Here is a 72089-nt window from a genome sequence, read left to right as displayed (position 1 = left end):
TGGAAAAAACATATCAGACAATCCAGCAAGGGAAACCTACAGAGTAAACAACCATGCTAGCCCAGTTGATTATATTCTAATTAGCATTGCATCATGGCATTTTCTGGTAGACATGAATTTCGAAGGTTGCAACTCTTATCATGCGTATCTGAAATAAATACATAGCAAAACAGAGCCCCATTTCATACCTCATAATATGAAAGTGAAATTGTGACCCAGCAGAATTCCCTGGCAACCGGCCATTTCAATTCCTAGGAACCTAGACAAAAACCATTCAAGAAAAATTAGATACAATTTTCAAGTCAGAAGAAAATGTAGGGAAAGGTGTCAAAATTTTACATACCTTCGAGACCTTGATGAACTTGGCCCCACAACTAAAGAAACAAAAGTCCTTTGCAAGTAGTCACTTAAACTCCAAGAAAATAAAGGAATGATCCAATGTTGAATGCCTAATGGAATAACAAAAAGAATAGATCATGAACAGAATGCAGATCAAATCAAACATTCACCGCCAGTCACATATCTGGGTTTAATCCATTGTTTTTGTGCTTGCCTTGCCATGCCATGCCTTTCCAGTTTGGACCCAGCTGTATGCACATCAGTCTTGTACCTGCTCCCCATGGGAACAGTCCAGACTGAACTGCCAGGTCAGGTTCTCTCTGGACCAGAAACAAGCATTCTGGGACCCATTTTGGGGTATCTCCCCTCCTCAGCCAGGCTAGCTTGAATCCAGTGTCATAGAGAGCACGGGATCCATGTCTGGGCATATCCTTCCAAATTAGGGAGACAAATGAAAAATCGAACATATGATAAATGGTATGCAGACCAAATCAAACATTCACCCCCAGTCACAGATCCAGGTCTAATACATCATTTTTTTTTTGCTCGCCATTGCAGTTTGAACCCGGCCATATGTAAATCAGTCTTGACCCTGCTCCCCATGGAAACAGTCCAGCCTGAGTTGAGTTATTTTTGCGTTAATGGAAAAACAAGCATTAAAAGATGCAAAAAGAAGAAGGCAACTAAATCCTCAAAATCAATCTATAGTCAAAATATGCATTAACCCCTATGACCAGTCAAAGGCTGCCCGCCAAACTTGTACTGCCACCTGACTGCCAGTGTGGCCAGAACACCGATGGCCCTATTATGAGTTCACCGCAGGGCCAGCCGGTGAAAACAGCATTTCTGCCCGCCAGCCCTGCGGTGAACAGAGCCTTAACTTTGACTCGATTATGAGCCGGCGGCAATGTGGCGGTGTGGCGGGTGCAGCAGCACCTATCGTGCTTTACACTGCCCGTAATTCGGGCAGTGGAAAGCGCGCTGTCCATGGGGGCCCCTGCACTGCCCATGCCAAGTGCATGGGCAGTGCAGGAGCCCCCATGGTGACCCCGGCCCCCCCTTTCTGCCAGCCAGGCTGGCGGAAAGGGGACTCACAATCCCAAGGGCAGTGCTTCCCTGGTGGATTACAACTGCAGAGACTGCCAGGCTGTTGACTGGCAACAACCTGGCGGTGTCGGCAGTCGAACAGTGGTGGCTCCGCCACGATCATAATAGGGTTGTCGGACTGCCCTGTCTGCGGTGGTCCGACTGCTATCGCAAGTGTGGCGGGCTTGAGACAGCCACACTTGTAATTAGGCCATAGTTCCACTGCTGTCTTTCAATCAAACATTCAATTTTGGGCTCCACTTTTGAAAACTGTATACAATACAATATAGCACTAGGGGAAGGTTCCTAGCTCTCGAAGATGGGCAAATATATTTCCCATTTTCAAGATAGGATCACAAGGCGAGCCTGTGAACACTTGTCCAGTCTCACTAATAGATGGCAAAGGGGAAATCTATAGGAAATTCATACTGAGACAAGTACAAGTCAACTGTATTGAATTTTCAAGCTAGCTTCAGGCAAGAAGTTGAAACCATAAACCAAGGTGTGTACCTTTATCGCATGTGTATTTAATACACAAAGATTAACAAATCCATACTTTTTTTGGTATTCATAGATCTGAAAATGGCATTCAGCCCTTTCGACAGAAACCTTCTGTATAACGCACACTGAATGACCCAGAGATCCCAAATAACCTACTGTGTGCTTTACAATAACATCATGAGGCAACAGCAAGTGTGAGATATGGTACAAAGGGGCAATGCACATCAGAATTTCTGATACAACTCAGGAGTTTGCCGAGGTTGCATATCCGCACCAACCTTGTTCAATCTATATATTAGTGGGAAGGTTCCTCTGGGATTTTAATCTGAATGTTCCAATAATTTGAGTTGAAAAAGCATCAATCCTTCTATTTGCTGATAATGCAGTGCTGATGGTCCAAAAAGAGTTAGCTATACAACTCTTATTGAAGGGCTTCTACTGATATTGTGACACTAAAAACTCAACATCAGTGAGGGAAAAACAAAATTTTTGGTCTTGAACAAGAAATCCGCTTCAATGCAGCCAAATGTCTTCTCAGGTTTAAGTACTGCTCTTGGCGCACATGTGCCTCCCAAGGCTCGTCACCCGTGGCTCAAGGGTGCCATCAAAAGACAGTTCAAAGAGAGGGAGCACACGGCCTGCTCTCCAGCAACAAAGTATAACCCCAAAGCATCAAGGCACCTGTGCACCATGAGCGGTACTTAAACCTGAGAAGACATTTGGTGGCATTCCAAGCAAGCCCCTAGTTCACGCTGCTCCCTGCTGACGATGGGCTAAACCCAGAAACCTGTGTACAGGGATATACAGCACTTGCTGCACCTACGGAGGTTAAAGACTCTTTTAACTTTTTGAACAGACTATGAATCAACTGCATTTACCATGATGCTTTGGGGTTATACTTTGTTGCTGGAGTGCAGGCAGTGTGCTCCCTCTCTTTGAAACTGCCTTTTGTCGGCTCCCTTGATTCACGGCTGACAAGCCTTGGGAGGCACTGGTGCGCCATGAGCGGTACCTAAACCTGAGAAGACATTTGGCAGCATTCCAAGCAAGCCCCGGTCCAGGCTGATCCCTGCTGATGACGGGCTAAACCCAGAAACACCTGTACAGGGATATACAGCACTTGCTGCACCTACCGAGGTGAAAGACTCTTTTTACTTTTTTAACCCACTACGAATTGACTGTATTTACCATGATGCTTTGGGGTTATACTTTGTTACTGGAGTGCAGGCAGCGTGCTCCCTCTCTTTATATATTTTTTTCCTTTTGCAGGTATTATTTTCAATTCATGCTTATGTTATCCTCGTTCTGTGTATGAAAGTTTAACCAAACCCTCTCCCTTGGAGACTACAGTGTCATCTTTATCATGTGGTCTCAACACCCCCACCATTCTGATGTCCACCTAGGTATGTTTCCCCTTTTTCTATCTATTTATCCTTTTGTTTCTCATTCTGGTTATTCTAATTTCTCTCCTAACATTTGTATTGCTCCTTTACCTTCATACCCTCCCTTACTATTTCTGAAAACATTTTTTTCAGATCTCAGCATCATCCCCACCACCTCAGATAGTCGCAACTCCCCTCATTGAAAATAATTCTGTATAAGACAGTATTGGTTGTATGACAGAATCACACATGCATTTACCACGCATGCCTTTACAGCGCAGGCACTACAATACATGCTTCATTACCATGCATGCATTTATAATGAAAGTTTTTACCACTCATATGCCTTTACCATGCATGCCTTTACCACAAAAATGTCAAGGCATGGTTGGTAAAGACATATGCACGGTAAAAACTAAAGTGGTAAGGGTAACCTATATATATATATATATATATATATATATATATATATATATATATAATCACCTTGACACCCAAAAATCCATACCTCACCTAAAACTTAAAAACGCCTTAACACCCAAAAACCAATACCCACCCTGAAACCTAAAGATTCCCTTGCCACCTATAAAACCTACACCCACCGTAAAACTTAAAAACCCCTTACCATCCAAAAATACATACCCACCCTGAAACCTAAAAATGCCTTTACTACCCAAAACCCCATACCCACCCTAAAACCTAAAAATGCCCTTGCCACCCAAAAACCCATACTGTCACATGGGCTCTCATTATCCTAATGAGGCTGCTGGATTTGGCCAGCAGCACCACCTGAATTGTGGGGAACTGAGTCCAATCCCACACCATGTGACAACTGTCGGCCTAATCCGTTTCCAGCCATCTGGCAGCACCTTATCTCTGCCCAAGAGCAGGGATGATTTGTGGCAACTGGAACCATGACAAGACGACTACTCAGGGAAATCGTGGTGTATTAGACCGCATCCTTTTCTCTCACTTACATTAGTCTCACATATGCAAAGACAAACAGAGGCAGGATATGATTCAATAAGATTTATTGAAACAGTTGTGTCTTAGATTAAAAGGCAGAAATTGCAATAAATAGAATGATGAAACATACTAGAAGCAAAATGGTGCTAGCGCATGTGCTTTAATTAGAAATGTATTAATGAGTGTTTATGTATTTTGAGTAATGAGTTATGTAGAAAATGAATAACGTAGAAAAATAATGCACACGTTTGAAAATGTGACCTCGAAGAATGGCCACCAGTGTTCACAAAATGTACTAATTGAGGATTAATACTTATGAAATATTGAAATGTACTAGACTAATGTAGTAATATGTCATATTAAGGGTTATGAAGTGTGCTCAAGCTTTATTAATTGTAGACCTTAACTTAGTGAGTGTCTTGGACTAGACTTGCCAAGCCTCATGCAGAAGCTGTATTTCTTAGAGGATAATAAAAATGCTGACAAAGTGAATTAATCTGTGAAATGTCCATTGTTTTGTTAAAAGTGCTTAACAGAAGCTTTTCGTGAGAACTGACTGCAAGGAGATGATGTACTGTGTGTGAAATGTACTTTCCAAGGACGAGAACAATGAAGACACTGACGGGAGCTGAAGATGCAACAATATTGTTACCTGACGAGCCGGATGAGGAGGACATCTTAAAGTGAACCAATCAACTTCATGTGAATAGAGAAATTTTTGAATTCATAGATTTAGTGTAGAAACATTATTGGATAAAGTATAATTGCACGATTAACTGACCAATAGGGAATTAGGGGATAGTCTAGGTGACTTTGATAGAACAACGCAACAAAGGAGCATCATTCATATTTTGAGATTTTGGGAGAGAAGAGACTTTAGAGGAGAGATTCGAGATCCATTCTGTCATTGGGCTCATACTCTCTGACTGAGAGACTGATGCTTTGCTGATCAACTGATGACCTGAGGACGAAGACTGATTATGCTTTGCTGACCCATACCGTGGATAGGTAGATATGATGATACATGACTGTCATGCTTTTTATGCCTTTTCTTTCTAGGTACCAACTATGCTGTTTTGACAGATCTATAGTTAGACATTTTTCTAAATTTGTGTTCTAAATTGTTTTGCATGAAGCCAAACATGCTGATTCTAATCTGATATTAGTTAAGGGCACTCACAAATGGCTGACAATTACAGGGACTAATGATTGATGAATTACTTCGCGAAATTCCATGTACATTATGGGGGTCATTCTGACCCTGGCGGTAGACTACCGCCAGGCCAACGACCGCGGATGTCAGAAACGGGAAACCGGCGGTGTCCCGCCGGTTTCCCGCCGCCCTAGGGAATCCTCCATGGCGGCGCTGCAGGCAGCGCTGCCATGGGGATTCCGACCCCCTTACCGCCACCCTGGTTCTGGCAGTTTTGACAGCCAGAACCTGGCTGGCGGTAACGGGTGTCGTGGGGCCCCTGGGGGCCCCTGCAGTGCCCATGCCAATGGCATGGGCACTGCAGGGGCCCCCTAACAGGGCCCCACCAAGATTTTCAGTGTCTGCCAAGCAGACACTAAAAATCGCGACGGGTGCAGCTGCACCTGTCGCACCCCTTCCACTCCACCGGCTCCATTCGGAGCCGGCATCCTCATGGAAGGGGGTTTCCCGCTGGGCTGGCGGGCGGCCTTCTGGCGGTCGCCCGCCAGCCCAGCGGGAAACTCAGAATTACCGCGGCGGTCTTTTGACCGCGCAGCGGTATTCTGACGGCGGTAGAGGCCGCCCGCCAAAGTCAGAATGAGGCCCTATATCTTTCTCGCAGCTGACTCTATTACTGATTTGCTCTTTCGCTCTGAAATGTGTTGTGGTTCAAGCTTTGATTAGATTGCGTTTCTTCCACTGCTTTGGACAACCAGTGTTGTTCATATAAGTGTTTCATTTGATTTTGAGATTAATCTACATGATGTTAGTATTGTTAATATAAGGGAAATAAATTTACTAAACTTTTATTAAAGGTGTTGTTATTCATGGTCATTTACTGACTCCGTTGATTATTGATTTTATTGATTACTAATGATTGTTGATTATTGTGTATTGATTATTGATTATGTACTGGAGCTATGGTAAGAACTTCTGCTTTTTTTTTTAGTCCTCATGTAACCAAAGACAGACAAGAGAAGCTGCATCACGTCCCGGCCTTGGTCATTGCCCTGGTGGTCCACCAAAGCTCAGGGAGCGAGCGACCCCCATCAGCCTTGGGGGAGGGCAGAACCAGTCCACTCCCATCCTTCTAGCTGTTAGATCTTAAAACTTAATCATTGGTTACCAAAACCAAGACTCAGGTGTTAGATTGAGTTGTGTCTAATTAATTCACACTGGCCTGATGCCTGAAAGAGATGGTTCTATAGAAAAACAAAAAAGGGTTCCCACGTTCTAAGGCACCTATCGAGCCATTACTACAATCTAAATCAGAGATTCTCTTAACTGACAGCAGCCAATCCCTGTAAGTTGGGGGGAGGCCAGAGATCCACTTAATACATATTTCCCGCCGGGCTATCAGAACCAAATAAAAAAAGAGATACATCAGGGGTCTCTCCAATCTATCATGCAAACTCCTCTCGGCAGTCTCATATAGCCCAAATACAACCATTGGAAGAGTTATCTCATTACGCCTGTTTATAATGGTCTTGATCGACCTACCCACTTGTTCCCAAAAGATATGGATCCCCGGGCACTGCCACCAGAGATGGATTTCATCTGCTCCCTCTAGATCACACTTTGGGCAATTACTCTTTCCTTGAAAAGCTATTCTAGCAAGCCTTTTGGGGGTCCAGTAAGCCCGACATATAGTGAACAAGTGGTTCCGCCACAGGGGGGGCAGATTTAACCACAGACCAAAGAATCTTCATAGATGCCCGCCAGAAATAAGGAAGATCTAGTGCAGGAAACGCCAGATCCCATCCCTCTGTAGAGGGTGGACGAGATGCATCTTCAGCTTGTATAAGTGCCCAATACCACTTTGAAACCTCTTTTTTGGGGCTATGTGGACCGGTAATTTCCCTCTCCCAACCCATAGAACACTCAGCCTCAGGTTCTCCTTGCAGCCAACCTTTAATTTGCACTTATTTGAGCCTAGACAATTTAGCATTGGACCTAACAGAGCCCCCACTGACTAGCTTTCCCCATTGCACAATTCCTCTATCAATGGCTTAGCTAGTACATCCTGGAGACATATCGGGGTACCAGGAGGATTCTAGATTGGGGCTAGTTCACTTTAATATGGGATGCCCGGTCTCCTTCTTACTGCATACCAGATGCTACAGGCATTATAGAGAATTTTTTATCTAACTTACAGGGACCTGGGACGTACACCAGTGCCTTAATATGCACATCTTAGCAGAAGCGAGCGTAGTATGTAATAGGCGTTGTTGTGGTCGTGTTAAGCAACTTAAGTCATTTGTGTCATGTAAAAATAGGAGGGAGGAGGTCAGAGAAGCCGGCAGTGGGAGTATCTCCCTAAGGGTGCACCCCACTTTCTGCCAGAAAGTCTGTATAGCCGGGCAGTCATGTAGGATATGTATGAGGTCACATTGTTTGTGCGGGCATCTCCAGCAGGAGGAGTGAGATAATAGATCCGCAGAGCGCAGTCTCATAGGGGTCCAATACCAGTCAGGTAGTGATTTGAATAAGCTGAATTTCAGGCAAGCCTCCCTAGCCCACTGGTACCTGGCCGCTATTAGCTCAGCCCATTCCTCAAATTCGTATTCAGTCTGAAGACGTGTTTGCCACTTTGCCTTAGTGGAGAGTAAGAGTGGAAGGGAGACAAGATGATGATTAAATAGGCCATGGAGCCTAGACATAGCGCCCGGAATGATCCCCACGTCTCTAGGTAGTGAAGTATCGGAGACTGAGGGAGATCATATGGGGGCCTGCCAAGTTGCCTCTCTATACAATGTCGTAACTGAGCGAAGCGCCATATGTGACGCCTAAGTAGGTAGAATTCGTTTCTGAGTTCTGCAAAGGATTTCAAGGTGTTCCCATGTAGGAGTTGATCTAGCCGACATAGGCCTTTCGAGCGCCAGATTTCCCAGACAAAGGTTTTTTTCCCTATGAGAAATCTACCGTTCCACCATAATGGTGCTCTATCATGAATCCAAGGATCTATTTTGAGCAGTCGGTGGGCATGGACCCAGGTTTTACGCATGGCTTTGATCATAGGGTTGGCAGAGAGTGAAGAAGTAGGAATTATGTCATATAGTATCTGTAGACCCGATAGGTGTCAGGAGAGAGCTCTCTCCATCTCTACCCAGGGGGGGTGTACCTCGTACCTTCTGCATCATGTACACTAATTGCGAGGTGTAACGCTAGCGCATAATGTTCCACAGAGGGAAGACCCAGTCCCCCACTTTCTCGTCTAGCTAGTAATGTCGTTTTGGGTAATCTGGGGCGCATTGACCCCCATACGAAAGTCCGGATTCGGCAATCTATCTCCCGAAGCGTTGTCAGGGGGATCTGTAGCTGTAACATACCTAGAACATATAGGAAACATGGCAGGGTCACCATCTGTACCGCCTGGACTCTACCCCACATGGATAAGCCAATGTGTGTCCATTTATCAAAGTCACGTTTCATATTGATTAAAAGAGGGTCCAGATTGTCTGGAATCATGTTCTCCAAACCCCTATTTATATATATACCAAGGTATTGCAGTCGCGAGGTTTTCCATTTAACCAAAAGATCTCGAAGAGATGAGCTCATTGTTACCTTGGATAGCGGTAAGGCTTCACTCTTGTCCCAATTAATCCTGTATCCCGATAGAAGTTCAAACTCGGAGAGGATGGTGCGCAGTGCTGGCAATGACTTGGGTAGGTCGGTAAGAGTGAGTAAAATATCGTCTGCAGATAGATAAATCATAGAATTTCCACCTGGGACATGTATCCATGAAATGTTACCCGAGCCACGAATCGTGGCCGTCAAGGGTTCTACCGCCAGAAGGAATAGCAGAGGTGATGGGGGCAGCCCTGCCGGGTACCTCTGCGCACAGGAAATGTATCGGATAGGAACCCCCCGCCGTTGACCTGCGTGGATGGGGAGTCATAGAGCAATCGCACCATGTTAATAAAGCCAGTTCCCAGGCCGAAATGCTTCAAAGTTTCAAAGAGATACCACCACTCTATGCGATCAAATGCTTTCTCAGCATCCAAGGAGAGGGCTAGTGCTTCTTCGTGTGAGTCCCGGGACGTCCAAATGGCATGTAAGAGTGTTCGGAGGTGGTTTCTGGAAGATCGGGCCAGTACAAAGCCAACCTGCGTTTGATGGACCAGGAAGGGTATGACTTTCTTGAGACCCGTCGCGAGTATCCCAGACAGGATTTTAACATCCCCATTGAGGAGGGAGATAGGGCGATAACTGCTGCACCGAAGGGGGTCCTTGCCCGGTTTGGGTAGTACTACAATTGAGGCTCTGTTGGATAATGGGCGAAGGGAGCGTGGTTTTGAGGCCCCAGGAAAGGCCTCATAGAGGGCGTCCACCAGTTCCTCCCCCGCCCATTAATAGAATTCAGCTGGGTATCCATCTTCACCAGGTGCCTTGTGATATGGTAAATTAGCAATTGCCCGTCTGATTTCTTCTTTACTGATGTCCCCGGTCAGCAAGGCCCACCCTTCTGCCGAGAGTCGTGGCAAGTTGGCCTTCTCCAAAAAGGCAGATAATTTACTCTGATCCACCACCACCTCTGGGGCATAAAGCGTCCAATAAAAATGGCCAAACTCATTAGCAATTTCCTGGGGATGTGTAATGAGTGAGTCATGTGTATCGTATAGAGCCGGAATGGCCAGGGTCGCCTCTCTTTGCTGGAGTTGGGCGGCCAACAGACGGCCTGCCTTCTCCCCATGCTCATAATGGTGGCCCTTAAGTCGTCGATGAGCATACTCTGCGCGGGAGGTGTAGAGAGAGTTAAGTTCCATTTTAGCTTGTTCCAGCCTTCGTCGTATGGATGTGGAGGGGGAACAGGTGAAGTCACGCGATGTTTATAGGATACAGTCCTCTAGGGCCTTCTGCTGATCGCGTTTCTGGGCATTGGCAATGGCGGCATCTCTCATGAGTTGCCCCCTGATCGTCGCCTTAGCCGCTGCCCATAGCAATTGAGGCGAGGCCACCGAGCCTTTATAATTGCGGAGATATTCAGTGAGGTGGGAACTAAGCTTCCCTTTTCCCTCTGGGGTGCGGAACCGTGAAATATTGAGGCACCATGGATTACGACCGGGTGAGGCTTGCCCAAGTCGTAGAGAAAACAAAACAAGGAGTGGTCCGACACGGACGCTGGGAGGATTTCAGACTTGTGAACAGCTTGTTAGAGCCTGTATGAGACTAGAAAATACTCTAATCTAGATTGAATTCCATGGACAGGGGATAGGAAAGTATATTCCAGATCGGTAGGATGCGAAAGACGCCAGCAGTCCTGCAGGCCGTGATCGGAAATAATGTCCCCTATGAGGGACCTGTTCGCATTATTACCTACATCATTGCCGGTCGCTCTGTCTAGGATGGTATCAGGCGCAACGTTCCAGTCCCCCCCCCAAGGATATATTGGGAGGTGACTATTTCGGTCAATATTCTATTGAGAGATAGGAAGAAGGAGCGTTTAGAGCACGTTGGGGCATAAATGGATCCTATACATATCATAGAGGAGCCCAGTGCTAACTTGGCAAGGAAATAGCGTCCATCAGAGTAGCTCCACGTCCTGAGGAGTCTAAACGGCAATGATCGTCAAATAAGAATCACCACACCGCACTTACGCCCTGTATCCTGCATGTCTTCTCGTATCAATGGTGCTCCACTATGAAGCACCCGACCCACCCAGTCCCTGCGCAGTTTGTCTGATTCCAAAGAGTATAAGTGAGTTTCCTGCAAGAGCGCAGTATCAGCATGTTTGGATCTGAGATAGGATAGAATCTTCTGTTGTTTAATATAATGGGTCACACCGTGGACATTCCAGGAGAGAATATTTAATGGCGTAGTGGAGCTCATTGGTAAGTATTAAGGACTTGGCTGTGTGAGGATAGGTTAAGTCGCTAGGGGGGGAGGTATTCTTTCTTGGGAGACTAGAGGGAGGCCTATGAAAGGCACCAGAAATGGGTGTAGAGACAAGGGTTGCACAGAGGGAGGGAGGGGGATGTTTGTGGGGGAAGATCCCCTCGGCCGAGAGAAAAGTAAAGGTCTATGGAAAGAAATACATAAAAGAAAGGAGGAGACACAGACCTCGAGACTATACTTGTGTAGGCTGTAATGAGGTTCCTTGCCTCCTGAAATACTATTAAACGCGTCAGCTCCGGCATGTTCCGCGCGCCGGGCTAACGCAGAGGGGCGGGGGGACAATTATCAGTGTGTGATCCATTGATGTGGACCCCATGGGGGGGTGAGTGGGAGGGGCAAGCACCGGGCCCATGACTCACCAACAGCGTTAGGGACAAGTGGGGGGGGGAGGGCGGGGTAGCCATTGCCCCACACGTCAAAAGCCAGGGGATGAGAAAATGTTATGTTCCTGCATTGTGTAATAACTTAATAAAATGAGATGAAATGGAAGGGGGGAAAGCTCATCAGAGCCACGAATTGGGGACAATGGGGTGCAAAGGATCTATTGAATTTAGGTAATAGAGGGTGTGTGCCACTCGCTGACCAGGGAACATATGAGGGCATTAGTACTTCTCTCACTGCGTGTCCCCCTGGGCCCTCGTGTGGGTGGCTTGAGGAAAAGTCTAGCAATCCCCAAAGATAATATAGAACCATCAAATATTAATACAATAAAGTATATGTCTTCTCCACCTGCCCATCTCCAATATTTAAAGAAGCACAGAAGAGGGCCATGGTCAGTTCACTTAGCTGTCCTTCGTAAGCGGCGATCTCACCCAAAGGCCCCAGTTCTGATTGAACCCCAGAGGTGCCACAAGAACATCAGGTGTGGTCTGTATTGACGGTTTCAGGGGAGACCGGGACTTATCTCTGCCCTGGTCTTGTGTGTGTGCAATCACAGCTTGTAGCGCATGGACCTGTCCTTCCTGCACTTTAGGTGGGCGCTCATATACCCGTCCTCTCATCTGCGGGAAGGCAGGGGTTTGAGCAAAGGTAGTTGAGGCTGGAGAGATCAGTGGGTGCAGGGGTGCAGTCCATAGAGCGCTGAGCGATGTCATCCAAGAAGGAGCTAAGGCTTGTGGGCTCAAGGAAATTCCTCGACTTGCCGTTGTATGTATTCCACATTCTTGCTGGCTCAAAAAGTCAGAATTTGATGCCCAGCTTATGGAGTTGGGGCTGGAGAGCCAAGAATGCCTTACGCTTGTCGTTGGTAACCTTGGAGAAATCCGCTGCCACTCTGATCTCTTGGTTCTCCAGCAGAAACGGGCCCTGGGAGCACGCCTTCGAGAGGACCTGTCGTGCCTGCTCATGCCGCAGGAAGCATGCAATTATCGGCCGGGGCCTTCCTGAGGATGTGGATTGGGGAGGGCCGACCCTGTGAGCTCTTTGAAATTCGAGTGGTAGTGAGAAGGTCAAACCGGTAAGTTCAGGCAGCAGATTCTGAAGGAAGAGTTTAATATCAGTGCCTTCCCTTTTCTTTGGAATTCCGAAAAAGCGGACATTGTTTCTTCGACTCTGGTCCTCTACGTCAGTGAGCTTGCCCCTCAGGCAGAGCAGCTCAGCATCATGCTCTGACAGCATCCCTATGTGGTCCTCTACAGATGAGAGGCGTTGATCCAGATCTGCTGCCTTCTTGCTGAAGCAGGCTATGTCTGTCCTGATGGAAGCGGAGGCTGCGGATAACTCAGTGATCTTCAAGTCCATCGCTTCCAGGCGCCGGCCGACCATCGCAATCTCCTGCAGTATACGTCAGAGGCATCCAGTGTTCATGAGTCTGTCGAGGCGGGCACTGGGTTGGGGGAGGATTGCTGTGCGGCCATGATCTTCGGCTGGGCTATGGCCTCAGAGAAGAGTAGTTGGCGGGAGTGCTTGCTTGAGGGTTTACCGCTGGGCATCTCCGTCTATGATGGTGGGTTCTAGGGAAGATGGGCCAGAGTCTGTAGTTGGTGGGATTATACCCATTGCCCGGATGCCAAAATGCTTGCACCATCAAGGACCATCCAGGGGGGGCATGAAAGAGGACGGCAGCTAGGCCCACTTTTATAACTCCAAAACGAGAGGCCGTCACCACGGACCGGGAAGCAACCCACGCCGGTGTTTCTTGGGCCAATGTCGCCTTGCGGCCTAGGGGAGTGCAAGTCACTTCTATGACACAGCCTGTTCGGCTACGTTACCCGTCTGTAGGACATGGGGGGAGGATGCCGCTAACCAGAATCGCGCTCTTCTAGGCCGCCCGTGATATGGGGTGGGAGCTTGGTCCCAGTCCCAGCGTCGGGTCGGGTAAGGTGCACTCCTCGCTGCGTACACTGCCGATCGCAACATCAACATCGGGGTCCAGAATAACGGTGGCAGGGGTGGGTGGGGGGGTGTATGGGGCCACTCCGTCCTGTTGATTCTTCTGGGCCGTCTTATGACTTCCTCTCACTCTCTGGGCCCCACTAGGGTAGTAGAAGTCCTCACCACACCACTCGAACGGCCCTGGAAATAGGGGGTCTTCAGTTCCCTAAGTGGGACACCAGTCGCTCTTCTCCACCGACTCGGAGGGACTCCCCAATGCGTACCATGACCCCATCTGGTCCCCTCTCACTGCACTGTGCCACCGTGGGGGGGGGAACGGTCCCCCACTCCCTCGTGGAGCTCCAGCCATCCTCTTCAGGATGACGTACCTCTGAGTGCCCTACTGCTGCTCCAGGCCCCTCTAGGATTGCCTCCTCCACTCGGCCATAATGAGAGAGGGGCTTCAGAGGGGCACTCACGCTGTCAGGGCAAGCCTCTGTTCCGTGTGCCGGACCTAGGTGCCTTCCTCCGGCGCCACGGTCGTAATCGAGGCCGCTGCTTCTAAGGCTGGGATAGGCCGCTCTGCTTGCGCGGCTCCGTCATGACTTCCGCGCGGTCGGAGAGTCCTATGGGGCCTGGCACTCCGGTCTGGATGTTAGAGGGGCCTCCAACGCAGTCTCTCCTATATCGGAGTCCGCCCCTGTAGCCCTTGCCTCGCTACATCGCGTGGAGATCCTCTCTCAGGCAGCCATGCTCGATGGCACCCAAGCCACACACTCTAATCGCAGCCATCTTGAAGGTGGGCCTTATAAGTTAAACAAAGACTCTTAAACTTAATCTGTTTTTCCACCGGACGCCAATGGAGTTGTCTAAGGCTCCTACTAGCTGATGCGGAGCGTGGAAGGTCTAAGACCAAACGGGCTGCAGCATTCTGAATAAGTTGTAGCCTGTGGAGTGGAGACTTGCTAATGTTTAACATTAAGGCATTGCAGTAATCCAATTTCGACATAACAAGAGCCAGGACCACCACAATTTTCAGGTCTCCCTGAAGGAAGGGAAACATTTTCTTAAGCATTCTTAATGCCCAATAGCAACATTTAACCGTCTGGTTAACTTTTTGGTCAAATGAAAGGGTACTGTCAAATACAATGCCCACATTTCTAGCTGAGAAGCACTACAGGGCTATGGCCGCCATCGGGGGCTCCATAACTTCTTTTCCCTGTTAAGTTTGAGCCAATTGCTGCTCATCCAGCTGCTGACCTCTCTCATGCATTGATAGAATCTATCCGCCACCTCCTGGTGAGAGACCAGAATAATCAGCTGAGTGTCATCCGCATACGACACTATCTGAAAACCGAATGAACGCACTAGTCTGGTCTAGGTCACTATGATTGATCTATTTGTGAGAAAGGACTTAAGAATGTCTAGTAAAATTATCATGCTGGATGAAAATGCCATCCAGTGTGTGTCCTGCACTCTGTGAGGTGCCAGGTCAGAAAGCTCCCAGTCAAGACTTGACATCAGGCCCAAAAACTCATTAGTTGCTGAGTCCACATTATCTTCCAAATGAAGATTAAAGTCAGCCAATACTATAGCTTTAGGCGACAGGGCAACAGGTTCAATTATAGTCAGCCATGCAGAAATAAGGTCATTCTTGGGGCCAGGTGGCCTGTATATTAACAAGCCCTCAAAGAGAATAGTGTACTGAGAACGTAACTTAAAGTAAGCCCCTTAGCAAATGGCCTGACTGACATTTAACTCCTCGAATGTACAGTGGAGGTTGTTCCTAAAGATAGCCGCAAGCCCGCCTCACCTCTTCCCCAGCCTGTCGAGTCTAGAAAATGAATAGCCCAGAGGGTAGGCCACCAGGAAGTCTGGGTTAGAGTCTTCTTTAGCCCAGGTTTCTGTAATGAAAAGGCAATCAAGATGAGCAGCTTCAATCAGGTCTCTTATTTCAAGCACATGCTTACCCAAAAAGCGAGAGTTATTCAACCCGCAAATCATATGTGGCCTAGTAATAACTGCCCGGTTAGTACTTTGAGGCACAATTTGAGTCTCCAGTGCAAGACAATCATTGTAAGGAGTTACTTTAGGGTGCCAAGATCATGTCCCGCAGCTCCAGTACCTTAATTGCTCTGGATCAGTGGGATCACAGTGCTTGCGTGTAGTATTACTTTTAAGAGCCAGGAGCTCCTCTCTGGAATATTTCTGAAATAGAGGGGCACATGCTCCCATGGCAGAGTGACTGGCCCTCGGCCCCGTTCAGGCACAGACGGGTGCAGACAGGCTTGCCTTTGGCGTGCCTTTGGTGTGTCAGCGGCGTGTCAGCGGCGTGGCTGCGTCCCCATCCGCTTAAATGCAGAAAGGGGAACCGGCCGGCAGAGCTTTCCTGAAAAAATGAAACCGACGACTGCCTCCTACCTCCAAAATGGCTCTAACAGGCCCTAACCCCGGACAGAAGCCGGCAGTAGCATGGGCCAGGAGGTGAGGCAGAATGTGGAATGGCAGTGCAGTCAGGTGAAAAGTTGCAAAAAGTGACCTAATTTTGAAAATGAAAATAGCGCTTGTTTTGATAAAAGGGCACCCAGCCCACAATGTTAAACATCAAACTATTCCTTAGTTTAAAGGATAATTAGCAATTATAGTAGTGACGCAATTTTTTAAAAATATGAAAGTAAGAGCATATAAAAGCGAAAGGAGTATTGCCCCACAGTGTTCAACGTGACACAGTAAAAAGGTTGCACAATACCCCCAGGCTCCTGGTATCTTCTATTTGGTGCTGGAGGTACTGAGCAGGGGAGGTGGGACTTTTCTCTTATGGGCAGGATGGGAGAGGGGGGAGGGACAGGGTCAAGGTAGGAAAGGAAAAGCTTCTTAGGACCATTGGGGCGGGCTGTGGGAAGAGGTATGGGATTGGAGGTAGAGGGAGTGGTTGTAGGAGGAGGAGGTGTGCTGGACTTGGGTGCAGGTGCATGGACAGTGTGCATGTGTGAGTTGGATGGCTGTTGGGGGTCTGAGTGTGAGCGTTTGTGTGTCTTTGGAGGGGCAGACAGGGCAGGGGAGGTCAAACAGGATGTGTGGATGGATGTTGTGGTGGTGTCTGCAAGTGAGGTAGGTGTGGTGCATGAGGTGGAGATGGTAGTGGTCGTGACTGCACATGTGGTGTGTTGGGTGCATGTCTGCGGGTCTGCTGTTGTGGTACTGTGGGCAAGGCTGTGCAGGTGGCAGGTTCTGGGACTGTTGATACTGTGCATGCAGATGTGAGTGCTGATGTGACTGTGAGGAAGGAGGAGGAGGATGATGTTGTATGTACATCTGTATGTTGGCTGTGTGAGTGCTTGTGGACTGAAGTGTGCTGCCTGTGTTTGTGCGAGTGTTGTCTATTGTTCTGGGTGCATGCTTGTCAGAATGTGTGCGTGGGATGGATTTGGGGTGAGGAGAATGGGACGGGGAAGTGGTAGTTGGAGGGGTGACAGATGAAATAGGAACACTGGCTGCCATCAGAGAGGAGGTCAGAGCCTGAAACAATCTCTGTAGGGCCACCAAGCCACTAGGAATACCTTCCAGGAAGGCATTGCATTGCTGCATCTGGGATGCAAGCCCATGGATGGCATTCACTATGGTTGACTGCCCTACAGAGATGGATCTCATGAGGTCAATAGCCTCCTCACTGAGTGCAGCAGGGCTGACTGGGGCAGGGCCTGAGGTGCCTGGGACAAAGGAGACGCCCACACTCCTAGGTGATCAGGCACGAACAACTGGGTGGGGGGCTACTGAGAGGGCTGTGCTGATACGGGGGTGGTGGAAGATCCTGTAGCTGGGGTGGTCCCTGAGAGGTCCACCACCACCAGGGAGCTCCCATCAGAGGAGGAATCAGAGTCAGTTGTATCAGCTCCTTTTCCCCTGTGGTGCTCCCATTGTCCTCTGTCCCACTGATCCTCTCTGCGTCAGTGGACTTTGCCTCCTAGGTCCTGTGGGCTGCAGCTTCCTCACTTGCCGGTGCCCCTGTTACTTCGCCAGATGATGCTAATGCACACATGGACAGGATGACAAAAGGAGGGGGGGAGAGGGAGCACAGGTTCTTTCACAACACCAACAGCACAGATGGCATACACATCACTATCACTCACTGAGACTAAGAATGGGCACTATGGACCATACTGGCATACCATTGGCTAGGTACTATAGCAGGTAGGAGCCAAACACTGCCATCTGCACACCTACTCGGACAAACTGAGCCCTGTCTGACATGGAAAACCAGCTACCTAGCTATCAAAAATATGCATTACATTCAAAATACCTAACCTGGACCACACAGCAATGTCTAATCTGGCATATTGGGGCATTGACTGACTAGAACCCTGCACCCAAATCCCATGCCAGGCAACAAATGATGGTTGTCACACACACTCTACTCACCCCCTTGTGGCTGCTGTGATGCCCTCAAGAGCCCATCCAACTCTGGGTAGGCACCACCAGTATGCAGGCCATTTGGGTGGGGTCAGGTTCCGATGGGCACCCATCCCTTGTTGGGAGGCTGTCCAGCTGGGCCTCCGCAGTCTTCCAGGCCCAGCGTCTCAGGTCCTCCCACCATTTCCTGCAGTGGGTGCTCCACCGGCTATGGATCCCCAGGGTCGGCATGTCCTTGGTGATGGCACGCCACAACCCCTTCATCTGATGGCAGCTGACCTACAGAGCAAACACAGACAGAGGGACAACATGAACCAGACAATCCAGCTGGTCACACATATGGCCTACATACTGCATTTGCCCCTCATCAGACACACACATGACCCGTACCTCTGCATTAACACTGCCACCAGCCATACCCCTCAAAATTACACAATGCCAGCACACACACATCTACATGCAGCCATGTCGCATGCAATGTACCCATGATGTATTCACCTGTTGGTCTGGAGGCCCACACAACTGACCTTACAGGGGTAGGACGCCATCTACGAGCCTCTTCAACACCTCCAATGTGAAGGCTGGGGCCCTTTCCGCTGTAGCATTGGCCATGGCAGGTATCAGACACAGATCACAGGAGAACACACAGTCAAGATGCAGTTCAGTGGAAATCAAGAATCAAAGGGAAGAAAATGGCGGTCATGTCCGCGGCAGTGACACCGTCACCACCGGCATTGATCATCATTGATTCCTGTACTCCATAGAGCCCCATGTTAGCCAATGAGGAATTGCATATGTAGGATGGATCAACATATTACAGGACATTTGCACAGGATCATACAGTTAAATACATTGTACATTTCTGTTGGAAATGGCCTTTCTGCAGTGTCACCCCCAAACTTTTTGCCTTCCTCCTTCTCTTTTTCTGACCTCATTTTTGCTGGCTTTAGGACTCTGTGCACTTTACCACTGCTAACCAGTGCTAAAGTACATATGCTCACTCCCTTGAAAGATGGTGACATTGGTTCATACCCAATTGGCTTATTTAATTTACTTATAAGTCCCTAGTTAAGTGCACTATATGTGACCAGGGCCTGTAGATTACTACTAGTGGGCCCGCAGCACTGATTGTGCCACCCACTTAAGTAGTCCCTTAACCATGTCTCAGGCCTGCCATTGCCACTTCGACCTGGCATTTAAAAGTAATTGCCAAGCCTTAAACTCTTTTTTTTCTACATATAAGTCACCCCTAAGGTAGGCCCTACATAGCCCGTAGGGTGCTATGTAGGTAAAAGGCAGGACATGAACATGTTCTATATGTCCTGGTAGTGTAAAACTCCTAAATATGTTTTACACTGCTGTGAGGTCTGCTCCTTTCATAGGATAGCATTAGGGCTACCATCATATACTGTTTGAGTGGTAAATCCTGATCTGAAAGGAGTAGCCAGGTCATATTTAGTATGGCCAGAATGGTGATACAAAATCCTGCTTAATGGTGAAGTTGGATTTTATATTACTATTTTAGAAATGCTACTTTTAGAAAGTGAGCATTTCTCTAAACTCAAATCCTTCTGTGCCTTCCAATCCATGTCTGGCTAGGTTTCGTTGACAGCTTCCTTGTGCGTTCACTAAGACAACCCCAAACACAGGATGCTTAGTCACACTTGCACACATCTGCATATTGAATGGGTCTTCCTGTGCTGGGAGGGTGAAGGGCCTGACACTTCCATGTCAAAGGACAGTAACCTGCCCGCACACAAAGGACTGCCACACACCCTAATGGGGCCCTGGCAGACAGGATGGAACTGAAAGGGGACCTTGTGCACTTCTAAGCAACTCTTTGAAGTCTTCCCCACTTCAAAGGCACACTTGGGTATTTAAGCTTTACTTCTGAGGTAGACACTCTACTTCATCAAGAGACTTCCTGGAGAAGAGAACCTGAACCAAAACCTGGAACCTGGAACCTGCCAAGAAGAACTACCTAGCTGCCTAAAGGACTCACCTGACTGCTTTCTGAGAAGGACTGCTGCCTTGCTGTTGCCCTGCTGCCTTGCTACTCTCTGGCTGTATTGGGAAGTGCTCTCTAAGGGCTTGGAAAGAGCTCGCCTCCTGTTCCCTGAAGTCACAGCAACAAAAAGACTTCATTCCTGAAAGAACAACTCCCTGTGCGGCGAAAATCTACGCACAGCCTGCCAGAAACGATGCACAGCCTGCATCGCAGTGAGAAAATCACTGCACGCTGAACCGGCATGATGCAGCCCGACTTTACAAGGAGAAGATCCATGCAACGCCAGGAAAGCAACCGGAAATTCAACTCATGGCCCACTATATTGACGCACAGCTGAGCTGGAACAACGCAGGCTGACTTCCTGAGAGGAATCGACGCAGCACCTGCCGTGTGGTAGAAATTTCAATGCAACGCCCACCGGATCACCGCAGCCCCTGTGACTTCGTCCTGCCAGCGCTGGATTTTAACGCATCATCCCCGGGACATCCGAAAGCCCCGCAACCAGAAGATGATCCAAGTCCAAGCACTGACAATCGACACAAAGCCTTCCCTGCGTGAAAAATAAACAACGCACCGCCGTGTGCTGCCTGAGAAATCTACGCACGCCTCCCTGTTTTCCACGCATCTCCTCCTCTGCCGTTCCTTGCAGAGATTTTGAACTCAAACCAGGTACTTTGTGCTTGCAAGACACATTTGTTGCATTTAAGAGACTAAAGACAATTTATATCATTTTTTACAGTGATACTTCAACATGTACTTATTGCATCTTGATCATTTTGACCTGCATCTTACCTGATAAATATTATATATTTTTTCTAAACACTGTGTGGTGTATTTTTGCGGTGTTCTACTGTGTTATTGCATGATTTATGGCACAAATACTTTACACATTGCATTCTAAGTTAAGCCTGACTGCTCAGTGCCAAGCTACCAGGGTGGGCACAGGATAATTTGGATTCTGTGTGACTTACCCTGACTAGAGTGAGGGTCCTTGGTTGGACAGGGGGTAACCTGACTCCCAACCAAAGACTCCATTTCTAACAATTTCCTTCAGATAAAGCACTATAACTCAAGTTGTGTCCAAGGGCGTTTATTAATAAATCAGGTATACAATGCAAAGTGCAATAGAGTGGGGTGATGGTTGGGAAAAGTCCAGTGTAGTGGGCCAGTCTGTTTGTTGCACAGGCCCAGTGTCCAAGGGGCCATAGTAAGGGTAGCAATGGCAGTTCAAAGTGAACATGGTGACACAGTGGGACACAAGTGGGACATTCTGGAGGGGCTCATTTCATTGCAGTGGTCTTGACCTTGGCAAGTGTCTCTGGTGTCTGTCTGGGTCGCAGGGAAAGTTTGCTGGGTGGTTCATCTTCGGCTGGGACGCAGATCACAGGTACTCCCACAGGGTATTTCCTTTGATGTGAGTGTGACTATAAGGGAAACCCTCCCTCCGTATACTCCCAGACCAGAGGCAATCCGCCTTGAGGCGCAGGGCCTACCCTCAGAGAACAATATGTCCAGGTAGGCCCACTATTTCTTTATATGTTAAGCATGCTTTCATGCTTTTCCCTTTAGGGGATCCTTGACCCTGACGAATGCCCCAGACTTTCCAGCTCTTAGCGAGAGCAGAAACATGTTGGTCCCTGACTTTTAGACTCTGTGAGTCATCAATCTCAATTGAGTCCCTAGCATAACTTTTAGCCTTACCTGCATACACCTCCATTAAATTGTTCCCTAATTGTAATAGATGATTTGTAAGGTAATTATATTTATCTACGCCCTATCTGGAGCCCTCTAATTATCCAGTCAGATTTCAATCTCAGCACTCCCTTGGTAGTTCTTTCAAGAACGAGGTTGAGTCCGCCCAGGTAGTATCATCTTCCATGGGTGGGGCTATGTGGTCAAATGATGAAGCATGACACTATAATGTGTGTGAGACCACCTAGTCCGTAAAGGGAACTCCCTCCTGTATACACAACCTCATCCACATCCACCCCCCACCTTTATCTCTATCAGGAAATTACCCGCTTAGCCAGCGCTCCCTGAACTGGGCTTAACAGTCGAGTTCCTTCCAGTCTCACACCCCACACCTTTAGTGGTTTGATCACCTGACCCATCCAGTCCTGGGATTGTTGTTAGGTCCCCAGGACATTTGCTGTCAGTTCCCTGGGCCTATCCTCCCCCTAGTGCACATCTGTCCTCTGACTGTCTCTGACCCCCTGTGCCTGTGTCCCCTAAATGGTGTGCCCACTCCCACTGATACCAGGACCCTCTTTGTCTTGCCTGTGTGGTGTGGACTCAGGTCCCTGTTTAGGTGGGCTCACTACTTACTGATTGACGTGTCCTGGGGACAGAGGTCTGGGGGCGTTGACTGGCTACTGTGGTGTTAGATTCTGAGACGGGGCTCTGTGGTGGACTGGCTGTGGGATGGGGTAGCCGACTGACCAGTGGTCCCTGATTAGCCAGGGAGTTCATCCAGATCCAGAGCTCCTGAGTTGCTGTTATCACTGGGAGCATCTTCTGGTGGGGGACTGGGTAGCCGTGGCACCTCCTCGATGCTGACATTGGTTGGGGCACCTATGGGGACGTAAGTGATGTGTATTGGTACATGTCTGTGACATATTCTGCATTCTTAGCTTTCCCAATGACAATGTTGTTGTTCTCCCACCTATGGTAGTGCGCGGTGATGGATTGTGTGATTGTTAGTTCTCCATGCTGTGCATGCATTGGTGGTGGATGTGCATGCAGAGCTGGAAGGGATGTGCATGCAGTAGATATGGCATGCAGGGGTTGCTATTTAGGTTTGGTAATGGGGGTGCACTGTGTGGGATGGAGAGGGGTGATGGGAGTCAGGGTGAGGGGTCTTGGTGGCATGCAGGTATTGGGAGGTGATAGGTAGTAAATGTTGACTCACCAGTATCCCATCCTCTGGCTACTCCAGTGAGCCGCTCAGGATGCAGTATTGGCAAGACTTGCTCCTCCCATGCTGTCAGCTGTGGGGGAGTAGGTGGGGGTCCACCGCCAGTCCTCCTGATGGCGAGCTGGTGCCTTGCTGCAGTAGAACTCACCCTCCCCCATAGGCTGTTCCACCTCTTCCTTATGTCGTCCTTTGTGCTTGGATGATGTCCCATGGTGTTCGCCCTGTCCACGATTCTCCACCATAGCTCGATCTTCCTAGCAATGGAGATCTGCTGTACCTGTGCGCCAAACAGCTGTGGCTCTACCGTGACTATTTCCTCCACCATGACCCGCAACTCCTCATCCGTGAACCAGGGGTGCCTTTGTGGGGACATGGGTGCTGTGTGTATTGTGTTGTGCAGAGGGTGATGTGTGAAGTGGTGGGGTGTGTGGTGCATGACGGATGAATGGGTAGTTGTGACGTGTGTGCAGTTCTCTCTGGGATTGGCATGGCAAAGTATAGCGGTCTTCTTGTGTTTGCAAAGGATTGTGGGTGATGTGGGGTGTGTTTTATAGTGCTGTTGGTGGGTGGGTGGGTGTATTTGTGTTGTGTGGGTTTTTGGTTCTGGCCAATGTGGTCTTGTTTTGTTTTTGTGCGACCATATCCTCAGCGGTGATGTGTACCGCCAATGGTTTACCACCGTTGAATGTCCGCTATGGTGATTTGTGAGTCATTATTTGGAGAGCTTTGTTTTTGTGGCGTATCAGTATGGGTGGTAGTACCAACAGTTTGTCGCATTCAGTGGGTCTGGCAGATTAGTGGTTGTGGCTGTTTTCTATCAGTTTTGTGTGTATGTGTCATAATATGGTGGATGGATGTGCGCCTCTGCTGCGGTATGTTGGCGGCAGTCACTGCGGCAGTATTTGTAATTTACCGCCAATGTCATAATGAGGGCCTTAATACTTACCCGTGCTTACCTGTCAAACATTTACCATGCATACACCTGTACCATTTATGCCTTTACAAAATAAAAAACGAATACTCACATTTAATCCGTATAAAGGTTTATTTTTGGTAAAGGCGTGCATGGTAAAGGCATATGCATGGTAATGGTTTAGTTGTAGTGGTCATGAGTGGTAATGAGTTCATTTTAATGGCTGTTTCCCACCGGCATTCCCACAGTGAGTGAAGCAGTGTGCCTCTCCATCCACACCTTTTGAGACAGAGGTCTGAGTCACATCTTCCCAGTCTATATAGGTGTTTCAATGTAAAATCCACCCTATGGATGAGTTTCAGTTGGATCGGAAGGAACGCTGTCCTTATCGCAACCTCATGCGGATACCAACAAGCCTCACCTCATCTTCTTAGATTCCCAGGTCATGTTCTCAGAGGTTCCTAAGAGGGGTCCAGTTGGGGAGACAATAAACCAATAGCGTAGTATACAAGGAGATGGCATGCACATGCAGGTGGGACAATAGAACCCTGTAGCCCAGCTAAAATTCCTCAGGTAGATATTCCAACATGGCGTCATAACCCTTAAACATGTGTTGCATCTGTAAATGCCTGAGATACTGGCTAGCTGACATCTCATACTCAGCATCTCCCACTTCCTGTGACCCTCAATATTGTAACCTCCTACAGCACCTCCCACAGATGGGTCACCAATGTGAGCCTTCCCTTCCACCTCATATGCCTCTTGGCCCTCTGCCATATCATATCCTGAGCACCTGTGCCATTGGCGCTGGGAGACCATGCAGCACTTTCCCTCCAAATATATAGCACAGCTATCCCAGTGGATCCAGCACTCTACAGTCAGTCATAAGGTAGCCCTCTAGCTGATCTGAGAACATTCATTCGTTCACCACTACTAAATGAGTCGCCCAGTAGTACAGCCTCAGATTTGGGAAAGAGATGTCCCCAATCCTGGACTTCCTGGTCAGTGTTTTACGAGTCACCCGGTAGACCGCCCTATTCCACAGCAGAGTTCTTGTAACTTCACCCAGCTGTCCAAAGAGCCTATCTGGCACTGCATAGGAAGTATTTTGAAGAATATATAGGTACTTTGGGAGACAGATAATTTTGAATAACATGGCCCTACCTAATTGGGACAGTGAGAGGTGACGCCAATGACCCATGTCCTGCTTGTACGCTTCTAGTACCCAACACAGGTTGCCCTGAAAGAAGCACTCACAATCCAATGTGACACAGATCCCTAAGTATTTAAACCCCTCTGGTTCCCACTGGAGTGGGGCACTCTGTGTCGGAGGGCACTCTTCCGTCAGCGGGTATAAAACTGATTTCCCCCAGTTGATGTGCAACCCGGTGTATTACCCCCATTCCTGTAGTATTTCTGGCACTTGCCACAGTGAGTGGGTGGTCTCTGCCAGGTGCAAGAAGATGTCACTCGCATAAAGGGTATCAGGTCCTTCCATCCCGGGTCCCAGCATAAGGCACTAATCTGAGAATCTCTCCAGATCCAGCTTGCCAGCAGCTCCAGAGCCAACACTAACAGTGATGGAGACAGTGGACAACCTTGTTTTGTGCCTCTCCTATTCTTTATGTCCCCTGACAACACTCTATTTACCCTCACTCAGGTCATGGGATCATGATATAATAATATTACCAGTTCCCGGAAGGTACTTTCGAATCTCACAGCCCACAAGTTTTCTAACAAAACAATATATTTTTCTGCGTCCAATAATAATATCAACAAAGGCTCTGGAATCTGTCCACTGCACACCAGGCAGCCAAATACCCTCGACAGGTTGTGAGGGTCACCCTGTGGGACATAAACCAAGATTAGTCTGCTTTCACAAGGGTGTCCACTACCCGCTGATGTCGATCAGCTAGCACTTTCGCGAACACCTTCACCTCTACATTGATCAATGAAAGCTGTCAACATGGAGTACAGTCCTCCCTTGGTTTCCCTTCCTCACAGATTGGAACTATCAGTGCGCATCACAGCTCTTCCCGTAGCATCCTCTATCTCCTGGTGCCTCTGTATTGTCCCCCCAACTAGGGCACCACCTGTGCCTTGAGGCTCTTAAAAAACTCCGCCGGGAAGCCGTTTGGGACTGGGGCCCAACCTTTTTCATGCAGGTAAGGGCTGCAGTGATGTCTGAGTAAGAGAGTTCCATGTCGAGGGCCACATGATCCTCCTCTGTGAGAATCAGCGGCAGGAGGTCGTGGACAAAGCCCGACAAAACGCCCATATCCCAGGGACCTGTGAGCTGGACATCGCACTCATGTAGGCTGTCAACACCCCTGGAGTCCCGTTTTCACCCTTTGGACCCCTGATCCACTGTTGTCCCTCCTCCCGCTTCACAGGCAGGCCAGTAAGTGCCCAGCCTTATCTTCAAACTCATATCGGCCCTCATAACGACTTTGGCGGTCTTGGGCACCAGAAGTAGCCAGTGCTGGTGGTCTTCCGAATGCCATATTATGACTACTGAAGGATTTCGTGCTGGCTATCACCACCACGCCAAAAGGACTTTGGCTGCCACGCCAAAAGGACTTTGCCTGCCATATTACGAGCATTAATATGGCGTGGCAGTGTCCTGATGGCAGGGTGCTGCTGGTGGTGGAAGTGCCACGTCCCGTCCCCTGGTGGATGACCACCTTACCGGACAAGGGGGGGGGGAGCAGCGGGGGGTGTTGTGAGTAGGTGTATGTCTGCGTGTGTGAATGTAAGTGTGTATGTGTGTGTGTATATGTGTGTATGCGTGTTGGTGAATAAGTGCATGTTTGCGTGTTGGTGAATGAGTGTATATATGTGTGTTGGTGAATGAGTGTATGTATGCGTGTTGGTGAATGAGTGCATGTATGAGTGTTGGTGAATGCATGTATGTAAGTGTTGGTGAATGCGTGTATTCGGGGTGAGTGTGGGTGTGAGTGTATGCAGGGAGGATGGGGGGTGCTGTCATGGAAGGGGGGTCATGTAATCAAAGGGAGGGAGTTAGGGAAGTCATCTGCCGGCAGTAGTAAAGGAATTGTCTGTCGCCGTCAGCCTTTCCGCCAGGGTTTTCATGGAGGTACTACCACCGCCTGGCGGAAAGGTGCCTCGTAATACACCTGGCGGAATTGTGGCCGGTGAAATCGCCACCGAGGCCCTGGCGGTCTTCAGACTGCCAGGGTCGTAATGAGGGCCATAGTCTCCCCTGTCTTGCCCAGAAATGGGTTCTGACTTCCTGGTGGGCCAACACCTGAAATCTTCATGGATCTTCTCATCCTCAGTTGCCAATTCTGGCACTGGGTCCACAACGAACAGCACTTCTAAGTCGACTAAATTGTTCTCCAGAGTTTCTCCATCTTTCTCTTCTTGCCAACCGTACAGGCAATTAAATGGCCCCTGATCATAGTCTTGTTGGCCTCTCATAACACCACACCTGGGGACACTGTGGCTTTGTTTGAATTTAATTATCTCATAGGTTCTGTGGCCACCTGTTTCCTGGTGTCTCAGTCCGGTAGTTGCCAAGGATCTAACTACCATCCCTTCTGTTGTGACCCACTGAATCCCTGGTACGTCACAGATAACAGGGAATGGTCAGCGATCCCCCATTGTCTCCCCCACGTTCTGGACTTGTGCCCAGGAACCAACAGATCCCGGCCTGAAAAGGGATTATATTTAATGCCCGTACATGTAATTAAGACTGAAGTTATGTACTCTTCCCTTTCTATACGCCCTTAAATATTGTATCTTGGAATGTTAAGGTTTTTGGGTCTCTTATTAAGTGGAAACATGTAAACTTTTTTGTCCAATCTTAATCTTGATATTGCTGTTTTGCAAGAATCTCTTGAAATTAAGGAGATGCTGGGTTGGGGGAGTCTTTTCTCTTTTTTTCTCAAGCCAATGGGAAACACAATGGTGTTTTAACCTTATGATGGAAAGAAAATGGAGTTTTAATCTCTAAATATACAACTTACATTTCATGAATCAGATATGGACGTAGATAGTTGTTCACTCATTTTTTTCTTGATAATGTATCAGTTTCTATTTTCATTTTATGTGGTCCAACAAAACTAGATTGCCATAAACATTTCATACCAACATTTGCAGTACTTTAACAATAGTTTTATAGTTGTAGGTGATAGTAACCAAGTTATGGATCCATTTCTAGATAGAAATTATAACTTACAGTGGTAACTAAACAATCCCATAACAATGTAGCAATTCTACTACAAATGCTACAAGTTGGTGTACACAGAATATACTACCAATCTCACCTCTAAACTGCAAACATGATGGAGATGTATGAAGGTCACATGCCTCCTTTATCTGTACACTATATCACAAACATTAGATGTCACTTAACTGTAAAGTGCCATTTTCCCTGTGTAATGCATATGTGCATATCATTGGCACATCATACCAAAATAAACACACATGCATTCTCCAGTCACAATAACAGAAACCCATTTAATTTTGGTGTAAATGTCCAGTAACAACATCAATGCTTGCACCAAAACAAACATGTCCATCAAAATGTACAATACTAATGTATGCAATTAAAAAAATATAACTTAAATGCACAAACTGTGCTGGTAACTGTGCACAAATGAAAGTAAGTGCATGGCACATACATTAGCAGAAATAACATTATCAGCAAACAATTAGTAACATTCATTACCTGCTTCTGAGCCTTGGATGAGGTCACCTCGTCCAAGGCACCAGTTCCCGTGTGCCTTGGACGAGGTCACCTCGTCCAAGTCACAGGAAATGGGGGGAGCGCTAGCGCTCCCCCCTCTGTGCTCCCCACCCACCCCCCCAAGGCAGGGATGGAAGGGGAAGCCCTTCCCCTTCCACCCCCACCCCCAATGACGTCAGCGCGCGAGCGCGCACTGATTTGTCACAGGGCCTCCCACATCGCGCTGGAAGCTCAGCTTCCAGCACGATCGAAAGAGAAATGATTTGCATTTCTCTTTCGATCAGGTGGGGGAGGCAAGGAGAGGCTTTAAAGGGAAGGAAATGTATTTCCCCCTTAACCCTTGGGCAAGGGTCGCTCCCAATGGGGGGCATTTTTTAGGAAGGCCTTTTCTGCCAAGGGGGGCAGAAACCACTAGACACCAGGGAGTTTTTTTTGTTTTCGTAAATTTCACGCAAGGGGAGCGACCCCTTAGGCAAGGGTCGTTCCCCTGGGGGGGGAATTATTTTAGGCCATTTCTGCCCCCCTGGGGGGTAGATCAGCCTACTTTGATCAGGCCGATCTGACCCCAAGGGGGGCAGAAACCACTAGGCACCGGGGATTTTTTTGTTTGTTTTGTTTTACAGATGGGGAGCGGCCCCTTGGACAAGGGTCACTCCCCTGGAGGGGAAAATTGTATTTAGGCCATTTCTGCCCCCTGCAGATCGGCTGTTTTTTGCTACGCCAATCTGCCCCCCAGGGGCAGAAACCACTAGGCACCGGGGATTTTTTTTTGGCGCCAATGTCACACAGGGGGAGCGACCCCATAGGCAAGGGTCGCTCCCAGGGGGGGGTCAAATGTATTTTAGGCCATTTCTGCCCCCCTGGGGGCAGATCGGCCTATTGTTATTAGGCCGATTTGTCCCCGGGGGGGTAGAAACCTCTAGGCGCCAGGGCAAATATTTTGTTTGTGTTTTTTTTTTGTTTGTTTGTTTTTTTTAGAGATGGGGAGCGACCCATTAGGCAAGGGTCGCTCCCCTGGGGGGCAAATTGTATTTAGACCATTTCTGCCCCCCTTGGGGGCAGATTGGCCAATTTTAGGTCAATCTGCCCCCAAGGGGGCAGAAACCACTAGGCACCGGGTATTTTTTTTTTGGCGCCAATGTCACGCATGGGGAGCGACCCCGTAGGCAAGGGTCGCTCCCGGGGAGGGGTAGAGGGGCAAATTTATTTTAGGCCATTTCTGCCCCCCCTCGGGCCGGCAGAGCTAGAGGCCAAAATCCACAGGTAGGCCCTTTGCAAAAAACACCTCTATTTTATGTGAAAAAATGTGTTGAGTCCATGTTGTGTTTTGGGCCATTTCCTTTGGTGGGCGCTAGGCCTACCCACACAAGTGAGGTGCCATTTTTATCGAGAGACTTAGGGGAACACTGGGTGGAAGGAAATTTGTGGCTCTTCTCAGATTCCAGAACTTTCTGTCACCGAAATGAGAGGAAAAAGTGTTTTTTTAGCCAACTTTTGATGTTTGCAAAGGATTCTGGGTAACAGAACCTGGTCACAGCCCCGCAAGTCACCCCATCTTAGATTCCCCTAGGTTTCTAGTTTTAAAAAATGCGCTGGTTTGCTAGGTTTCCCCAGGTGCTGGCTGAGCTAGAGGCCAAAATCCACAGGTAGGCACTGTTTTCTATGAAAAAATTTGATGTGTCCACGTTGTGTTTTGGGCCATTTCCTTTGGTGGGTGCTAGGCCTACCCACACAAGTGAGGTACCATTTTTATCGGGAGACTTGGGGGAACACTGGATGAAGGAAATTTGTGGCTCCTCTCAGATTCCACAACTTTCTGTCACCGAAATGAGAGGAAAAAGTGTTTTTTTAGCCAAATTTTGAGGTTTGCAAAGGATTCTGGGTAACAAAACCTGGTCAGAGCCCCACAAGTCACCCCATCTTGGATTCCCCTAGGTCTCTAGTTTTCAGAAATGTATAGGTTTGGGAGGTTTCCCTAGGTGCCGGCTGAGCTAGAGGCCAAAATCTACAGGTAGGCACTTTGCAAAAAGCACCTCTGTTTTCTTTAAAAAAATGTGATGTGTCCACTTTGCGTTTTGGGGCATTTCCTGTCGCAGGCGCTAGGCCTACCCACACAAGTGAGGTATCAGTTTTATCGGGAGACTTGGGGGAACATAGATTAGCAAAACAAATGTTATTGCCTCTTGTCTTTCTCTAAATTTTTTCCTTCCAAATATAAGAGAGTGTGTAAAAAAGACATCTATTTGAGAAATGCCCTGTAATTCACATGCTAGTATGGTCACCCCGGAATTCATAGATGTGCAAATAACAACTGCTCCTCAACACCTTATCTTGTGCCCATTTTGGAAATACAAAGGTTTTCTTGATAGCTATTTTTCACTCTTTATATTTCAGCAAATGAATTGCTGTATACCCGGTATAGAATGAAAACGCACTGCAGGGTGCAGCTCATTTATTGGCTCTGGGTACCTAGGGTTCTTGATGAACCTACAAGCCCTATATATCCCCACAACCAGAGGAGTCCAGCAGACGTAACGGTATATTGTTTTCGAAAATCTGACAGTGCAGGAAAAAGTTACAGAGTAAAACGTAGAGAAAAATTGCTGTTTTTTTCACCTCAATTTCAATATTTTTCTTTTTCAGTTGTTATTTTCTGTAGGAAACCCTTGTAGGATCTACACAAATGACCCCTTGCTGAATTCAGAATTTTGTCTACTTTTCAGAAATGTTTAGGTTTTAGGGATCCAGCATTGGTTTCATACCCATTTCTGTCACTGACTGGAAGGAGGCTGAAAGCACAAAAAATTGTAAAAATGGGGTATGTCCCAGTAAAATGCCAAATTTGTGTTGAAAAATTGGGTTTTCTGATTCAAGTCTGCCTGTTCCTGAAAGCTGGGAAGCTGGTGATTTTAGCACCGGAAACCCTTTGTTGATGCCATTTTCAGGGGAAAAAACACAAACCTTCTTCTGCAGCCACTTTTTCCCATTTTTTTGAAAAAAACGAAAGTTTCACTGTATTTTGGCTAATTTCTTGGCCTCCTTCAGGGGAATCCACAAAGTCTGGGTACCTCTAGAATCCCTAGGATGTTGGGAAAAAAGGTCGCAAATTTGGCTTGGCTAGCTTATTTGGACAAAAAGTTATGAGGGCCTAAGCACAAACTGCCCCAAATAGCCAAAAAAGGCCTGGCACAGGAGGGGGAAAAGGCCTGGCAGCGAAGGGGTTAAATAAGGCCAGGACAAAGGTATTTTCAAAACAAAAATAGTTTATGTCAATAAGATAATTCTCTCATCGGCTAATTAAATAAACTTTACACAAAAAAGGCACTACACCTGTCGTCCACAGTAAGGGTGCATGCCCATAATTGTGTCTCCTACTGTCACTGCCAAAATAAACCTCCTTTGGAAGAGGCATCTATGGGGCAGGGAGCAGGCATCTCAATGATGTCAATAGTATGGGTGGGTTTGGGTTTGAGAGGGATGAGTTGGGTTTTAAAGGGGTATATTGGAATGTGAAAGGGATGGGAAGATGGTTGGGAGTGGTAGATTTTCAGTTGGGAGTTGTGGGGTGGGATGTGGAAGTGGTGTTTTGGGATTTGAAAGGGGTAGAAAGATGTGTGGGAGAGGTGGTTTGGGATGTAGAAGGGGTCAGAGCCAGGGCAAAAAGAAGGTCCTCCTTTGGAAAATGGGTAGGGTGGTTGGCAGGAAGTTCAGGTTGGGAGGTAGGGGTGAGTGGCTGTATCTGTTGTACATGTGTCTGTTGAAGGTGTGGGTGCCTAAGGGTCTGGTGTATGTGCTGTATGTTTTGATTTGTGTCTCTTAATGGGTGTCTGCTTGGTGGGTGAGTGTGGGTATTTGTGTTCAGTATCTGTGTGTGGATGTTTTTGTTGTGAAGGTGTAGTTTGTTGTTGAGGTGTCTGTGCGGGTGTTGGTGTAGTGGTAAGTGTGCTGACTGTGGCTGTGCTGCTGGTGTGTGTGGGTGTTAGTGTAGTGGTGGATGTTCTGACTGTGGGTGAGTGGTAGTATGTGTGGTATTGGTGTAGTGGTGGGTGTGGTGTCTGCAGATGTTCTAGTGGTGAGTGTGGGTGTCTGGTTCATGGTGGGTGTGGTGTTTGCAGGTGTGCTGGTGGTGAATGTGGATGTCTGGTTCGTGGTGGGTGTGGTGTCTGCAGGTGTGCTGGTGGTGGGGGTGGGGGTGTCGTGGTGGGTGTGCTGACTGGGTAAGCATGGTTTTGGGGCTGATGGTGGGATATGTGGTGTCTGCATGTGTGTGTCTGTGTGTTTTTTGTTATGTTGGTGTGAGGATGTGCTGCTTGTGGTCATTGTAGTGGGTACATGAGTATACTTGGGATAGGGCTGGGTGGAGGGATTTTGAATAGGTAAGGGGTGGGAGCCTGGGCTCGAGGTTGGGGTGGGTCGGAGTCTTTGCTCAAAGAGGAGCCAGACCCTGGAATGACCGCAGTAGGCCACACAGGGCACTGTGAATGCCATCCAGGTAAGCCAGCATCTGGGTAGTCTGGCCGGCAAGCCCCTGGATGGCATTCAGTAATACAGTCTGACCTACAGCGATCATCCTTCACCCCTTTGCTGCCAGACCTTTTCCCCCTCAGGTGCCAGGACGTTTTTTGGCTATTTGGGGCAGTTCGCGCTTAGACCCACATAACTTTTTGTTCACATAAGCTACCCACACCAAATTTATGTCCTTTTTTCCAACATCCAAGGGATTCTAGAGGTACCAAGAGTTTGTGAATTCCCCTGGAGGAGACCAAGAAATTAGCCAAAATACAGCAAAAATGTCATTTTTTTCAAAAGAATTGTTAAAAAGGGCTGCAGAAGAAGGCTCATGTTTTTTTTCCCTGAAAAGAGCATCAACAAAGTGTTTGCGGTGCTAAAATCACCCTCTTCCCAGCTTTCAGAAACATGCAGACTTGAATCAGTAAACCACATTTTTCAACACAGTTTTGGCATTTTACTGGGACATACCCCATTTGTACAATTTTTTGTTCTTTTAGCCTCCTTCTAATTAGTGACAGAAATGGGTGTGAAACCAATGCTGGATCCCGGAAAGCTAAACATTTCTGAAAAGTAGACAAAATTATATTTTCACCAAGGGGTCATTTGTGTAGATCCTACAAGGTTTTCCTACAGAAAATAACAGCTACAATAACAAAATATTGAAATTCAAGTGAACAAAACAGCCATTTCTCTCCACATTTTACTCTGTAACTTTTTCCTGCGATGTCAAATTTGTAAAACCAATATACTGTTACGTCTGCTGGACTCTTCTGGTTGCGGGGATATATAAGGCTTGTGGGTTCATCACGAACCCTAGGTACCTAGAGAAAATAAATGAGCTGCACCTTGCAATGGGTTTTCATTCTATGCCAGGTATACAGCAATTCATTTGCTGAAATATAAAGAGTGAAAAATAGGTATCAAGGAAACCTTTGTATTTCCAAAATAGGTAGAAGATAAGGTGTTGAGAAGCAGTGTTTATTCTCACACCTCTGAATTCCGGAGTGCCCATACTTGCATGTGAATCACAGTGCATTTCTCAAATAGAAGTCTTTTTTACACACTGTCTTACATTTGGAAGGCAAAAATGTATAGAAAGAAAAGGGGCAATAACACTTGTTCTTCTATTCTGTGTTCGCCCAAGTCTCCCGATAAAAATTGTACCTCACTTGGATGGGAAGGCTTAATGCCTGCGATCATGGACACATCACGGCCCATAGTTATACATTTTTAGCGCTGCATTTGCGTCATTTTTTTACGAAAAACGGCGCAAACTTGCAAAATACAATTGTATTGTGTAAGTTTGTGCAGATTTTGCATCAAAAAGTGACGCAGATGCGGCGCTAAAAAAGTATAAGTATGGGCCCACATTTTTACATTGAAATCTTATGTGTTTTTTTGCAAAGTGCCTAGCTGTGGATTTTGTGTCAAAGCCCAGCTCACCTGAGTTCTTGTTCAGTTCTGATGGAGGTTGAAGACAATCCGACCCCACCCTGAAACTGCTTGTTCCAGCACACTAGTTTTTAAAACAGTGCACTAAGAACAGAAGCTCAAGGGAAGGGGGGAAGTGGATAAAATAAAAAAAAAGAGAGACAACACCGTTCTTGCGTTTCCACTGTTGAAGTGCTGCACAAATCTGCGGCCCTTTCTGACTTCTGTAGAAACTGGTGCCTAATGAAACATAAACAAAGAACAGATAAGTGCAACCTATTCCTAAATGGGTTCCTGACTATCCCTTTATTTATTGGAAATTCTCTTCTAAAAGTACCTCTTGGATCCTGGTCTCTAGTTTCCAGGTTTGGAATGTGTTACTGCTCTGGGATGTGTTTTCTATTACTGTTAAGCTTCTAAAAAATTAAACAAATACCGTTATCAGAATTACCAATATCAAACATTCATCATAATATAACTAAAGCCTAAATTCCCAATAGCAGACTCACTTTTCGCATATTTCCAGAATCTTTTATAAAACAAATACTGTACTTTTACATCAAAATACAGCATGTAATTTGTGCAAGTCCTTGATTTACTGTTTTCCTTGCTGTCAATGGTTTCCACTGTTCGATTCCCAAAAGTTCCATGAAAAAAAACAATGTCCGCTTCACAAAGTCCTGCAAAATAATCCTCTAACAAAGAGCCTTAATCACAATGCTCGTGGAAGGCACTTCGCCTCAAACTGTCTATACACGAATCCAGAAATTGCCGTCAAAGCTCCCTCAGGTAATAAAAAGTTTTGCACTTACTTGTTGCTGGCAAGAGATACTGATCAGTCTAACCTTGTCTTCTTTCTCTTTTGCAGGTTACTCGTAGGAGAGAGGCTGAGGCAAGGAGGAACCGGAAACCGGAAGAAGGAAGAGCCAGCAGCTGCGCCAATTTGAAGTCAAAGAAAGTCTGTAAAGAGCAGGAGTGCCAGCGCCGAGGGATCTGTTCTCAGGTAAGCGGGAGGTAGACGAGCACAAGCACTGGGTGAGGCTCGGGGGATGCCTTTTATAGACAGGGCTGGGTGTGGTTCGAAGAGCTGGGTGTGGTTTGAAGGGCTGGGTGTGGTCCTCACATGCTGCACATGTTCTTGGAAGGTGTGCAGAGCTGGGTGTGGTTTGAAGAGCTGGGTGTGGTCCTCACATGCTGCACATGTTCTTGAAAGGTGTGCAGAGTTTCAGTTATTATGCAAATGAGTTGGATTAACACATGGCCTAGGGAGGAGTGTTTTAAAGAAGCCTTGGTAAAAGCAAGGCCCAATGTGTAAACAAAACAGCACATTAAACAACATACACAGAAGCCTAGGGGGGGGGGGAAGGTGAGATAACAAGAAAGGCTTTGAATAGTAAGTTTAAAAGGGAGCTATTACAGAACCCACTAGTGCAGTGAGAGGGGACATGCTCTTTGCTGTGTACAAACCCTAACAGTTGCCCCCCTCAAAGGCCCTCCTACAGGACGGGGTTTTCCTGGATTTTTTAAATAAAACCGTCTAATCAGCTGTGGGGCATGTACATATGATGCTGGTTCCCATGAATTCTCAGATTCATCATATCCTTTCCATTCTACTAAATAAAACAGACGTCCACTAATTCTTTTTGAGTCTTTTATGCTTTTCACTTCATATTCCAGATTTCCTTTAATTGGTATGGGTGGAGGTGGTGGTTCAGGTCGGGTTTTTGAGTTGTACGGCTTAAGCAAGGACACATGGAATGTAGTATGTACTGGATATTCTTTTGGTAAATCTAATTTTACTGTTACCGGGTTTACTATGGCAGTTATACTAAAGGGTCCAATGAAACGTGGTTGCAGCTTTCGGGATCCCTCTATGTTTAGGTTTTTTGTGGAGAGCCATACCTTGTCACCAATTTTATACATTGGGGCCTCAGACCTGTGTTTGTCTGCTTGTCTTTTCATGCTTTCCTTGTACTTTAATAAATGTTTCCTGGCTTTGTCTTGTATGTCACCTAACCTCGTTAGTCTATCCGTTACTGTAGGCAACAGGGAATCTTCTAACAAAATGGGTATAGCTCTTGGATGATACCCCTGCAAGAAATAGAATGGTGAGCAAAGTAGAGCTGAATGCTCAGTATTATTATAAACAAACTCTGCTACAGGAAGAGCTTCCAACCATTCACTAGAATAATCAGCCAACGTAGCGTTTGAAGTAAGGTTTGGTTCAGTCGTTCAGTCTGTCCATCTGTCTCTGGGTGGAAAGCAGTGGATAAGGCCACATCTATTTTCAGTTTTTCACATAATTTTTTCCAAAATCTGGAGTTGAACTGGCTCCCTCGGTCTGACACCACTTTGCTTGGCAAACCATGTAAACGCACAATTTCCCTTATAAAAATATCGGCAAATTCTGCCGCCGTGGGTAATTTCCGTAATGGTACAAAATGTGCCATTTTAGATAAAAAATCCACTATAACCAACACTGTTGTGAAGGATTTTACAGGTGGTAAACCTACAATAAAGTCTACGCTCACAGTGTGCCAAGGTTGTTTGGGTGTTGGCATTGGTATTAACAAGCCGTCAGGAGCCTTATGAGAAGATTTATGTCTTGCACAAATTGGACAGGTAGTGACAAATTGCTTAATGTCCTTTCTTATAGTGTCCCACCAAAAGTGTTTTTGCACATTTTCCAAGGTTTTTACCCAACCAGGATGACCTGCCAACGGTGAGGCGTGATGCCAAATTATCACCTGTGTTTGTAATTCAGAGGTGGGCACTAACAGCATGTTGTCGTGATACAATAAACCTCGTTGTATTGTGTTATGGGAATCCTTTAACCAATCCTGAGGTGCTATTTGCATGTGTGCATTATATAGATCTGTGATGAAATCCTTCTGTTGTACTGGTGCCAACAACTTTTGGGGAGGAATAATGGGTTCTCCTATTTTATCTTGTTTCATGTCTGAGGTATGTCCGTATCTAGATAACACATCAGATTGAATTTGTTGTGCACCTGGTCTATAGGTTATAACAAAGTCAAATGTGCTAAAAAAAATTAACCAGCGCATCTGACGTGGTGTTAGTGCTTTAAGTGATCCAAAAAACGGTAGGTTCTTATGGTCAGAAAAGATTGTAACTGGGTACTTGGCTCCCATTAAATGGTGCCTCCATTCTGAAAAGGCTACTTTGATAGCTAGTAGTTCCCTTTCAGCCACAGTGTAATTTTGTTCAGCTGGTAATAACTTTTTGGAATAGAAGGCTATAGGATGTAACTGGCCATCTACTGCATCTCGTTGAGAGAGAACTCCTCCTAAAGCTACTTGTGAAGCATCCGCTTCAACAAAAAAGGGCAAGTCAGGATCAGGATGTTTCAGAATTGGGGCTGAAGTGAACTTTTGTTTTAGGAGTTGAAAGGCGTGTGCCGCCTCATCAGTCCAAAGAAATCGTTGCCCTTTCCGCAACAAGGTAGTTATTGGGGCTGCAATGTCTGCAAAATGTGCAATAAACCTCCTATAAAAATTGGCGAAACCCAGAAATTTCTGAATATCTTTTACAGAGGATGGTTCTGGCCAATCAGCAATAGCACTGATTTTCTTTACATCCATAGTTATTCCTTGAGGTGACAGGCAGTATCCTAAAAAGTCCACCTTGTTGACATTAAAAGTACACTTTTCTAACTTAGCAAAAAGATGATTTTCTTTTAACTTTGATAATACTGCACGAACATGTTGGGTATGTTCTTCTGAGTTCTTAGAGTAAATGAGGATGTCGTCTATGTATACTATGACACAAACGTCCAGGAATTCGTGTAGGACCTCATTTATAAAGAACTGAAAGGCCGCAGGGGCATTACATAACCCAAAGGGCATTACTGTGTACTCAAATAAACCAAACTTTGTCTTGAAAGCTGTCTTCCACTCATCCCCCTCTTTTACTCGGACCAGGTGGTAAGCTCCCCGCAGATCTAGTTTAGTGTATACAGTAGAATGTCTTAATTGATCCAACAACACAGGTATTAGAGGAAGAGGATATTTATTCTTTATTGTAGCCTTATTTAGTCCTCTATAATCGATACACGCGCGCAGGGATTTATCCGGCTTCGGGATAAAAAAGAGTGGAGATGACACTGGAGATGTGGAATGACGGATGAACCCAGACTGTAGTAGGTCATCTAGGTAGGTTCTTAAGTATTTGGTTTCTTCGTCAGTCAAAGCATATACTCTGTTATTAGGTAAAGGGGCCCCTGGGATAAGATCTATACGGCAGTCATAAGACCGATGTGGGGGCAGCACACTAGCCTTTACTGGATCAAAGACGTCTTTAAAGTCAGAATATTCAGGAGGGAGACTTGGTTCATCTTGTGTAACACTAGCACAGTGTAATACTGTGCTCTGTTCTGTACCTGCTTCTTGATAGCAATTGGTTCTACAGAAAGAGGAATCCAAAGTAACAGTTCTATTCACCCAATCAATTTTTGGGTTATGAGTTGTTAACCAGGGTACCCCGAGAATCAAACCAAAATTAGGAGTATCTATCAGATCAAAGCTAATCACCTCTGTGTGCCCGTTCTGACAGACCATAACAAGTGGACTTGTTTGTTTTGTGATTAATCCAGAGGTCAATTCTGACCCATCCACTGCACATACTGCTTCTGGACAAGGCTTTAGGCACATAGGAAGTCCTAAGATTTCAGCTAACTTATTATCCACAAAATTTCCTGTCGCGCCTGAGTCCAGTAGAACAGGGAGAGAATGCCTCACTTGGGTAGTAACAATTAAAACGACCTGAATTATGAAATGTCTAGGTATGTGCGGTACCCTGAAGGCTGCAGCATTAGAGGTTTGATTAAGATGTTTTCTCGAACAAGTAACCTCTCCCCTTGTCGAGCTTAATCGTTTCCCGATTCAGTTGAGGAGGTGGAGGAAACAGCACCCTTTCGTGGAGTTTTAGGCTTTACTGGACATTCTCTGGCAAAGTGACCTGCCCTGCCACAATATAAACATAATTGAAATGTTCTCCTTCTTTCTTTTTCCTCTGATGTGAGTGGACCTCTGAGTGTCCCTATTTGCATAGGCTCTGGTTCAGGGAGTTTATTATCTGTGTCTTTCTTCTCGTGTCTAATAAAAGTTAACCGTGATTCCAGTTTGTATTTATCTCTCTTTCTTTCTCCTAGTCTATGTTCTAATTTCACAACTAAATCTACAAAGTCTGAATAGTCTTTTGGCAAATCAACGATATGAGCCAGCGCGTCTTTTAACTCGTCTCTCAAACCTTTATAAAAAAGGGAGACACGCTTTTCTTCTGGCCACTGTGTCTCGGTGAGTAAACGATTAAAACTAGTGAGATAGGTCAATAAATCCTTGTTACCTTGTTTAAGATTTAAAAGCTCATTATCACTTGCCTGCATGAAAGTGTGTTTTGCAAAAAGGCTGGTCATGGTACGTTTAAATTGATTCCAATTATGGAGGATGGGATCATCTCTATCCACGAAAGGAATTGACCAATTGGCTGCTGTGCCACCCAAATAAGACAAGACGAATGCCACTTTCGTATCATCAGTAGGGAACTGTTGTGGCTTACAAATGAAGTGTAATTGACATTGATTGATAAAAACATGGAATTTGTTACTATCTCCATGAAAACGTTCAGGTGCTGCTAAGGGCACAACATTAGGAACATTAACAGTAACCTCAACTGGGGAAGGCAAAGTTGTATGTTTTGATGGCGCCCCTGTCTCTGAGGAGGTTTTAAACAAAGGCGTAGAAGCTGTGTTCCACTGAGATCCCCTAAATTTATACCTGCTTAAATCCTGTTTTAAAGAGGTATTCTCCATCTTTAATCTCTCTATTTCCTCTTGCATATGTTGCAAGATGCCAGACACTGATTCATTATGAGCCAAGTCCCCATTTAGGGCCTGCGCCATATCCGTGACGTCAATGCCCTCTATTTCTTCCCCGGTATTCATCGTCCACCAGAACTGAAATTATTTTTTAAGGCTTGTGCTTCTGTCAAAGCCCAGCTCACCTGAGTTCTTGTTCAGTTCTGATGGAGGTTGAAGACAATCCGACCCCACCCTGAAACTGCTTGTTCCAGCACACTAGTTTTTAAAACAGTGCACTAAGAACAGAAGCTCAAGGGAAGGGGGGAAGTGGATAAAATAAAAAAAAAGAGAGACAACACCGTTCTTGCGTTTCCACTGTTGAAGTGCTGCACAAATCTGCGGCCCTTTCTGACTTCTGTAGAAACTGGTGCCTAATGAAACATAAACAAAGAACAGATAAGTGCAACCTATTCCTAAATGGGTTCCTGACTATCCCTTTATTTATTGGAAATTCTCTTCTAAAAGTACCTCTTGGATCCTGGTCTCTAGTTTCCAGGTTTGGAATGTGTTACTGCTCTGGGATGTGTTTTCTATTACTGTTAAGCTTCTAAAAAATTAAACAAATACCGTTATCAGAATTACCAATATCAAACATTCATCATAATATAACTAAAGCCTAAATTCCCAATAGCAGACTCACTTTTCGCATATTTCCAGAATCTTTTATAAAACAAATACTGTACTTTTACATCAAAATACAGCATGTAATTTGTGCAAGTCCTTGATTTACTGTTTTCCTTGCTGTCAATGGTTTCCACTGTTCGATTCCCAAAAGTTCCATGAAAAAAAACAATGTCCGCTTCACAAAGTCCTGCAAAATAATCCTCTAACAAAGAGCCTTAATCACAATGCTCGTGGAAGGCACTTCGCCTCAAACTGTCTATACACGAATCCAGAAATTGCCGTCAAAGCTCCCTCAGGTAATAAAAAGTTTTGCACTTACTTGTTGCTGGCAAGAGATACTGATCAGTCTAACCTTGTCTTCTTTCTCTTTTGCAGGTTACTCGTAGGAGAGAGGCTGAGGCAAGGAGGAACCGGAAACCGGAAGAAGGAAGAGCCAGCAGCTGCGCCAATTTGAAGTCAAAGAAAGTCTGTAAAGAGCAGGAGTGCCAGCGCCGAGGGATCTGTTCTCAGGTAAGCGGGAGGTAGACGAGCACAAGCACTGGGTGAGGCTCAGGGGATGCCTTTTATAGACAGGGCTGGGTGTGGTTCGAAGAGCTGGGTGTGGTTTGAAGGGCTGGGTGTGGTCCTCACATGCTGCACATGTTCTTGGAAGGTGTGCAGAGCTGGGTGTGGTTTGAAGAGCTGGGTGTGGTCCTCACATGCTGCACATGTTCTTGAAAGGTGTGCAGAGTTTCAGTTATTATGCAAATGAGTTGGATTAACACATGGCCTAGGGAGGAGTGTTTTAAAGAAGCCTTGGTAAAAGCAAGGCCCAATGTGTAAACAAAACAGCACATTAAACAACATACACAGAAGCCTAGGGGGGGGGGGAAGGTGAGATAACAAGAAAGGCTTTGAATAGTAAGTTTAAAAGGGAGCTATTACAGAACCCACTAGTGCAGTGAGAGGGGACATGCTCTTTGCTGTGTACAAACCCTAACATTTTGGCCTCTAACTCAGCCGGCACCTTCGGAAACCTACCAAACCTGTGCATTTCTGAAAACTAGACAACTAGGGGAATCCAAGATGGAGTGACTTGTGGGGTTCTCACCAGGTCCTGTTACCCAGAATCTTTTGCAAACCTCATAATTTGGCTAAAAAAAACCACTTTTCCCTCACATTTCGGTGACAGAAAGTTCTGGAATCTGAGAGGAGCCACACATTTCTAAAACTTTCCTCCTAACCATTGTTCCCCGAGTGCCCAGGTAAAAATTGTACCTCACTTGTGTGGGTAGGCCTAGTGCCCGCGAAAGGAAATGCCCCAAAACACTATGTGGACACATCAAAATCATCAAATACAAAACTACCTGTTTTTAATAGGGGCAGCTATGTTTTTGGTCGTGGGCTCAGCAGCCACTTAGGGAAACCTACCAAACCCAAACATTTCTGAAAACTAGACACTAGAGGGTGTCCAGGGAGGTTTGACTTGCGTGGATCCCCCAGTGTTTTCTTACAAAGAATCCTCAGCCACCTCAAATTTAGCTAAAATATCACATCTTTCCCACATTTCTGTGTGAGATCACCACACCAGGACACATTTCTTACCACCCAACGTTCCTATCTGTCACCCAGTAAAAATGATACCTCACTTGTGTAGGTGGGCCAAGTGCCTGTGACAGGGAAGAGCCAAAAACATGTCCAAATTGAGGCGGAACTAAAGCGGGTCCAAAAGGGCAGTTTGAAAAAAAAAAATTTAGGCTGACAAGTGGGGCAGAAGTTTCATTGGTATAGATGAGACAAATGCTGGGTGGTAGGAATTTTGTGGATTCCTGCAGATTCCAGAAGGTTCCATCACAAAAATGTGGGCAAAATATGTGATTTCCAGAAAAGTTGGAGGTTTGCAGGGCATTGTCGGTAAGAAAATGGTGTGGGGGGGTTGTGAAGCACACCACTCTGGACTAACCTAGATGTTTAGGGGCATATTTATACTCCGTTTGCGCCGAATTTGCGTTGTTTTTTTCGACGCAAATTCGACGCAAAACTAACTCCATATTTATACTTGGCGTTAGACGCGTCTAGTGCCAAAGTTCATGGAGTTAGCGTCATTTTTTTGCGTGAACACCTTCCTTGCATTAATGATATGCAAGGTAGGCGTTCCCGTCTTAAAAAATGACTCCGATGCATATGCGTCGTATTTATACTCCCGGGCAAAAATGACGCCCGGGAGTGGGCGGGTCTAAAAAACCCGCATTAGCGCCGGATTTTAGCGCCTGGGTCAGGGCAGGCGTTAAGGGACCTGTGGGCTCAGAATGAGCCCAGAGGTGCCCTCCCCTGCCCCCAGGGACACCCCCTGCCACCCTTGCCCACCCCAGGAGGACACCCAAGGATGGAGGGACCCACCCCAGGGACATTAAGGTAAGTCCAGGTAAGTATTTTTTTATATTTTTTTTTGTGGCATAGGGGGGCCTAATTTGTGCCCCCCTACATGCCACTATGCCCAATGACCATGCCCAGGGGACAGAAGTCCCCTGGGCATGGCCATTGGGCAAGGGGGCATGACTCCTGTCTTTGCTAAGACAGGAGTCATTTCAATGGGGGAGGGGCGTCGTAAAAAAATGGCGCAAATCGGGTTGTGGCGATTTTTTTGCCTCAGCCTGACTTGCACCATTTGTGGACGCCCATACGCCATTTTCCCCCTATGCCGGCGCTGCCTGGTGTACGTCGTTTTTTTTAACGCACACCAGACAGCGTCGGCGGCTAACGCCAGCTAACGTCATTCAATAAATACGGCGCCGGCATGGCGCTTCAGAATGGCGTTAGCCGGCGCTAATGTTTTTGGCGCAAAACTGCGTTAGCGCAGTTTTGCGCCAAAAAGTATAAATATGGCCCTTAGTTTTCAGATGTGTCTAGGTCTTGTGGATTTTTCTACATGGCGGCGTCCCAAAGTCCAAAAAGTGCAGCCCTCACCATTCCAAGTGTGACGATTTTGAGAGTTAGACAAGCTCTCATGGCCCAAATGTAAAACCAAAACACCAAAAAATCAAATGTCCTCTTGCTTGCCATGGGGGATAAGATGTTTTAGTATGCAGGGGGAGAGCTGAGTGACTGTTACCCCTTTCAGATGCCTATATGGGGGTAATTGCCCCATCTGCCCACCGGTAAGCAGAACAACTTTGGCCCCATTTATTTGGGGTGGGGGTATGGCCATACCCCACCCTCTTTAAAAAGAAAAAAAATCTTCCCTGCTCTCTGGTGGGCTTTTTGCCCCCCTAGGCTGATCGGCCAACAGTAATGTGCTCCCATGGGGAGTGACCCTTGCCCAAGGGGCTGCCCCCCCAAAAAAAACACACACATCCACACTTACCAATCCCTGGTGCATGAGAGGGTCCCCCTCCCCCGCAGGGAGCAGATCGGCCTAATAAAAATAGGGGGCAGAAATGGCCTAAAATAAATTTGCCTAAAGGGTTGCTCCCCTTGCATGAAATTGGCACACACAAAAAATCCCTGCTGCCTAGTGGTTTCTGCCCCCCTTGGGGGCAGATCTGCCTAATTAACATAGGCTGATCTGCGCCCTAGGGGGGCAGAAATGGCCTAAAATAAAATTGCCCTCCAGGGGAGCGACCCTTGTCTAAGGGGTTGCTCCCCATGTGTAAAAATAAAAATAAATCCCTGGTGCCTAGTGGTTTCTGCCCACCTTGGGGGCAGACCGGCCTAATTAAAATAGGCCGATATGCCCCCAAGGGGGGCAGAAATGGCCTAAAATAAATTTGCCCCCCCAGGGGAGCGACCCTTGTGTGAAATTGACGTGAAAAAAATCCCTGGTGCCTGGTGGATTTCTGCACCCCTTGGGGACAGATTGACCTAAGGAAAACAGGCCGATCTGCCCCCAAGGGGGGCAGAAATGGCCTAGAATAAATTTGCCCCCCCAAGGGAGTTACCCTTGCCTAAGGGGTCACTCCCCAGCGCGAAACTGACATAAAAAAAATTCCTGGTGTCTAGTGGTTTCTGCCCTGTTTAGGGGCAGATCGGCCTAATTAGAATAGACCGATCTGCCCAACCGGGGGGCAGAAATGGCCTTAGAATAAATTGCCCCCCTGGGGAATGGCCCTTGCGCAAGGGGCCGCTCCCCTTATTCACATATATAAAAAAAAACTCCCAAGTGTCTAGTGGACATTTCAGAAATGCTGAGAGAGACATCATAGGGAAAGCCGTTCCTTTACTTTGATGCCTCTCTCGCCCCCTCCACGTGATCAGAGGAGAAATGCTTTTGCATTTCTCCTCTGATCTGTGCAGGAAGCTGCGTTTTCAGCGCAGTGGGAGCAGCCTCTAATAAGGTCAAATCGCGCGCTGACTTCATCAGATGCTACAGGGGTCAGGGAAGGGGTCGGGTGGAAGGGGAAGTGATTCCCAGTACATCCCTGCCCATTGGAGGGAATTGCGAGGCCATCTAGTGCCCATACCATGGCATAACGGTTACTTCCTCGGTACCCGAGCAGTGCAAACGAGGACGTAACCGTTGCATCCTGGGCACCTGAGGGGTTAAAGGATCAACAGCCTCCTATTTGAGCATAGCCTGGGGCAGTGGGAAGGTGCCTTCAGCAAAGGTGATGGCACCCTTTTTAGGGGGGCTGCAACCACAAACTGGGGAGAGCAAGAGGGAGGGTGGACTTAGAAGCGCAAGTGGCGGACAACAGTGCAAGTGTAACAGTCACTCCAGGGTCCGCCACCACCAGGGCGTTCACTAGTGGCCTCTGAAGAGGATGTAGAGTCACTTGTGGCCTCCATGCCAGTCCTTTCACCTTTTGTGTCGCAGGCTCCCACAGTGTCTGTGGTGTCCACACAGGAGCCAAAGTGGCCTGCTTCCTCCCCGTCGACATGGCTGTTGTCATCTTTGCCTTACCCAGAAGATGTTGAAAAGACAGATACAACAGTTTGAGGGTATCTATGGAAATACAGTTGGACATGAACTTTGATCACACAACATTTGGTCAAAGTCTAGAAATTCTCCATGCTAGCTCCTATCATGCATGCCTTTGTCTCTTTCCCACTTGTAGTCACCTCTGTGACAAAGGGCTTTGACAGCATGAGTAAATACATGCGTTTTGAGATGTTCCTAACCCTCTGCAGTACAGAACTAAAATATATTCACATATTCAAAAGAGTCATTCATGTGTTGGGCTTGAAATTGACATCTTAAGATTCGATACCACAACATGTATGTGATGTAACCTTCCATCTGCAAATGTCCCTTTAAGTATCACATTTCTCACCATCATTGATTTCTCATCTGGACAGAACAAAGGACACCAAAATGCTGTGTGGGGAACACGTAGCTCTCTCACGAATGTGGACACATTCCTGTCTGTTGCAATCAATACTGTTTGGCACACAAATTCACTTGGTTTCACACACAGTTTCTGAAATGCATATTTGTGAAGGACTAAGGCGTCATGCCAACCTGCTACCGTCCACATGAACTGAATAGAAATTTGCTGTACAAACATATTTCAAACATGTGCACAAAAAGGAATGATAGCACTGTATACATATTTCCAGTCCTTTTAGAGCAGATGCTCAGTATCATTGTATCACAGCACCAACTTACCAATATCAAGTCTGACACATCAACTGCATCATAAGTGATCATTTTGCCATCTCACCAGTAGCAGGGCCTACATGGCCTGCTCAATTTTGTGATGGAGCATCACACCTGAGGCAGCTATTAAATGGTGTATGTTTCATGCAACTGTCCCTCGCAACATAGAGAAAATGCAGGTACCCCTTTGTTCACGTGCACCCATATGTCACCTCAAAAAAGTACTTGTATTGTGATGAGGAATCTAGTGGCAACCTTCAGCACAAAGCAATACAATAGACACTGCATCACACACTGTCTGAATAACTTACACCTCCAGAAACCTTCATGTGGTTGAACGTGTGTCAGCCATCATGTTCATGCCATACAGCATTGGTAGAAATTAAAAGGTTAAACTACAAAAATAGCTACAGACAATAACTTACCCCCTTGATGCTGCTGTTGGGCCTCGACTGCCCATCAATGTCTGGGTAGGCCAGCACAAGGATGAGGGCCATTATGGGGGTCAGAGTGCAGCGCACCCACTTGGATAATTGGGAGGACTGACCGCGCTGGCCTTCTGCAGACTTGTATGTCAAGCGTCACACCTCCTCCAACATCTTTCAACAATGCAGGCTTTGCCACTTATGGACCCCCAGGGTCCACACCTCCTTGGTGATGACCTTCCATATTTCACACTTTTGATGGACATTGACCTGTATGGATGATAGGAAAGAACAAGAAGCGATGTCTTGACTGATTAGATTTGTGTCTAGTGCTATGACACAATTTTGTAGAATCGCTCACATGCATTCACCAAACAGTAACTCCATATATCCAAAAACTTTTAGCGGGTCCTAGGAAATACTGATTTGCAGTTTTCACATGAGCACCCTCAACACTATCTCCTCATGTTACCAAATCAGGCCCAAAACATCATCTAGACCAGGGCTATGAAACAGTTTCTGTTGTGAGACCTGCTTCTGATTACTCACAATAATTGTGAACTACTAGAGACTAAACAAGCTGTACAATCCTTGCACATAACTCCACATACAGCTACACTGGCTTCAGGGCTAAACTCCTAAGAGTCAGTACCCATGGTTTTCAGTACATAGGAGTGACTATGAAACTGGATTTGTGGGTTACATGGAGAGATATTACAGCATCTCCACATATCCACGCACAGCCATTTCTAACAGTGGCAAGCAACATTCTGTCCCCAGCAAAATCAGTCAGTTCACTCCACTCCTATCACAACACTTCACCCATGGAGCAAAAGGGATACATTAAGCTGTATTAACAAAAGAAACAAGTAGGTTAGTCCAACATTTCCCACTCAGACATGTACCTATTCCTCTGAGGTCCTATAGAGCTGGCTGCACAGGGACAGGACCTCCCTGGCAAGGAGCTCCAGCACCTCCGTGCTGAAGGCAGGGGCCCTGTCACCTGCTTTGCCCTGCATCTTGGCTCCCAAAGATCAGTGACAGCAGCAAAAAAATGAGGATGTCTTGTTTGCTGCAATGTGAGGAGTCAAGTGAGTTTTTGTTCAATACCCTGCGTACAATTACACAGTGGTCCCAATCCTTGACAGAGACGGACACAGCCATTGGATTTTGTGCATAGCCATCACACATGTTAGCCTATGGCAGGGACCTTCATGGAGGGTACCACCTACTACGTGGTCAACTTCCACTGACAGTCATCAGGTAGCCAATGTCCTGACGGTAAGGTAAGGTAAGCCATCCGCCATTGTAGGGTGTGAAGCTGTACCTTTTTTAATTATTATGGCACCACCAGAACTCAAAATGGATGCTAGTGTATTTACAAATGTCAGATACGAACAACACTTTTTTTGGCAAGATATGATACATTAAAGGTGAACTGTGACTGTGTTTGACATCGATAGTGCCACAGAGAAGTAATACCTCCATTGATGGTATTTAAAAATCATGGAAAAAAGTGTTGACTCCCGAACATTGCATTACATATATGCCACAATGAGATTCATACTGTCACAAAGATATCAGATGTGTGTTGATTATCAAGGTATGGTATGACCAGTTAAACTGATATTTTCTTTTCCATACATGCAGACCTTTGTACCCAGGCATGGGTAGGAGACTATGGTCTCTGGTTTTAGCCCATTTCTAGATCTTGCCACCATGGAGGAGAGGATTAAGACATTTTGGCGTAATAGGCAAACTATCCTGGATTTGTGTCACACGCCTGATCACCTGCCTCACAATATGAATCCAACAGCAATGACACCAGTAGTGAAACTCATGACAGGACTACATTTTGTGGCCACTAGCTCTTTTCAATACACTGTGGTATGTTCCAACCAACTTTTAGTGGTGTGCTACAAGAAGTCCTTTCCTCACTGCTGAGACACATCAACAGCTATGTCCAGTTTCCACAACAACAGGATGTGGCCACTATAAAGGGAGAATTTTATGTTTTGGCTGGATTACTGATTTTGGTTGAGGCAATAGATGGCACCCATATTGCCTTGGTGCCACCAAGGGAACAGGTCTACCGCAAATGGAAGAACTTCCATTCCATCAATGTGCAAGTTGTCTGCTTACCGGATTTGTACATCTCAAGTGTGTGTGCCTGCTTTCCTGGGTCAATACATGATTAGTATGTACTACAGAGCAGCGCCATACACCTGCACGTGTCACAACTTGGACCTGGCCTGGCTTGTTGGTAGATACAACATGACTTGTGGATCTTTTGCCTAAATTCTTGTTTAGGAAGGGGCAAAGACTTGCTATGATATTGATCTGTTGATGTGTTGTTTCCGTGTAGGAGTCTCAGCATATCCGAACCGACTGTGGTTGTGGCACCGCTGAGGAATCTAACAATCCCAGGGGACGTTAGCTTCAATAAGGCCCATGGAAAAACAAGGAGGCCAATGGAGTGGGCTTTTGGGCTCCTCGAGGCCATGTTTAGGTCCCTGGACAAGACTGGTGGAGCCTTCCTCTACTCATCCCATGAGGTGTGCAAAATCAAGGTTGCCTGATGCATGCTCCATAGCATCGCCCTATGACTGAACTTCCCAATAATCGCAGAGGAGGGAGACTATGAAGAGCCACAGGCTGAGATATGTTGAAATGCCCAATGAAAATGACAGTGGTGAAGAAGGAATTGACCTACGTCAAGATGTCATTGACCACTTCTTCACCTGAGTGTAAATGTAACTTTACATATTTTAATCTCCAATGTCAGTACAACTTGTAACAGAGGGAACATATTAGATTACAATGGTGATTTGGTAGGAATGATAGGTCAGGAAAGTCTAAGGCAAAGATGTTAGTGGATCAGAGTTTCACTATATTGATGACTGTGTTTGTTGCCATAGATTAACTTTGCTGGTGCTAAGTATATGTGTACTCTTGTTGGGAATGGCCATTTTTGCAGGGTTATCCCCAAACATTTGCTTCTGACCTTCTATTTCTGACTGTGTGCTGCATTTAATTGTCACTGGCTTTAGGACTCTAGGGACTTTAGCACTGCTGACCAGTACTAAAGTGCCAGGGTTCTCTTTATAAATTGTATTGGTTTATCCATGATTGACATATTCTATTTACTAGTATGTCCCTAGTACAGTGCACCATGCGTGCCCAGGTCCTGTAAATCAAAAGCTACTAGTGGACCTGCAGCACTGATTGTGCAACCCACATGAGTATCCATGTAAACATGTCTCAGACCTGCCCCAGCAGTGTCTGTGTGGGCAGATGTAAACTGCCATTTTGATCTGGCAAGTACACCCACTTGCCAGGCCCAAACCTTCCCTTTTACTACACACAAGTTACTCCTAAGGTAGGCCCAAGGCAGCCCCATGGGCAGGGTGCATTGTATTTAGAAGGCAGGACATGTACTTGTGTGTTTTACATGTCCTGTTAGTGAAATACTGGCAATTTTTTTTTCCACTTTTGCAAGGCCTATCCCTCCCATAGGGTAACATTTGCATTGCCTTGAAATATCCTTTAAGTGCAAACTCCCATTTCCATTGGAAGCAGATAGAGATATAGGCCCTCATTACGACTCTGGCGGTCCACTGTGGCGGCCCGACTGCCACATTACAGCTGCGCCGGTAGCACTGTGGTTGGACCACCAACACCACCACTTTTCAATTACATGATGGTGTGGCGGTGCTGGCGGTCCTAATCTGAAAGGGCAGTGCTGCAAGCCCCGCCGCCTTGGGGATTATGATCCCCTTTCTCCACCAGTGGTTCCATGCCTATAACCCTGTCATGAAAAGCCTGGCAGAGACGGGATGCACGGTGCTCCAAGGGGGCCCCTGCACTGCCCATGCACTTGGCATGGGCGATGGAGGGACTCCCTTGCCCAGCCCCGTTGCAGAGACAATGCTATAGGCCATTTCCCGCTGGGCCAGTGGGAACAGCGGGAAACTTTTAATGGGCCCGGCGGGAAGGCTACCACACTGGAGGTAACCTACCCGTTGGGACTTCTGCAGGTAAAGTCATAATAAGGCCCATAGTGGGGTCTCTGCACTCACAATTTAAAAATACATATGTGGCTGGGAAGCAGTGAGTGGAGAGAACGCCGTAGACGATGCGGTGGATAAGGGACCGTTAACCCAGTCCACCGGGGGGGATGATGAGGAGTTCCTCACCTGGAAGACTTTACGACTTCCGGGTTACGAGGATTGAAGAGGAGGACACCAAAGATGACGGAGGAGAGAGGTGAGCAGCAACAGTGTGAAGGAGAGGAGCGTGAACAGGGAAGGCAATAAGGACGAGAGGAGCAAGGACAGCAGAGACCACGTGGAGGGGAAGAGCGAGGAAACTCAGTTATAAAGGAATTGATAGTGTTCCCAGATCAGTGGATTGAGGGTGAAAAAGCAGCAATAACCTGTGTCCACGGGGAAACACGTATCTATCCAGTGGCTTGGGTGAAGATAGGGTGGAAGGGGTATAAGGCACCCCTCCCTGTAGGAGTCATTCCCACCTGGTTGAGGACCTGCTGCTGGGAACAGACTATAAGGACTTTTTCTCACTCTTACAAAGTCTTGAGCCTTCTAAAGGAACGAGTGGAGGGTGGGGATCAGACCCGGGACACAAATGACTAACCCAGGGAGGTAAGAGAACAAAAACTGTATGTTTTCTGAAAGAAAGAAAAGGTGAAGTCAACAACCATTCCATGACCCATCAGGGCAATGTTTTTCTCTTTCCCCTATAGAACACCCTGGCGAAGAAAACCCAGGAAGTTTTTGTGCCTGTCAGAGGGAGGACCCAACTCTAAAATATGCATGGGGACAAGTCATTCCCGACAACCCAGAGAAGGTAGGAACTATTTTACTGTGGGGTTTAATGTATCTGAATACCAAGTCCAGGGTTTTTTACGGACCCAACTGGTAGTCCCTACCCCATATCGAATACAAGTACTCCATTTAGCCCATAGTCAAACAGGAGGGGGTTATTATGGAAGGGACAAGACGGAGGAATACCTGTTGTCATGATTCTACTGGCCAGGCGTCTATTCTGAGATACAGAAGTATTGCACTTCCTGTAAGAGGTGTCAATTGGTTAGTCCTCATGTCCACCCAAAATCCCCCCTTAGAACCTCTCCCTATCATCGAAGTACCTTTCACATGGGTGGGTATGGACCTAGTGGGACCCTTAGTAACCTCATCCAAGGACTACCAATACATTTTGGTTTTGGTAAATTATACAACACGTTATCCAGAGGCCATTCCATTAAAAAGTATGACAACAAGAACAGTGGCTCAAGCAATGGTTGAGTTCTTTTCTGGGGTGAGGTTCCCGAAAGACCTATTGACCAACCAAGGGACTCCATTTATGTCCATACTGATGAGTCAGATATGTCCACTACTAGGAATAGTTTAGTAGAAAAATATAATAAAAACATTAAGGGGGTCATTCTGACCCTGGCGGCCGGTGGCCGCCAGGGCCACCGACCACGGGAGCACCGCCAACAGGCTGGCGGTGCTCCCGAGGGCATTCTGACCACGGCGGTTCAGCCGCGGTCAGAAAGGGTAAACCGGCGGTCTCCCGCCGGTTTACCACTGCCCGTTGGAATCCTCCAAGGCGGCGCAGCTTGCTGCGCCGCCGAGGGGATTCTGACACCCCCTACCGCCATCCTGTTCATGGCGGTTCGCCCGCCAGGAACAGGATGGCGGTAGGGGGTGTCGCGGGGCCCCTGGGGGCCCCTGCAGTGCCCATGCCAATGGCATGGGCACTGCAGGGGCCCCTGTAAGAGGGCCCCGCTTGTATTTCACTGTCTGCTTAGCAGACAGTGAAATATGCGACGGGTGCAGTAGCACCCGTCGCACCTTCCTACTCCGCCGGCTCGATTACGAGCCGGCTTCATCGTGGGAAGGACGGTTTCCCCTGGGCTGGCGGGCGGCCTTTTGGAGGCCGCCCGCCAGCCCAGGGGAAACCTCAAAATACCCACCGCGGTCTTCCGACGGCGGTACGGTATTTTGGCGGCTCCCGCCGGGCGCGCAGTGACCGCGCCCGGCGGGAGTCAGAATGACCCCCTAAATCCCTATTGAAAAAGAACATATCTGAGGCTGGTAGGGACTGGGACATAAACCTTCCCCTCATCCTGTATGCCACCTGTACCCACGTACAATCCTTTTCCTGTCATAGTCTGTTCAAGTTAGTGTTCGGGAAGCAACCCAGAACCTTACTTGATATGGCAGCTGAACACTTGGAGGAAGAAGAAGATGAGGAGAAAACCCTACTAGAATACACTCGGGCCTTAAAAGACAAAATACACACATTGTGGGGAGAGGTCCACCAACACATAGAGAAAAGTCAGAATCAACAAAAACAGTACTATGACAAGAATAGCAGGTTGCAACATCTATCCATATGCTGTGAGGTACTTCTTCTTCTCCCAACCTCTGAGAATAAACTCCTGGCCAGAGGGCAAGGCCCCTACATGGTCATTCCTGTAACCTATAGAGTGTCAATACCCCACATGCGAAGAGACAGACAGAAATTTCACAATAATATCTTGAAAGAGTGAAAGAAACCAGAAGCCAGACAGCCTAACCCACAATCAGTTTCCCTGATTACTGACACCCAACCCTTGGACTTCCACTTTCTACCTAATTCAGATCAGGAAGTGGAAGAGCTACCTTCCTTTGGTCTGTCTCTCACTGAGGAATGACGAGACCAGATTATGACAATAGTAAACCAGAACAGCAACGTATTTTCCTCAAAACCTGGACTAACATCCCTGGTGCAAAATACAATACAGACCGAACCTGGTAAGTTTATCTGGTTCCAACCCTATCAGATACCAGAAAGCCGAAGGGTGGCCGTAGAACAGGAGGTAGAAAAGATGATTAAGGGAGAGATCATCGCACCCTCCAACAGCCCATTGTGCTCCCCATCGTTCTGGTTTTGCATTGATTTCTGTCAGTTAAACGAGTTAGGGGAGTTAAATGCATATTCCATGCCCAGAGTACATTAACTTGTTGAGCAACTAGGTAAGGCTCAATATCTATCTACTATAGACCTCATAAAGGGATACTGGCAAATACCTCTGATGGAAAAGGACTAGGAGAAAACAGCTCTTGCCACTCCTTCAGGGTTATATTGGTTCCGGGTTATGTCCTTTGGACTTCATAGGGCCCGCACCTCCTTTCAGAGGTTGATGGACATTATACTACAAAAACACAAAACCAATGCAGCCGTTTACCTATTGTCAATATTGTGATATATATCCCTTCGGGGACTCCCATTTGGTCCCCCTAATAAATGAATTGGGTACGCATTGCAAGACACGCTTAACAACCAATCCTGAGAAATGTCATCTAGCCAGAAATTCTATACAATACTTATGGTATAACATATCAAAGGGTCATATCCGTCCCCAGATCGAAAAAATATAAGCCATCCGGGACCTGCCTTACTCTACAACCAAGAAAGAAGTCCACTCTTTTTAGGATTAATTGGGTATTATAGGTGAATCACCCTACAATCTCCTGATAAAGTTGCCCTTCTTATGGAGCTCTTGAAGAAGACCTGCCCGAGCAAACTGGGGAACCTCAGAAACTTGGAACGGGAACATTTTGATTTACTTAAAACCGTCCTATGTACTAACCCCATCCTTAAATGCCCAGATTTTGCCTTACCATTCATCTTACAGACCGATGCCTCCAACCAGGGACTCAGGCAGTCTTTCCCAACTGGATGACTCCCACCACCTTCACCCTGTGGTCTATATTAGTAGAAAGCTTTTACCTCACGAACTTTGGTAGTCCACCATAGAGAAGAAATACTTGTGTATCAAATAGGCAATTTAAGCACCCCAGTATTATCTCTTGGGACGTTCCTTCACACTGCTGATTGATCATGCACCACTTACCTGGCTTGCTCGCCATAAGGATACCAGCTCAAAGGTACTAAGCCTGCTAACCTTTCTCATATCAGACAATGGGAGAAGACAGACAACAGCCAATTTCCTCGCCCGCATGCCTTCTTCATTGCCCGATCGGCCATGCTTAGGAGGGGTGCGGTGTGGCAGGGAAACGGTGGATGAGAGAAAGCCATGGACAATGCCGTGGATAAAGGCCCGCTTACCCAGTCCCCCGGGGGGATGACGAGGAGTTCCTCACCCGGCAGTCTTTACGACTCCTGGGTTTCGGGGATTAAAGGTAGGATGCCAGACACGATGGAGGAGAGCCGAGGAGAATGGATAGCAGCAACACCGCAAAGGCGAGGAGCGTGAACAGCGGAGGCAACGAGGACAAGAGGAGCAAGGACAGCGGAGACCACGCGGAGGGGAGGAGAGAGGAGAGCTGGAATGGAGAAGCCAGAGTGAGAGGAGGAGAAGACCAGGCATCAGGGGGACAGTCAGCACCTACTCCCAGCCACATTCCAAGAGGAACGTGGCTGAACAAGGTGAGGTCCTCCAGCGCAACTAACCCCTGGGAGAAAAAGAAGGTGAAAACCTGTTACCCAAAAAGAGAAAAATAAAAGAAGGAATAAAGGAAGAAGAAAACACAAGAACCTAAGACACCCTTCTATACTAACCTAAAAGTAAAATAAAACAATTGTATCATTAGAAGGAGAGAGAGCATCTTACTTACCATTGACAAGGGACAAACAGCCGATGAAAAGGGGGGCCAGCTACAACATATTTTGGTGAAGTTGGTTTTTAAATTGTAAGTTTGAAAATACTATTTGTAGAAGTGGCCATTTTCATGCTTAACCATTCTGTGCCTCTACCTGTCTGTGAAATACATGCCTGTGTCAGGATGACAGTTGGGCTGTTTGTTAATTAATTCTAGACAATCATGCAAAGGGAGCTGAGGTGTGCCCTTCACAACCTAATGGGTCTTCCTGAGCTAGAGTGGTGGGAGGAGCTTATATTTGCACCTGAATAGGGCTGTGCCTGCCCTTACCCAAAGAAGTCTCCAACCCACTGCATGTGTCTGGGGCCAGGACAGGAAAGCAGGGACTTATGCACTACAAAGGCTTTTCTTTGAAGTTTGCCTACTTCAAAGGCAGAAAAGAGTATAAGTACTGGACCTCTGCCCCCACAAAGTTAGAATCCTTTTGGACTGAGGACATTCCGCCAGGAAGGAGAGCTAGATGCTGTAGGAGGGACTGCCACTCTGCCTGCTGCTTTGCTGTGCTGGCCTTCTGCTTGCTGCTTCTGTCCTAGGAGTGAAAGGACTGGACTTTGCTTTGTATATCCTGCAGCCAAAGGTTCTCCAAGGGCTGAGACTGAGCCTGCCCCCTGTTAAGAAGTCTCAGTGACATCAAAGACTTCATCTGCCTGCACCTGGGATCTCTTGCTGAGAGTCCTGACTTGCCAAGTGGTGCCAATTCCAGTTCCTGGGCCCATGGGAGTGAGTTCTGGTGTAACCAAGAAGAAACATGCACATCGACTCCAGAATGACTTTGAGACTGGTGCCTCTGTCTGGCTCCATGCCACTGCCTGCATAGGAGCCATTGTTCCTGCGGAGTGCAATACCGTGACCGACACTTCAAGCCAGATGCTGCAGCCCCTTCCGTAGTCTGGCCACAGCGTGAGTCCTGAGTGCTGTGTCACCGTCATCCATGACACTCCATTCTGCTACAGCACCTCTGGCCCCGTGGTGTGATCGCAATACCACAAAGTCGACACCTTACGCCTTGACCTGCAAAATTCATCGACCTCACCGGATTATAAGGAACCAACGCTTTGCCACCGATGCTGCATTACCTCTTCTGCAACCATAAGGAACCAATACCTCACCTCCCCTTCCTAGCAGTAAGGAACTGATGTCTCACCTCCCCAGTAGCAGTAAGGAACCAATGCTGCATCAGCTCCATTGACACCTCACCTCCCCGACTTTGTCCAACATCTTTGTTTCCTCGCTTTCCAAGGTACTGTACCTGGGGTCTGTCCGACTCTGTGATCGTCTCGCACTCCTCGCGAGAAGTGTTGGACCGTCAAGAAGTGCTTCACTGAGATTTAATCTTTAAAAAAACCTATCTTTGCTTGTGTATGTTGGATTTGTGACATTTTGGTCCTTTTGACTTTTTTCTGAACGGGTGTAGAGTACTTTTGTGGGGCTTTCACTGTGTTACTGTGTGTGTGTGTACAAATACTTTACACATTGCCTCTGAGATAAGCCTGACTGCTCGTGCCAAGCTACCAAGGGAGTGAGCAGGGGTTATCTCATATGTGTGACTCTTTTACTCTGAATAGGGTGAGGGTCCCTACTTGGACAGGGTACAAACCGCTGCCAACTAGAGACTCCATTTCTAACAACTCCTAACTTGTTATTTGTTTCAAATGTGTTATGTGGGATCATTTAAATAGCCTTTGATATCCTGTTTCAGGGTCCTTCACCATATCATCCTTATTTGGGCACTTCAAAGTTGTGACATTTGCAGTGATATGTTGTGGATGGAAAGTACAAAGTGAACATGTGTTGATCCTGGGACAGACATCCACTTGTGATGAACAGATCTTGTACAGGGACAACTTGCACGGTGATTGGATGGAAGTTCCGGTGATTGGATCAGAACTGTTTTCTGTGTGTTGTTTCCAGCAAGGCAATATGTGCCATTTAACCTGTCAAAACACGTGTATGTCAAGCACTAGCATACTGATCTTCCTTCACATTGGCTAAATCTCCAAATTGTGTTCAGTGGAGGTAGCTGTTGATACATCTCATAGTTGATGAAACTTTTTTTAGCACACCACTGAATGGTGCTTATGACATTGCACCAGATACTGCCAGTGTTCTGTAATAGTCATGTGACCTCAAGTTGCTGTTCTTCCATGGCTACTGGTGTAATTGAAGTAGGATCTGAATTGTGAAAGCAGGATGTATGGCTCCAACTGAGGTCATGCAACAATGATAGTTTGCCTATTTAATTTGCTCCTGGACAATATTCTCTTTCTTTCATTGTGTCAACGTTGTGGTGGGTCCATCTCTAAATGCATAGACTATTGAGGTTATGTATGGTTTGTGAAACTCAGCTCTGATTTCTTTAAGGACTTATTACCTACATATGTATGTTACCAATACATTGTTATTTTGTTTTTGTTTTGTTTGAATGAAATGAGTAACACTTTACCTTATTGTCATTTTAAATTTTCCTTTGCAAATACGTGTTCAAAAAAGTTTACAACTTGGTGGTGAAAGACAGATATGACAAATGACATGCCACAATACATGCAACAAGATTCTTGCAGTTTGTGTCCATATCATTTATTTGCATGACCCAAAATAACAAAAAGTTGAGTAAAGAAATGTGAAAACGTTTTAATCCACATAGTGGATTAAAGTATGGTAGTAGAGACAAAAACAGTTTGGAGTCCAATGTTGAAAATACAGCTGCCCTCAGAAAAGGGAAATGTGTCCCTGAAATAGTCCACAGAGTGAATAGTAGACACACGCTGGAGGAAATTAGGATCTTCGTCTCTTGGAGGTAGTGGTGGATGTGTTGCCATCCTCTCCTGTTAGCCTGGATGACTGTCCACTCAGAGGAGGAGGAGGAACACAGGTGGAGGGACTGGGGTGGAAGGAGCAGGCTCCTCATGTGGCAGAACCTCACTGGAATGGGAAAAGCCCTGCTCACATGGTGGTAGATGTCGTAAGTCACCCTGGTCAGGAAGCTCATATTTTAATTGTGGTTACGTATTTCCAAGATGAGCTTCCACTGCACTGTCTTATCTCCTGGAGCTCATTTACAACCTGGCCCGGCCCACCACGAGTTGGGACTGTTGCACTGCTACTAAGACATGGTCTTTTTTTAAAACTTTGTTATTGTTTTTTATGCATCTGTTAGTAATCACTGGTACATAAATATACTTTTCCATACAGGCCATAGTTAAGGATTCATGTTATACATTCCGGTCGCACATTCTGACAGTGTTATTACTTTATCTGGTTAGTCGTGGTGTTATCTACCATGTACACTTTGTATCTATTCTCGCATTCTGTTCATGCTCGTATATTCATTACCCCCATTTACACTGTGATCACCTAATCATTAAAATATCTGAACGTTAACTTCTAAGAAACAAAAGAAACAAAACCATGTGCAGGTGGGATAAATGATGGCATTCGAGATCCTATCTTTCCAGTGCATTTAGATCCCTTTACCACTGGGGTCCACCAGGACGTACTCCTGTCCTTCCCTCCAAGCGTAGTTTCTTCCCACTCTAGTAGGGATTCTTCCCGCCTTGAGTAGCAGAGCTCTGTCAATCCGGAGGGATTTCGGGAGTCTTTTTTCCCTTATCCAAGTTTACCCTATGCAACAAATTAGTGCCTATCGCTCCTATCCCCCCTCCCTCCCTCATCTCTGACCCCGCAGCCTCCTTCCTCCCTTCACCTCTCAACGTGGACTCTTCTTTTAGCATGCTGTCGTGTCCACCATCCTGAGGTCTTTCACACCCTCGCCTTCGATCCCCCCAGACCTCCATTATTTCCTTCCATAGCGGGGCTATGTGATTAGTCCTGATCCCCTGTGCCTCCTCTCTCTGAAGCGCCTGAAACTCAGCCTGGGCCCATAACAAGACATCTGCTCTCCAGTTCTCAAATTTTGGCCCCATCTGGGACTTCCAGGTCAACGCTATCCGGTGCCTGTACAAGACCATTGCAAGATCTATAAACCTGCTACCCACTCTCTTGGATGCTGACCTTCCGTGCAATCCCAGAAGGCACAGGTGTGTAGTCTGGTGCTGAGGGTCTCCCCCAGGTCCTCCAATACTTTAATCCATCCCCCCTGAATGCTGGTGCAGTCCCAGACCATGTGATGAAAGTCCACTCCCCTGGCATCTGGGGCAGTCCCTTGGCTCTCCCCCACATATCACTCTGAGCCTGTGTGGTGTGAGGTATGTTCTGTGGATATAATTGTATTGGATATATTGAAACCGTGTGTTTCTAAATACTTTCCGAGGGTGTGCTAACACCCTCTGCCACTCTGTATCTGTTTCCCTACCCACTATCTCCTCCCATTTCGCCCTCAGGGTCTGTAAGGGATTTAGAGTAGCATCAATATAAGCCTTGTAGAGTTTGGTGACCAGATGACTGTCTGCTCCCCCCGTCAGTAGTAAGTGTAATATGGCATGGGTCTCCGGTTCCGCATTCACTGTTGGCCATAAGCGTCGCACGGCTAGAACCAGCATTTGGTATGTCAAGAATTGGCCCGCTGGGATCCCCTCCTCTTCTGCCAGTCTCACAAAGGGTCTCAGCACCCCATCCTTGAAGAGATCTCCTATCGTCAGCACCTCCGCCTGGGTCCAAGCCCTGACCTGGCCCCCCACTTAGAGTGTCACCCGACGCATTTAACGGTATCCCAGTCAGAGGTAGCCCGGGGGAATAGGCCATCTTCGCCCCTGTCTGCCTCAGGCACCTCTTCCAGCAGAAAAGTGCCACTGCCAGCAGGACCGACCTCCCGGACCTAAGGTTTCCAGCGGCTGGCAAGTCCGCCAGTAGAGCCTCCGCCGCTATCTCACCACTGGTCACTCTCAGTCCCGTCCGATGTCCCCCCGAGACCCACCTAGCCACCCATTGAAGCTGGCATGCCTGGTAGTACAGCTGAAAATCCGGGACCGCCAGCCCCGCCAGTGCAGGCTGGTGAAGAATAGAAAGCGGCATCCGTTGGCGTCCCCAGTCCCATAAAAGTCCCCTAAGGAGCGCATCCAGTTTCCTGAACCAGCTCCCGGGAACTGTCACCGGTAAGTTCATAAAATAATATTGGAGGTGTGGTAACATTATCATTTTAGTCAAGGCCGACCAGGCCATCATTGGGAGTCTCGGAGAGCGCCAGAACTGCACCGCAGATAGTAAAGAGCGGAGGGCTGCCCCCAGGTTCCCATCCCGCAGATCGCTCATATTGTGAAAAATCTGGATGCCCAAATACTTAAAAGAGCGTGGTGACCAGGGGAGATCAGCAGGGCATGCGGATGGGCGTCCGGCTCCCTCAGACAGTGGAAAAACGTGCGTCTTCCTCCTGTTGACCCTGAGGCCCGTGGTCACACCGAATCCCTCCAGCTGCGTCAATGCCCATGGGATCCTGGACTGGCCGTCTCGCAGATATATCAACAGGTCATCTGTGTAGAGTGAGATAATATGTTCCTCCAGACCCAGCGTCACCCCCCTACCCTGTCCCTCCGTTCGAAACTGCGCCGCTAAGGGCTCAATGGCGATCGCAAACAGCAAGGGTGAAAGGGGACAGCCCTGTCTCGTGCTACGGCCTATGGGATAAGACTCGAACACCACCCCCCCAACTTTCACCCTGGCCACTGGTCGGTGGTATAATAACTCCACCCAGCATATCCAGTTCTCCCCCATCCTCATTCTCTTCATCACTGCTCAGAGATAGTCCCACCTCACTGAGTCAAATGCTTTTTCTAAGTCTACTGACAGGAGCATGGCCTCAGGTCTTCGCTCTGCTAGGCGCTGATGCAGGACCGTGAACAACCATCTGAGGTTCAGAGATGTGCTACGTGCGGGCACAAAACCATTCTGGTCCTCATGTACAAGAGTGGGAATGTACTGTAACAACCTATTGGCCAGCGCCATGCTGAAGATCTTAAAATCGCAGTTCAGCATATACAAGGGGCGAAAGTCAGTCACCGATCTTTCACTAGATTTTGTCTTGGGTAGCGGAGCCACCAGCACCTCCCTCAGGGTGAGTACCACTCTCAAAGGCCTCCGCGTAGAGGTCAACCAGTGCTGGGGCCAGTATAACTATATATGTCTTGTAGAACTCCATGGGTAACCCATCCATGCCTGGAGTTTTACCCGCAGCCAGCTGTGTAATGGCCGTCTTCACCTCCTTCAGAGAGATCAGCTCTCCCAGACTAGCCCTGTCCTCTGGCCTGAGGCCAACCAAGGGAAGGGACTCCAGTTGCTCCCCCACCATCCATGGTAATTCGTCCTCTGGGTGTCTATACAGGGTCGTATAGTAGGATTTCAATACATCATTAATTTCAAACGGCGAGTAAACCTGGTCCCCGGCCACCCCTCGCACACTGGTTATCGGGTCGTTCCTTCCCGTGGGTCGTACCAACCAAGCAAGTAGTCTGCCCGTTCTACCCTCCTCGGCCTGCACGGACAACATATGCTTCCGATAATCATAGCATCTCAATCTATCAAGTGTCTGATGAAATGTCTCTCTGGCCTTGGACAGACTGCGGTTGGTTTCCGTGTCCTCTCTCTGCTCAACCTTCCTATCATGCAGGTCCTTTTCTAGCTGAGTCAGTTCGAAACTAGAGCACGTCTGACCCACACCGACTCTCCCAAGCAATGGCCCCTGGTCACTAGCTTAAGCATCTCCCATTCCGTACTGCAGGATCCCGTGGAGCCTTTATTGATCCTAATATGTTCCCTGAGGTGTGTCCGTAGCTCCGCTCTGCCCGCGGCTGGAGTCTCCACATCGGTATTGGGGCCCTCGTCTCTGCTTTTTGCCAGGCGACCAGTAATGGGCTATGGTCTGATATCATACAGCCCAAATACTCAGAAGAAACTATTTTGTGGGTAATGGAGCCCGACCACACCACCCGATCTATTCTAGTGTGTAGGTGATGTAATCCCGAATAAAATGAGTAGTCTCTAGTCTGTGGGTGCTGTAATCTCCATGCATCTTCCACTCCCCAATGCCTCATCCATTCTCTAAGGATCTCTATCATTTTTTGCGTCGCCGCTCCAGGAATGGGAAGGAAGGAACGGTCGAGCCCCAGATCCAATGTGCAATTAAAATCCCCCCCAATTAAGAAGCGGTCTCCAGAGCACCTAGCCATTCGCCCTGATAATGTGCGCCAAAAGGAGGTCTGATCCTGATTAGGTGCATATATACAGCTCAGCACCACTAGTCTGCCTTGCAGTCTACCCTCTACTATTACGTATCTACCTTCTGTGTCCAACTCTATTGAGAGGGCTTCGAACGGAACTCCAGCCCTGATCCAAATCAGTGCCCCTCTGGCATACGCCAAGTGTGCAGTGGCAGGAAGCTGTCCCCTCCATCTACGCCTCAGCTTGTCCACCTCCTGTATGGTAAGGTGTGTTTCCTGGAGCATTGCTATGTGCACAGCCCTTCTCTTGAGGTTAGACAGGATTTTATGACGCTTAACCGGTGACCCCATCCCCGAATATTCCAAGTTATCAGCTTGTAGGCCATAGATATATTGGAACTAAGTCTAAAAGAAACATCATCACCCCTCGTGGAGCCCGCTGGTCCCCACCACTCTGCCATGTCTCAATCATGCCATTTACCATAATACTAAAATAGCTAATCCCCTGTGCATGTAATCGAACAAGAACATCAAACCCCAACTCCCTCTTCCCAGGGCAATTCCACAACGGGCGGTTGTCCAGTTTACACTCAGTGAGCCAAACAGTAACATTGAGTCATATAGAGTTCTCGCCATTTGATGGTGTTGGACGAGAATCTGAGTGGGGGGAGACCTTTTTCGCATGTAGGCCTTCAACCAAATCGCGCCCAGGGAGGACAACCCATCAGCTTACCAACTGCACTCTCTATAGGTCATCTGCCGATCTCGGGGTCACTAGTGGGCCCCCATCCGAATGGTGAGTGTCTGAGTCTGTAGAACATGTTCGATGATCCGAATCCCCAACACTGGCCTCGGCCACCATCTTCCCCTGTTGTAGCGATACCACCGCTTCCAGGGCTGATCGCCTAGCCTGGTCCTTCTGTGCCGACGTTGGTCTGGTTCCTGTGCGTGACCTGTTCCGGCATCTCCTTTATCCCCTGCGCTTTTGGCTGTGCGATGTCGTAGGTGAGGACCCAGGGTTTCCTTCCATCTTATATGCCTCTAACCATTCCCAGGCCTCCTCTGGTGACTGGAATAATGTGCTGTGACCGTCTTGCATTACTCTCATTGTAGCTGGGAATAGGAGCGAGTATTGGATACCAGCATCTCTCAAGGCCCTCTTCACCACCATGTAGGATGTCCTTTTGGTCTGCACCTCTATCGTAATGTCTGGGAATAGGGTCACTGATCCGTTTTCAATCCTGAAAGGGCCTGCTTCCCTTGCGCGCTGCAACAGGATGTCCCTGTCTCTGTAGTGCAGCAATTTAGCTATAACGGTCCGCGGGGGACGGGCAGGCGCCACTGGTCTCATTGGGACACAGTGGGCCTTCTCTAGAGTGAAAAATTGAGTTAGCAGGTCCGGGGCCACCACCTGTCGCATTCACGTTTCTACGAATGTCACTGCGTTGTTCCCTTCAGCTCCTTCCGGCAGCCGAATGATGTGCACATTATTTAGCTGGTTGCGGCCTTTAGCATCCTAAGCACGGCGTTACAGCCTCTGGACATGGTCTGTCAGTTGCTTGAGTGTGGTCTGTATCACCTGCTGCGCTGGTGCCACTCCTGTAAGCATTGTCTCTGCTTCCCGGGCCCTGTCGGCTAGTTTCTGGTGGTCTGCACGCAGCAGGCTCAATTCCACCGACTCCTGGCCAATTTATTGCTCTTCCGCAGGGGCTCCCTGCTCTTAGGGTCACAGTGCACACCCCGAGTTATTCTGCTGTGCATGTCCCTCCATTGCAGTCCGTCGGTTGCGCAACAGCTTCAGTCAGCTTGGTTTCTCGGTGAATGAGTCTAGATCATTCATCCAGTTCTGCTCTCCGTTCCTCAGGTCGGTCCGCTGCCGTGCCCAGTCGCGCCACATGTGCTCTGTGCCCCACTGTCTCTGCCCTGGTACGTTCCCCTCGCGCTCCTGAGTCAACCACCTTCTCCCAGTGATTTGGCCCCCTCTGTGCCTTCCAGGGGGCCCTCAGCACTCACCTGTGCCCCGGTGTGCCCAGCGCCCGCGATTGAGGGGGGGAGAGGACAGGGGCCCCTTTCGTCTGGTCGCTTCTTTGGGCTAGGTAAGTTCGTCACCCCCTGTGGCGCTGCCTCTCGTGTTCCCCGCGGACTCCCCTTAACTTTTTCCAGGCCACCTCATCCCCAGGTCCATCTCTAGGAGTCCTTTTGCTGGAGCAGGCCGGTCCTTATCAGCAGCCAAGCACAGGCCCCCCTCGTGTGCTGTTCCACCCCGTCTCATCCACCGTAGTGCACACCACAAACCAACGCGTCACGCTCCTAGGCCGCCTTGAAGGAAGTTAATGAACTGAACTGTGGATCCAAATTTGAGAAAAAGTACAAAGGAAAAGTCACTGTTGAAAGTAACCGGAAAATACTTTTTTTTTAAACCTGATTTGACAAAGCTGCTAAACTGATTTTGACAAACGTACCGATTTTTGAGAAAAAAGATCTTGAAAGTGAGACTGAGAGCTGTAAATAACTGCTGAAAAAAGATTTTTGTTTTTAATTTTTGCTGCATAGTTCTACATTTTTCTCTTCTACTTTCTGGTTCTTTACAGATCATGAGTAGCATTAGCCAGCAGAGTATGAAGACCAGGTGCTGTAAATACATGAGTGTTGGTTTGACAATTGTATGTGTGATATTGTGTGTGATATTGATTGTGGGTATGACTGTTCTTGACAAGAGTAAAGCCAGCCATACTTCAGCTTTAGAGAGAACTACTGCATTAACTGCGATAGAGAAGTTTAGGTTAGATGAGAAGTATCTGCACGTAGGCAATGCCCAAAGGGAACTTTTCTAATGTCTTCTATCGCTTATTGAGTGAGTATGTGAAACGATGGATGCGAAAAACTGTTTTGTGTGTACGCAGATTCCTTCATCAGTCAAAGGAGTTACCTATCTTAGCTTGCCTCTAACTTATGGGATAAGTTGAAGTCTGTTACTAACAAGATTCTATAACCAGGAGTACCTTCAATTTTTCTATTCCAACCACGATGTAGTGTTTTTGTTTGTCCCCATAATTAGGTCCCCATAATTAGGTATCATTAGGAGTAGAGTAGCTAAGGATAATGACATAGTATTAGTGAGGGGTTCATTTGATCCCACATTAACTTTTGGGACTGCTTGCCCTCACAGGAATAACCTGACATGCTTGCTTCCACCTTTAGAAAAGAGCTTTTTAGATCACACAGATGACAGGAGAAAGGCATTGAAGGAGAAGTTAGAAAAGGGATTAGAGAAAAGGACTTTTAGAAATGATTACGCATATAGTGCAATAAAAACACAAGGGAAATTAGCTTTAGATGTGCAACATGTAGGAAAGCTTTGTGTGTATATAGACCTAAATCTAGCACTGATACTTTGTTTGTGGGAACGAGTAAATGTAGACGAGTTTTTGTTGTACAGTAAATGGACATTTATGTTGAATGGACAGTATCCAGCGATTCCTGGCATATATTACATTTGAGGACTTAATTCTTATTACTGTCTTTCAAGAGGATTATATGGCACATGTTATTTGGGGATAGTTTTCCCAAAGACTTTCCACCTTGATGACTTCAAGAAATATTTGAAATTGAATGAATTAGATCACATTAGAGAAAGGAGAGGGTGTCCTTCTGATATAGTGGGAGATATATTTGAAGCAATTATTCTTTCAGTAGGAGTTGTTCTGAATTCTATAAAGATTCAAAAGTTGTCTACTATTGTGGATAACATGCTGATAAATTTTTTCAGGAGCCATGATTCTGATAAATACAGATTTGGCTGCAGAAAAAGCTATGACTCTTCAGATCCGCCTTGCGTTAGACATTCTTTCAGCAAAATATGTGGTGTTTGCAAAATTGCTTCATTTGAAGCATTGCTGTTTGTTTATTCCTGATAATAGTAAAGACATTAGAAGCTTACTTACTAATCTGACTAATGAAAGTACTGATTTGAAAGAGTTGAAAGAGCGAGGTGTTTGGAAGAAAGATGGCAAATGATTTGCTTCAGTGGGGAATTGGCTCAGTAACATTGGGAAATGGATAATATTGAAAATAATACAAGGGATATGGATTATTGTGATTTGCATAATTGGAGGATAGGGAATATAAATTGTATAGAATGATTAAATTAAAGAAAATGAAAAATGGTCAGAGGCAGGAAGAAATTAAAAGAGAAAAATTGTTTAGGGGAAATACAAGAAGGGAACAAAGATTTGAAGGGATTGAAATGACAGAACTTTAGCTGATGCAAAAATTTGTGTGAGAAGATTTGGTGTGATGACATATTTAGTCATCAGAGGAGGGATTGTTAACGCTCAAGTTATCAAAAAGTTTATTAGTGAATATTCATGTAGTTTGAGTGTTAGATTTGCGTAGAACATGAATTAACTTGGAGAAAAATAAAGCACGCATTTAAAGGTGCGCCTGCCAGTGTTCACAAAGTGTACTTATTAATGGCTTATTAATATGAAATGTTGAGCTTATGTTTATTAATGTAGTAATATGTCGTTTTAAGGGTTACGCATTATGTATTTGCTTTATTAATTGTAGGCCTTAACTTAGCGAGGTCTTGGCCTGGTTGCATGGCTCATGTCAAGTTGCATTTCTTAATCGACTTATAAAATGGATGTTTAGAGAATTAAATTGTGATTTTCCACTGTACTGACCGTGTGCTCGTAGCTGAAGTTAGTTCTCTTGAGAAACTGCTTGCTAGAAGATGCTGTACTTGCTTAAACAATGTTTAATGTAGTATTTGTAAAACTGACCTTCCCAGGAGAATACAATGGCTGCACTGACTGGAGTATAAGCTGCAGCAATATTGATACTTGACGAGCCGAATGACGAGAGCAGGAGAAGAGGAGCCAATCATTGACATTGGAACCACGTACTAGTAAAATTATAGATTTGAAGTTTTAGTTTCATTGGAGTAAGTGTGAACATACGATCCCCTGACCAATTAGGATGTGGGAAGTAGTTTTAGGAAATCTAATTTAGCCAGACTGCACAGAGAGGAGAGAAGCCATTCTCCCCATTCTTCCTGAGAGTTTAGGCCATTATTTTCTTGACCGTCCTGAGAAGAGACGTGTTTAACTTTACTGCTTAGTGAGACTTTGCTTTTCTGAACTTTGATGCTGAATCCTGATGTCTTGCTGACCAAACTGATGTACTGTTGACGAAGACTGTCACAGCTTGCTGAACCATATTGAGGACAGGTATATAATAACGTTACTGATTGTTATGTCTATTTGTTTTTGTTTCTAGGTACCAACCGCTATTTTGACAGAGACATAATTAGATGTTTTTCCAAATTTGTGTGACTAAATTGTTTTGCATGAAGCCCAAACATGCTATTCTAATATGATATTAGTTAGGGTTCTCATTGATGAAGCTTTGATGAATCTAAATGTATGTAATATCATTTGCACAGTTATCAATTTCTTATCAACTTGTACTGTAATCTTAGAGTGTGTAGTAGCTCAAGCTTTGATTAGATTGCAATTCTTTCGCTGCTTTGGACAGCCAGTATTGTTCCTATATGTTTATCATTTGAGCTTGAGACTAAGTTATGTGACATTAGCATTGTTAATATAAGGAAATAAACATTCTAACTTTTACATAAAGGTGTGGTTATTCATGGCTGAGAGGACATGGTGTGTGGACATTACTGACTCCTATTGATTATTGATGTTATTGATTATTGATGTTATTGATCTGTATTGGTATGGGATATATGGTGGGAAAAACGTGAAGCACAGTCAGAAGGCCTATTCACGTCTCCCTTGTAAGTTTACTTAATAAGGTCTGACGTGCTAACACGGATGAACAAATGTTTAACCCAGTGAAACTGAAGTGAACTCTCTTGTGAGACAATATATCAGTGAGTACTAAGCGTTTCCTAATCAAGCACTTTTGTACACTTTACTAAACAACTACAATTTGCAGCACTTTAGATTATGAATCTTTATATTATATTTGTTAGTTTATTTAGCATTCTCATTCATAGCGCATTGTCTGAGATGCTTTCGAAAAAGTATAACTGGAGAATTTGACGGCTTGAGATATGCATTTCAATCTTTTGTGATAAGAAACAATGCATGAATGTGATGATATTCTTCTAGATTTCTATATTAGGTACCCTATACTCTGATGAAAAGGTCATTCTTTGAGACACTGAGGAAAATACCTTTGACTAACGGCACTTGTATATTTTTATTAAAGGATTGATTTTTGAGAAAAGATACACCTGACAATTGGTAGGTTGTTCTCAAATGTGTTTTTTTTTACATATGAGAAGGAATGCCTATCTGACTGTACTGTTGCAGTAACATCCAGAAAGACAGTGACAGCAAAACCCATATATTGCTTAGTGACATTTTCTCTCACAACCCTTAAAACGAAGTTGCAAAATAGCAGTTTTGTGACCTAGGAATAATGGGAGAAGTAGCCTGGCCTGAGTATGCATTCTCAGGATATGTGGGATTAGAGGCAGAAACTCAGATGCTAAGCCACCAAACCTCCATATCACAGGAGACACACAAATCAGGTATAGTACCTCTGGCCTGTATAATTCTGACAGGGAAAAACTGAGAAAAGAGGTAGGAGAGTGAGATAAATACCAGACTTGGGGGCTCTGCCCTCTTGTCTTCAATAATGGGAATATCCTGGTGTGTTCTTAAGTAGGAGTGCATGAAAATTGTGTAATTTGCTTATGCATAATGACGCCAAATGTTGGCAAAATTAGGTGAAATCAAGCAAAATGCAAATCCATCATTCCATGCTTTATTTTTATTGAAGTGCACCCACATGTAATGTTTTGACTTTACTGCCACTGCTTTCTCCCATGCATTTGTGGTAACCCTTTACCATAAATGGCGAGCAATTACATGAAGTGGCATAATGGTGTAATTTTGTAACTTTGGAAATTTCATGTCACAAGCATAACACAAATTTCCTCAAATTATGGAAACAATGCCGGCATAATTTACATTTAATCTACCCCAGTCTTGTTGAGAAAATGCCAGCTCCTCTAAGAATTTCAGGTATTACATTTTAGAGGAATTTGGTTTGAAGGAGTGAATACAGAGTGTTGTTCACAAGGTGTATAGTGCTATGTATAAACAACACTGAATAATGAGAAAATGTGCATGAAGTAGTCTCAGAATAATAAGGCTTTCATTCTCAAGCACTCTCTTCAAAAACAGCACATCTGTAATGGTTGATGAGTCTCAAGTTGCTCCAGAAATCACTCTCTGAAACCCAAGAGCATGAAGGTATAATAGCAGGACTTATAGTGTCACAGAACTGCAAAGAAATGTGGACTGAGGAAAGGATAGAAAACCAGAAAATGCAAGGAGGGACAAAAAAAGGAATGAGTACTAGTAACAGCAAGAACCCTACAACCAATGATAGTTGTAAGCCATAAGTCTCTTCCCACTTCTTCTACCTAATCTCAGCCAGACGTACTTAACTATTTTCCTGGTTGGGTGCTCCTCAAAGCAATCCCTGGTGACTGCTCGTCTGTGCCCTCGAAGTTCTGCACTTGCCCACTGGTCATCCACACCTTCCATCAAACCCCTTTCTGTCTCACTCCTTTCCTTGTTCTTGCACAAATTCTGACAGCCGCATGGAGGTTTTGGTTTGACTGCTCTATTAGTCCACCCATTTACATATAGGAATTGAAAATCATCATGCCTAAAGAGAATCAACAACAGTTCCAAGTATGTGGTAGCCATACTCCATGAGACCTCAAGAATTCAGAAGTTGTTACAGCACAACTGGCATTCTAAATATTCATTTTTATCATGGGCCCTTTCTTTCATCTTCTCCATCTTAATGATCATCCTTACATATGGCATTCCCATCTTTCATATTCTGAGATACATCTCTCAGCCATGGCTGGTGGCATGTTTATTCTGCTTGTCCTTCAACTGATTGAGACTCAGTGTAAGAAACTCAACTAGCCCATCAATAGTATGCAGGTTAGAGCTTATTTACCTCTAGAGGCTTTCCTTCTCGGAGTGACTGAAGCCAGATGTCAAAAGTAGATTCTGTTGGGCTGAAGTCCAACGGTAATTTTCCTTGGTTTAAGATATTTATTTACTACTGCAAGTTGAGGATCAACTTGCAGTTTGCTGTTCCTTCGACAGTGGGCATCCCCAAACACTTAAATCAATAAGTCCAGGATGAATAAGAGCAGGAAGTGGCAGAATGAAACTGATCAGAAGAGAAATGTCTCTTGATGGCCTGGCACCAGCAGGTTCCAGGCCACAATCAATATCAGTGTCCACAGTGGGGCAACATCAAAAAGAGACAGAAGCGGACCCACAGTACAATTGAGCGGGGCAAGTTGGTCACTTGCAGGGAAGAAGTCACATCATAATTGGCATCCCATAATCCAGTCACACACAAAAAGAGGTAGCTAAGGTTAGTCATGATACCTATCAACAATCCAGATTCAAGGTCCATGCTCTAACCACTTCAGCGTCATGTTAAATACTGGACCCAAAGACCAGAGTGATCAGCCATGCAACCTGTACCATGATAAGTTGCAGATCACTCCCTCCTGGCAAGGTATTAAGAGGTGGGTCACATGTGGAGACACACAACTAGTTTCTTAAAAGAAACCAAAAAGATGGCAGGATAATTTAATTATTTGCTGGGGCACACTTCGCTGGCACAACACTTTAAATTTAGTTTTTTAAATTGGAATCTTTTAAAAGTGTGGCTGATGCTGAATAGGGATTTTAATTTGGGAATTGAGGCAAAACATCATATAATATTTAGGCTATTTACAAAAAAAATACCTAAACCATTATAGTTTGTTCTTTTAATTTAAAATCTAATATTGCTTTCAGATGCAGATGGCATTCTATTGATTTTCATATTATCTAGAGGGTTTCCTAACAACACTACTATTAATACATTCATTTTGTCATTGAGGTCATATGCAGATATTTAAGTAGATTTTGAATTTCTTGATTTATGATATACTACAAGAGCGCTAGCCTGTAAAGTTATCGGGCATCAGAAAACCCATTCCACAAATGTAATGTAGCATCATTACATGGATGACTATGTGTATTATGTGTGACTGTATTATGAGTGAATTTGAAACAACTTCCCAAAAGAAGGTAGTATTTTGGGGAGCCTCTTCTCACAAAGTCTTCAAATACAAAGGGCCTCATTCACAAAGG

Source organism: Pleurodeles waltl, chromosome 3_1 (assembly GCF_031143425.1).
Source record: "Pleurodeles waltl isolate 20211129_DDA chromosome 3_1, aPleWal1.hap1.20221129, whole genome shotgun sequence".
Lineage (NCBI taxonomy): Eukaryota > Metazoa > Chordata > Amphibia > Caudata > Salamandridae > Pleurodeles > Pleurodeles waltl.
This window is presented reverse-complemented; position numbering follows the sequence as displayed.